General features: G+C 44.0%; 3 protein-coding genes across 3 annotated transcripts in view; all 3 read left to right on the forward strand.

Annotated features, from left to right (window-relative positions):
* mast1a (microtubule associated serine/threonine kinase 1a) overlaps positions 1 to 4,953 on the forward strand; it is a gene marked incomplete at both ends in the record, with an annotated part of 111,233 nt that extends 106,280 nt beyond the window's left edge. The window contains 6 exons of the mRNA XM_079498464.1: positions 1 to 16; positions 1,261 to 1,383; positions 2,137 to 2,273; positions 2,396 to 2,583; positions 3,122 to 3,828; positions 4,162 to 4,953. The exon at positions 1 to 16 is cut by the window's left edge and continues 217 nt beyond it. Of these exons, the coding sequence (XP_079354590.1) occupies positions 1 to 16; positions 1,261 to 1,383; positions 2,137 to 2,273; positions 2,396 to 2,583; positions 3,122 to 3,828; positions 4,162 to 4,953 (1,963 nt within the window). The remainder of the gene's footprint in view (positions 17 to 1,260; positions 1,384 to 2,136; positions 2,274 to 2,395; positions 2,584 to 3,121; positions 3,829 to 4,161) is intronic.
* Positions 4,954 to 8,098: 3,145 nt separating this feature from the next.
* atg4da (autophagy related 4D, cysteine peptidase a) lies at positions 8,099 to 21,636 on the forward strand. The gene is made up of 11 exons (XM_079499948.1): positions 8,099 to 8,468; positions 10,775 to 11,048; positions 11,367 to 11,450; positions 12,879 to 13,052; positions 13,762 to 14,113; positions 14,501 to 14,568; positions 14,931 to 15,082; positions 16,239 to 16,317; positions 16,760 to 16,836; positions 17,139 to 17,258; positions 19,667 to 21,636. The coding sequence occupies exons 2-11, from the start codon at positions 10,823 to 10,825 to the stop codon at positions 19,856 to 19,858; spliced, it is 1,524 nt and encodes a 507-aa protein (XP_079356074.1). The 5' UTR covers positions 8,099 to 8,468; positions 10,775 to 10,822; the 3' UTR covers positions 19,859 to 21,636.
* Positions 21,637 to 23,239: 1,603 nt separating this feature from the next.
* On the forward strand, positions 23,240 to 60,646 carry smarca4b (SWI/SNF related BAF chromatin remodeling complex subunit ATPase 4b; the record flags this gene model as incomplete). Its single annotated transcript, XM_079499947.1, has 33 exons — positions 23,240 to 23,461; positions 24,260 to 24,392; positions 26,090 to 26,659; positions 27,380 to 27,478; positions 27,805 to 28,063; positions 29,115 to 29,241; positions 29,756 to 29,929; positions 30,076 to 30,249; positions 31,250 to 31,423; positions 32,460 to 32,507; positions 34,015 to 34,145; positions 35,644 to 35,704; positions 36,651 to 36,787; positions 37,381 to 37,528; positions 38,016 to 38,179; positions 38,442 to 38,508; positions 39,756 to 39,866; positions 41,270 to 41,512; positions 42,560 to 42,673; positions 42,835 to 42,942; positions 43,523 to 43,609; positions 45,398 to 45,444; positions 45,574 to 45,740; positions 46,325 to 46,488; positions 49,277 to 49,507; positions 49,659 to 49,736; positions 50,551 to 50,769; positions 53,844 to 54,109; positions 54,626 to 54,734; positions 55,066 to 55,167; positions 55,873 to 56,005; positions 57,102 to 57,247; positions 58,864 to 60,646. 33 exons carry the CDS (start codon positions 23,240 to 23,242, stop codon positions 58,897 to 58,899), a joined length of 5,049 nt encoding a protein of 1,682 aa, XP_079356073.1. The 3' UTR covers positions 58,900 to 60,646.
* Positions 60,647 to 60,948: the final 302 nt, after the last annotated feature.

The raw sequence follows: 60,948 nt of genomic DNA on the forward strand, positions 1-60,948 counted from the left end.
ACATCACATTGTTTGGGTGAGAGGGCTATAATAATAATAATAATAATAATAATAATAATAATAATAATAATAATAATAAACTTTATTTATATATCACCTTTTTAGACGAAGTCAACATGAAGACAACATGAAATCGAACATGGATGAATCATAAATCGTAAACAACTTTAGCAACAAAGGCAACATACAAATGACACACAGTGTCCGTCATACATTTCTGCTGTTAGGGAATTAAAAAGGCTTTTCTATTAAAAAAATGGGTCTTTAATTAAGATTTAAAAATGGTTATAGAGCTAGAAAACATGAGGTCCAATGGGAGGCTGTTCCAGAGGCTTAGGGAACCTCTAGGCTAAATCAGAGGACCTCAGGCGATGAACAGGCACATGGGGTTCCAGTAAGTCAGTTAGCTAAGGTGCCAGGCCGTTTTTAAAAGTTAACAATTAGTTGGGTCATTTAAGGCAGTTCCGTGACCGTGGAGAGCAATGGTCCGTTTCTCAATGGATTATTTTGGTCAAGGAATACAAAAATCGCCGGTCGGTCTTTTTCCAAAAATCGCCGGTCTGTCTATTTTTCCAAAAATCGCCGGTCTGTCTATTTTTCCAAAAATCGCCGGTCTGTCTATTTTTCCAAAAATCCCGTACGGGCCACTCAAGGACACTTGAGTCAACACGCACAATAGCAGCACCCTGACTCTGTTTGACCAGAATGGAACAGAGCCTTCATTAGTAATAACACCTGTGAATGAAGTAGGGAAGGGCCCCCACGTTCTTTCCAAAATGGCGTGTATGCTTAGAGCCCATTCCTGTGTTGACACGCACTACAATGTTGTGCTTTATGAATCATATGAGATTTCGGATACCCGAAGAAATCTGATAACAAGCTTATTGAGTACCCGTTATCAATAAGCTTTGGGCTTATCAAGCCTGTTATCGAGCATAGCGGCCCATGACGTCATGTTTAAACAATAAAGACAAGAGGCGATCAGGAAATAAATGTAATCACCCATGCTGGCACAAACATGTCGGTCTAAAAGTGTATTGATTCCGACTGTTATAAAAGTACTGTATCTGAATGCCCTAGTAAAAGATACTGGTTCTGTTCTGAATTTATTGTCTCCCATCTTTATGGGACAAAATAATAGAAAATGCCTGACAGTGGGCTCGATAAGAACCCGTCTCGACAAGCCTGATCGATAAGGTCCTCGTTATCAATAAAACTTAACGAGCTCAATCCCTATTTATGTGTGGTGTTGAATGGCAGCATGTGGAGGACGGAGGCCCCGCCCAGGAGGCAGGGCTTTGTGCCGGTGACCTCATCACGCACGTCAACGGGGAGACTGTCCACGGCCTGGTGCACACCGAAGTCGTAGAGCTCATTCTCAAGGTAAGGAATAACATACAGCACAGTATTAGTACAGTAATAATACACACATAGTATGAGGCGACCATACATACAGTACATTATCCAATTTAGACCTGAGGACGATTCTACAAATGCCTTCTAAATCCTGATAGTTTTCTGAAAAACCCATGTTTCTATGTCAGTGGTTTTCAAGGTTTTTCATGTCAAATTATATGAATTTGGAAAATATGTTGTTCCAGGGACCTCCCAGAAGCAAAGATTTGTTGTTAAAACATTCGCTCTGAAAGAATATATATTCAAAGATTTGCGCCACATTTTCACGATTTTTCAAAAATAGCAGATCTACAAGCTCGCAGCGCGGCACTCGGTGCCGCACTACAAGCTTGTAGATCTGCTATTTTTCAATAGCTAAAGTAGAACTAGTAGTATCAGTGCATTATTGCCGTATGTTGTCTCAGTTAAATACTTCACTTTCGGAGTGTGCGCCTTATGACTCCTTTTAGGCAGTAACGGATTGAAAACAATACGTATCTTTTTTGAGTCAGTGTTTTTGCTTTTTGTGTTTGCTTTTGACAAAAGAATGGGTTATATTATAACTTCAGCATGTTCTTATTTGGAAAAACGAACTATGTTGCTTGCTCGGTGAAGGAAAAGACGTTTCTGGGAACAGACACATATACACACTGAATGTGCTATGACTGATGTCACAGACCGCCCACCGTCTTGTTATTATTATAATATAATGTATTTTGTGTTATTATTCGTGTCTCACAGAGTGGGAACAAGGTGACAGTGACCACCACGCCTTTTGAGAACACGTCCATCAAGGTGGGTCCGGCCCGCAAGGCCAGCTACAAGGGTAAGATGGCCCGGCGAAACAAGAGGACCGTAGCCAAGGACGGACAGGAGAGGTAGGATGATGTGTCCCACATTGGTATTAGTTGGCATTAGTGCAAATTATGTTATTTTTTATTAACATTGAAAGGTGTGAACAATCTCCTTTGTCTTCTTCCCATCGTCTCTCCCTTGGCAGTAAGAAGCGTAACTCCTTGTTCCGTAAAATCACAAAGCAGTCCAACTTGCTCCACACCAGCCGCAGCCTGTCCTCCCTGAACCGCTCTCTCTCCTCCAGTGAGAGCCTGCCTGGCTCGCCCACACACAGCCTGTCAGCCCGATCCCCCACACAGGGCTACCGATCCACGCCGGAGTCCTCATATCTAGGTAGGCACGGCTGGTGAAATTCCAAGGACCCCATAACTCAGAGAGTGTACAAATGGAACCAAATGGATTCGTAAGGGTCCATTTGGTGGTTGATAAATTGGCAAACAGTGCTATATTGATTGATTGATTGAAAACTTTATTGAAAATTAATTCAAAAGGATACAGACACAAGAAAGCCGTTAGGCTTGTTTCCGTTGTGGTCTTTTTGGGGAAAGGAGACATGGGGAGTAACAAAACAAAACAGACAAAAACAAAATACAATTTGTATTTTGCCCTGACCCTGTTCCTTTTGGGGAAGGGGGGCAGGAGACAAAGGCATAACAAGGAACAAAAACACAAAAAAGGTACAAAAAACCCAACCAATAACCAATAAAAATTTGATTTTTGTTGTCTTCTTTTTTTTTAACCTATTCTAATCTACAAGGTCAGTATGGATTTAAAAATGTAGGTCATGTTATCAGCCAACCATCTGTTCTCCCTGTAGGTACTTGTGCAGTAGCTGCTGATCATCTTTCTTGTGTTCTGTGCTCTCCTCCAGGTGCATCTTCCCAGAGCAGCTCCCCAGCCTCCAGCACCCCCAACTCCCCCGCCGCCTCCCAGCACATGAGGCCCAGCTCTCTCCACGGCCTTTCCCCTAAACTCCACCGCCAGTATCGCTCGGCCCGCTGCAAGTCTGCCGGCAACATCCCCCTGTCCCCGCTGGCACACACCCCCTCTCCCACCCAGGCCTCTCCTCCGCCGCTACCAGGCCATACAGTAGGGAGCTGCAACACCACCCAGACCTTCCCCGCTAAGCTCCACTCCTCACCCCCGGTGGTCCATTCCAGGCCCAAGAGCGCCGAGCCCCCTCGCTCCCCTCTGCTCAAGCGGGTCCAGTCGGCGGAGAAACTCAGCTCGCCGCTGACCCAGTCCAGTTCCACGGGGGGACTGGGGGGGCCGCTGAGGAAGCACAGCCTGGAGATGCAACACGCCGACTACCGTAAAGACGCCTTCCTCTGCGAGATGGGGCTCCAGAGCCTACTTGAGACTGAGGGGGAAAACCTGCCATCCAACCCCCCGCCGCTGCACTTCTCCCTGGCCTCCCCATCCCACTCAGCCTCCCCAGAGACTGGTGTGCTCAAACCTGTGAGGAGGCTTGGCAGGCAGGAGTCGCCACTAAGCAGGGAAGCGCTTCTGGCTGGAAGAGAACGGGAGAAGGAAAGAGAGAGGGAGAAGGAAAGGGGGAGAGAGAGGGAGAAGGAAAGGGAGAGAGAGAGGGAGAAGGAAATGGAGAGAGAGAGGGAGAAGGAAATGGAGAGAGAGAGGGAGAAAGACACAGAATATAAAGCACCAGTCGCAGAGAAATCCCCAAGTCGAGGCGGAGCCGCAGAGATCCAGTCTTCCTCACCTGGGAAAGCTCTTAGAAGTGACCCGTTGACTTCCCAGCTTGGGCAAACCTTCAGACTTCAGTCCCCGAGTAAGGACACCATGAGAACTACAACCCAGAGCACGGCCACCAAAACAACGGGCAATGTTGGTGGCCCGAAAAGACCTGACAACATCCCCCAAGTTCAAACAGTCTCCTCTCCTAAACACCAGGAACCCAAAACAGTCTGGAGTATGTTTTCTAATATGATAGATCCTCAGGACAACCTAGGAGGCAAAAATGAACCAAAGCAGGTAGGGGACAGTAAGAGTTGTACAAGTAAGACATGCCTGCCATATGGTGACCTAGGCAAAGGCACAACCCCTGTACTTGATAGAGGTACCGTACAGGGCCTGGCAATGAGCATAAACAAGTCATTTAAACCATCAGTTATGGGGGAGAGTCTGAGGAAGAGTGGTATTGTGAGCAATGATGCGAGAACTTCAGACCTCGGCTCCAAGAGCCCTAAGCTGCCGTCCAGGGTCCTTCCACCTGTTGTCCCTCCCCATGGACAGCCTCTCTCCCTCGGAAAGGTCAGGCAGGGCCTGGGGCCTGTTAACTGCTACCGAGGCACTCTGGACTGGGAGGACAAGTGTCGACTGGAAGTGGTGGAGGAGCACTCGCCTTCCCCGTCTCCATCGCCCACCGGAGTCACCCCGTCGCTCTGCGGACCCTCCCTCTGTAAGTCCCGCCCCATCTCACCCGGCGACAAGACGAGCTTTGTCACCCAGCTAACGGCTGTGGCCAAGACTGTCCTTGGGCCAATGAAACTGGGATACCAGGACGGAGCGAAGAACAAAGAGCAGCAGGCCAAGACGGCGGAGGAGAAGCAGGGTAGTTCGGCAGGAAGGGGAGAGTCTCCCTTCGGAGGCCGAGCGGTTGGCGGGCCTGCAGTCGTAACCCAAAGTCCCGTTAGCTCGATGCGAGAGAAAGCTGCCACAGGTAGTAGCCACCAGAAGATGTGACCCCATGTAGATATGGGACACAAAATTGGAAATAAAAATGCCTTTCAGGAGAACAATGCAGCATTATGTGAAGCACTTAAAAAAGAGCATGAACATTCCAAATGTATAAGAAATAAGGTACCGGTATTTATTGACTCCAAAATCAGGAGTAAAAAAACGAAATTAATACGTTCTGTAAAGGTGTGCTTATTGTTGTTTTCTAATGTAAAGTACTATTTAATAAGAAGGCACCCCATGTTATGTAAAAGTCTATATCAGATGGATGTATGGATGTGTGTGGGTGTATGTGGGAATGCGTGTCATGGTATGTATGTAATTTATGTATAATGGATACAAAACGGTCAACAAGTGCTTTACTGATCAAAACATGCTGAATACTGTGAATACCAAATCCAGTCACTCAATTTAGAATTTCAGACCCTGTCAATCAGAGGAAGCCATTTAAACCTTTCACTTACAGCCAATGATTTAAATGCAGATGATCCACTGATTCTCGACGCAATCTAGCATTCACAGTTTTCACACAACACAAAAACTGACACAGGACAAAATGTGATGGCCAACGGGTGAGTCAAATCATTGTTTATCTTCCATCCAACAGTTATCTTTCTGCGAGTTGCTTTGTCTAGCCAGCCGAGGCGTTCCGTTCGGCGAATGTCCAGCCATCGAGTAAAGTCTTACAGCCTTGTCTGTCATTCTTGGTGCATGATGACTCGGAGCGGCTGTAAGCCACCAAAATGGGTCTATTTCTGGTGGCTATTTGAAGGCCATGGCCTGTTCTGGGGTAAAGCTTGGCTGACTATGAGGCTTTGGGCTCAGCCCTTATCTCTGCCACGCAGGAGAGCCACCAGAGGCCTGCTCTCTCACTCTGCTCTCTCCTTCCTGCAGCTTTCACACACAAACAGGCACACACCCACTCACCCGGCCCGTGTACAGTGTAATAGGAGGTAGTGATGTTGGTATGCAATGATTTTGATGATTTGGTGTGCGACTGTGTGTGCGCCTGTCTGTCTGTGCGTGCGTGCGTGCGTGCGTGCGTGCGTGCGTGCGTGCGTGCGTGCGTGCGTGCGTGCGTGCGTGTATGTGTGTATGTGCGTGCGTGCATGCTAGTATGTCTGTGTGCACCATGCGTGTGCTCTTGGGATTAGCATACTCCGTCAAATCAGCGTATGGAGTTACAATAAAAAATAGACTGGAAATAAATGGACAGCATTCAGTGTCTAATAGCATTTACATATTTTTGCCACATGGAAGAAAATCCTCTGCTACTCTTATTATCACTGGCACAGCAAATACTGCTAGGATAGATAGGCCTACTTGTAAAAACTTGAGTTGTATACAGAACATAGATATTTGTCCTTGTCCTTTGAAGGCAGGCATGTGTACAGGAAACCTGTGTATTGATCTGAACCTAAAGGGGAAAGCAGGCAGTCATGGATGTAGCATAACTTGTTTATAAAAGGGCTGAGTGGATAAGATAGGGCGGTAGTCAGGTCTGTTTTAGTGCTGTTATTCTGTATCACAATAAACCTGCTAATCTGTAATCAAACTGTGTTGTTAGGCACTATACAGTGGATATAGATCATAATCATAATATATATTTTACGCTCTCATTTGTATGAACATCAGTAAACTTTTAAATTGAAATGAAAGGAAAGACAGGCCTACAGTGACTTTCACATTCATCTCAGTTCACAGTTACACTATCCAATATGCATAATCTCTTATGCAAGGCATTTACAGTTGTTGGCAGGTATGGACTGCTTGTCCATTATTGTAACCAGCCTAGTTACTGTTACTGTATGAATTAAATAGAGGGTCGTTTTGTGTGAAGATCTGCAAGGAAGTGCTCATGGAGTTTGTTATATAAGGCATGTTACACTGCCCTCTCCTGGTTCACAATTGCCTCAACATAATGCTTTGTGATCTCCAATAAGTTGGTTGGCGAGCTTCAGATAACCACAGATATATTACAGAATGGACATAAGAAATAGGCTTAGTGAATATGCATTTTTTTTCCTGATTATGCAGAATATTGCAGTAATTAATTAAATGTACTGTAGGCTACACGTGACACATGAATCATTCCTGTTATGTCTCTCCATATAGGACTGTTAATTCTACATTTCTTTGAATAGGGCATACAGTTTTATAAAGATTTTCCTTAAAAGTTCTAGTGACAAGAACACCTAGCTTATCGTAGCCGCTTGGTTTGTTGTTGTTTTTTATGTTGGTGTAAAAAAAATAATCAGGTCAGCTCAAATCAGTCGATGAAAAACAATTGTACTCAATCTTGTACAAATCTTGCACCCACTTGTATTGCAGGCATTTTACTAATCAGAGGAATCTGTCCCAGTCTAGACTTACACGTTTGTGCTTTTAGTCAGTTCTGGTTCTGACTAATGAAAAGAGTAGTGTGAGATGCACTTTATTTTAAATAGTATGTGTATGAAGTTACTTTGGAGAACTATATACGTACAGTACGGTATTCACGTACATGTATACATGGATTCTTAAAGATGAACACAAAATCCAAGCATAATTACATTCCACTTATCTGTTAACTGAAAGTGTATTTATTAGTATGATTGTATCATATGGGGCACTTTGTTTGTGATAGATGTCATTTAAAATGCAGACACCTGAAGTGCAGTATGTGTAATAAAATTCAGATATTTGATCCAAATGTTGCCATATCGTTTATTTGTGACTCCCAACAACAAAGTGTATACTCGTTTTTAGTCATTTCTAAATTCTGAATATCAAATTAAATACAAAATGGTGATCAGACAATTCAGTAATAGACCACATAGAATAGAGGAGATCCAAAACGAGAAGAAATAAACATTGAACTATACAGAACATATATTTATTTAAAGTCACATCATTGAGGTATATTATAGCAGAGTGATTATTATTATTATGCTGTGTTACAATTATGTAAAGTTCCAACAAATTAATGAAACGTATAGTGTAACATTTCAAGTACCATTTCATTTATAGGCTACGTCAGAAATTACATAACTGTCAGTCAGCGTAAAATGTTACACCTCCTGACCCCTATTGAATGCCATACATCCAATCAGATGTGCTACATCTGACGTTTAACCAATCGCGTGCTCCCGGGGGGCGGGACACAGGAAGTAAATGTCCTCTGCTTGCTTGCTGTCAAACGTAGAACCTATGCGTAGAACCAGATCAGAAGAAGAACCCGTTGATCCGCGAAAGCAGCAGCATATTTATTTACGAGTTATCATCATGTCTGTCCTCTCAATTTGAGAGCGACCAATACGACCTTTGTTGAAGAAAGCAAACCTTACAAACCGAACATCTCCTGTTGGGAATGCCCGTGCACGGCCGTTGATGAAGTCTTCGTTGACAGCTAAGCTACCAGGCTAATGTAAACTCTATGTTAGCTAACCTTATCGAGCTATGCAGACAGTGCCTTCACTGAAGATTGGATTACATTGAAGCATAAAGGACCGAAACCCGGAGATGACAGCGTGCCCTGCCAGGTACTACATGCACTAAATAACACACTGGTGAAAGTTACCTGTATATATATTGACATAAAAATGAATCAGTATTTGTTTTAGAGTGCATTGAAGTTGATGATGTGTGCTGGTTTTGCATACAGTACAGTACTCGTAGCCGTTTAATTAAAACCAGCACACAACTTTATGTACTGTCATAGTAACGTGGTCATTCCCAGAATCATAATAGATCAGCCGCCCACGCAGACTAGAGGGATATTTGTTGGCAGTGTCCACTGACATTATGAGAAGCCAAACAGACTCACGTTGCCCAACTTTATTATGGAATTGATCCCCATCGGCACTTGCCTATATAAGCATATGGCCAGACAATTCAGTAATATAGTCAGACGACCACACAGAATAGGAAAGAGGAGGTCCTAACTGAAGGGAAGAAATAACATTGAACTAAATACAGAACATAATATTGTTAAGAGGCACGTTGTACATCATTGAGGTATAACACAATTATAGCAGATTATTATGCTGTGTAAAAAAAAATGATGTATTTAAACCTCAGACATTCTTAGTGTTTCATTGTAATGCACCACCGAAGGATAATTCAGTCGCAGAGCGTGCCAAAATAGGCTATTGGTGTTTTTATAGAGACCCAAGTTGACACTGACAGAAGTAGATTAAATAGATTACATTTCAGATCACAAGTCCAGCAGTGAGCAGTTTGATACAAAAAACTAGGACATATTATAATGCCGTATCACAGCACATGCTTATATTTCTATGTTAATAGGAATTTAATTAGCAGCTTTTCATTTTATAATTATGATCGCCTGCATATATAGTTGCCTGCCTCAGATTCTGTGATAGAGGTTCACAGGCTGCTTAGCCCACTGTTGTCACATGACAAATTTGACTTTAATTGAACCGACTTCCCATTGGAGATGAAATTATAACTGTTCTAGTGTTCTTTGTTCCAGCTACACAACTCTTCACTTTTGTGCAAGTGAGAGAAAAGTCACATGTCACATGATCCTTTGTGGCGATATGTTTCTGTTTCATGTAGTGTGTAACTCATTCCTCTTTGTAAATTCACAGAGTAATGAAATCGCTATTGTGTAACTCATTCCTCTTTGTAAATTCACTGAGTAATGAAATCGCTGTACACTTCGTCTTCACTGTTTTCAAACGTTAGGAATGCAAGTGTGCGGAATCTGCAAATGCATACCATGTGATGTGACTGTTTCATGGAATATGCACATCTAAAGTGCTGTCAGATTATAGTCTCTTCCCCCCCCCCCCACCCCCTCTATGAAATACCCTTGGACACTCCCACACTAGTTATTCTGTCACTTATAAGTCACTAAGTCAGTAAACAGCAAACTGTTTGAGGATAAACAGAAATAGAATGGAGCTTTTGCACAATATTGAATCGGCATAACCGTGGGCAAGAAGAAGCAGGTTTTATTTTTGAATTTATTATTTTATATTATTTTATATCTAACTGATTTTCACAATCAAGTAAATCTATTAGTCTGATTAATCCCTATTCTACACTTCGTCTAACAGCGTCACAGAGAAATAGCAAAAGTAGCAGACCTACAAGCTCACAGCGAATTGCGGTGCAACACATAGAAAAAAAAAAAAAAAAAAAACATGTACAATACTACAACATAGTCACAGCCATGTAAAATACTATAGTGCCCCATGCACGTCCTTGCACAGACACCTACTTAGCTGGGACACCTGATGACCTATGTTACTACTATAGAGTATAGACACATGCACTCTTCCGTGCTTGACACCAAAATACAGCATTGTCTTGAATGGAAAATGTCCTGTCTGTGACCTGAAAACAAATATGTTACCCCTGTATGTCACAATTGTTAGTTTATTACACACAATTCTTTGAGGAAATCACAATTATTTGAGATAATCGCAATTATTCTTGCGTAATCGTCAATCGTTTTCATGTTAAAAAATGTCCATACATTTTCAAACATTTTCCAGAAATAGCAGAGGCGTGTTGTGAGCTTGTAGATCTGCCATTTCTGTAAATATTACATTTATATATTAAATGTGTCAGTGATTTATTTGTATATTTGAGTTATTTGTCATATCGGCCCTGTGCAATTTGTGATTCCGAAGCCTACAAGGCAAACAGAAACACAAATTGTAATGCTCCAATTGCTGTTCAACACAATTAAATCGTTAATCACAGTTAATTGAGTGACAATTAATCGTCAACTTAAATTTGTAATGGTGACAGCCCTACCTGTCTGTGACCTGACAAACAAACAAATATGTTACCGTCGCTCCCCCCTTCAACTCAGCTGTTCAGTGCAATGAGGACTGCGTCTCAGCTCTAAGAGCAAGGAGCCATGAATTCCATCTCTCCCAGTGCGGCTCAGTACGTTGGGGGAGTGGTGATGCAGGATGAGCTGCTGGAGACCAGGAGGCACCAGGCCCCGGAGCGGCAGGGCAGACTGTTTGGCCTCGGTCAAGGCCAGAGTCCAGACGCCAACAACAGAGATGCAACCGGGGAGCCGGACGAAGTGGACAAGCTGAAAGCCAAGCTGATGTCGGCGTGGAACAATGTCAAATATGGTTGGTTGTTGTGTGATTCTCTGTAGGGAACGGTGTGTTTGTGCATGATGTGTCCATTCATGTGTGTTAGACAAATGTTTTGCCTTTTGTGAAACACCTTTTCAAAACACAACAATTACATTAAAGAAAGAAAAGCAGGTGCGCTTCCTCTGGAGTGTTCTCAATAAATGAGAAATTGCATCTGAGCCGCATATTCCACTTTGGTGGTATTTGATTTACAACAATTATTGCTTAAGTCAGTTTCCATGCTTGCCATCTTTTGGAATTATTCTCTCCAACTGCTCTTTTCCCTGCTTCTTCCCTCTCTCTCTTCCTCAGGCTGGTCGGTCAAGACTAAGACCTCCTTCAATAAGACTTCTCCAGTCACAATCTTGGGACACACCTATCTGCTCAACAGTGAAGGTAAGATGGGCACTAAAGTTCTCAAACTCTGCCCGAACCCGACCTGGCCCGATTGGTACCGACCCGACGTTATCGGGCCGAGCCGGGCCCGAAAGTTATGCTAATTAGTCGGGCTGGGCCGAGCCTCGGGCTCGGTGATTTTCTGTGATTTTTTTTCCCTTTTTTTTAAGAGTGTTATTAAAAAAATAACAGTTCTGTTATTTGTGTAATGTGATTGTAATGTGTATACATGTATGTATTTATTATGAAGAGGGCTGCGCTAGGCGATTCACAGGAGGAGGACTGGAGGCGGGGGCGCATCGCACTGGCATTTCAGACTCTGAGGTTAAAGTGTTTCGTCAAACCACGTGGTTTACCTCTGGTTTGCGCATCAAACGATCAAGCTTCTAACCAGTTAACTTGCCAAGTTGCCATATGCTTAAATGTTTTATAAGATCAATCGGATCACACGATAGCTGAAGCGCCAGGATTTCGTCACGTTGCACTGAGGACTGAGCTATCTCGTTGTTAACCCAGCTGGCTGCGATGAATAAAACCTAATCATTAATTAACGTCACCAAAGTGATCCATGGTGATATAACTTAAACGCTACCCATAACAAGCAACTTCACTTCAGAGGAAACTAAAGGGAGGGAGCTGCAGCTGCTATTTACGCACCAGTCACCACCACCACTGTCTGGAATTAGAATAATGGAAATGAAACTTGAGTTACATACATCCTTTATTTCGATAAGTCCGTTGATCTCCGTTCTCACTTTCACACTGTGGCGTTTATTTTTCTTTCTTTTTTTTTGCCGGGCTTTTGTCGGGCTTCGGGCTTAACATTATGGTTATTTTTAGGGTCGGGCCGACCCAGTTAGGGTAGGGCCGGGCCTCAATTTTTGGGCCCGTTGAGAACTTTAATGGGCAAGTAAGTAAATACATTTTATTTGTATAGCAGGGTCACAGCCTTTATAGCTTTCACTCCCACAACAGCCAACCCCCCAACATAGCCCCAAGGAATGGGACAGTAACAAAGTAAAACAAACAGCCCCACAGGGGTGTGACAGATGAGATAACATCAGAGTGCAATTTTAGGAGATACTCTTATAAAGGGGTATTATTAAATGTTTGTATCTAAATTTCTACAACACCGGGCCTCAATTTTTGGGCCCGTTGAGAACTTTAATGGACAAGTACATTTTATTTGTATAGCACTTCTCACAGAGAAAACTCACAAAGTGCTTTACATGCAGGAAATAGAAAACAATAACAAGCAGAATAAAAACAGAATAGTACAGAGCAAAGACAAAGGTGTTGATAGATATGGAGCTCATGTTGACATTATGTTTTAAAAGGGAAACTCGCTCTTTACATTTCTGTTTTTCTTCTCTTAATTCATTCCTTTATCTCTCTCTCTCTCTCTCTCTTTCTCTTTCTCTCTCTCAGATGAGGTGGAGCGTTTCCGTCTGACATTTGTCTCCAGGTTGTGGATGACTTACAGGAGAGAGTTTCCTCAGCTGGAGGGTTCCAGCTTGACCACGGACTGTGGCTGGGGCTGCATGCTACGCAGTGGGCAGATGCTGCTGGCACAGGGCCTGCTGGTCCATTTCATGCCCACAGGTTTGTCTCTCTCTACCATACACTCACAGTTTGTGAAACTGAAAATCTGGTAGGGCAAATACTAAAAACAATAGTGCTACACGAGTGGAATGTCATTACTATATTAGTAATTGTTTTGTTGCGTAGCACACAGCACTCATTGAAAACAAATCACTGCGTGCAAACCTCACCCATCCGTCCAGTCGCCCACATCACTTAATGCAAACAAGTCATTAAAGTGAAAACATTCCCATGAATAGTCTCGAGACTGATACGCAACAAGCTGACCTCATTGTACCTTTTCTTGTCGGACTCGTTCTTTCATTCTCTACTCCCTCGGTTTGTCCCTTGTTCTTCTGCTGGCGCAAGCCTGCCAGCTCAGCTGTCTTTATTTGTCTATTGTTCCTCTGGATAGTTGGCCCTGCCTCTTTCCTTTTTTTTTTGGATTTTGCCTTTATTGATAGGGTACAGTAATCTTTGGACAGGAAAGAGGGAGAGAGATGGGGGGGGGGGGGGGGGATTACATGCGGCAAAGGCAGACGGGCTCGGGACTCGAACCCGCGACACGCCGTCAGGCTGGATTACCGGCCTAGGTGCCTGGACCCAGAGCCCTGCCTCTTACTACTCTGTTTTCCACTGCTGTTTGACCAATGTCTTTCTCATTCTGTCTGGCCCAGTTTATTTTTTTAAGCAGCTGTTTTTTTTTCTTTCTTTTTTTAATGTTCTCTAGATTGGGCTTGGCCAGACGCACAGCAACTGGCCGATGTGGACTTTGAGGTGTTTCGACCTCGCTCCCCAGCCCGTGCCGGGGGGGTTCCTATACCCTCCTTTGGCTCCCCTCGAGGTCCCAGAAACCCCCAGAAGTCCCTGGCAGGCGAGCAAGCACCCAACTCTACCCAAAAGAAGAGACCAGAGTCTGTGAGGGACAGGCAGGCAGAGCCCATCCATCGCAGGCTGGTGACCTGGTTTGGGGACCAGCACCAGCAACCCTTTGGGGTTCACCAGCTGGTGGAGCTTGGCAAGAGTTCAGGAAAGAAAGCAGGAGACTGGTACGGCCCATCTGTAGTAGCACATATACTAAGGTAAGCACTGATGCTTTACTAGATTCTGGAAATGGTTTACAAATGATTTACACTTGATGGTAACCATTAAAAGGGAGTTAAAATAGATGAAACGCACACCTATATTGATGACGTGCCGGAGTCTGATTTACCTCCCTCTCTCGCAGTGTCTCTTCAGCGTCAACTCGATTCTATATTCGTTATGGTTTATCTAGACTAGAGGTTATAATCTGTAGTTCCTGTGCCCATTCTCATTCTGGTAAAATCATATGCTTATTACATGTATATTTATATATGTATGAACAATGAGTATTGAAAAGGTTTCTGTGCCAAGAGGAGAGCAAACATAGGAATAAAGAATGTAGCATACACAATGTTTATACTGTCCTGGTCCTCTTGTGTTTGTAGGAAAGCAGTGGCCAAAGCCTCGACGGATGTCCCCAATCTGGCTGTTTATGTGGCTCAGGATTGTACTGGTGAGTTTGACATTTTGAGTTTGACAACTGATCTTGATTATGCTCCCATTGTGTAATGTGTGTGTCAGTGAATTTGATATGCTAGCATAGCATTGTATGTGAGCATATCAAACGTAATAATGAGTGTGTATAATTTCGCGTAACGTAATGTAGACGCTCATGACTTCTGATGCGCAGTCAGTGGTGAGTTAGCAGCCTCTGAATTTGTGCCGCAGTATAAGTATGTGTTCTGCGTGCGTCTCACATGATAAGTTACTCAGTAAGTCTCTGATGTATGTCTTTGCCGTGAAGCAAGCCGCCCTTGGGGCATCCTTATTGTGTATGTGTGTGTGTGTGTGTATGTGTGTGGTTGTGCACTCCAGTGTACAAAGAGGATGTGGTACGCCTTTGTGACCTTTCTCTGAACCAGAATGTCCCTGAGCTGCCCGGTCAGTCTTGGAAGTCGGTCATTATCCTGGTACCTGTGCGACTGGGCGGAGAAACACTCAACCCCACCTACATCGAATGTGTCAAGGTTGGCATGCCCTTTCACATACACAACAGTACATAAACACTCATTCATTTATTTTGACACGTCATCTATGTTTTTGTCTTTTACCCACTGCACAAAAGAAAAATCAAGTTTGTTGAAGTTAGAAGTTGAAGTGAAGACACTTATAATTGCTATGGATCCACTGTATAACAAACGTGACAGGACACCCAGTGTGTGATAGGGAGCAATGATATCTCTGCTGTCGGGAGGAAACCACCTAACTCCAACATGTTCATCTTTCAGGAAATGAAAAATATCACATTTTCAGGAAATTAACTTTATTGTATAGTGTGTGTAATCTTGCACACTACTAGGCATTAGGCAGCATCATATTTATCGTGAGCACATATTTAATATAACAAACTCTGTAAGCTTTATTCTGTTAACACATTTTATGCCCAAGACGTCCACAGACGTTCTATGAATTACCGCATGTAGTGCCCAGGACGTCTTGGTAAAAATAAAAAATAAAAGTAGGCACCCTGGGTCTCCATTTTAAAAGATTAAAAGGGCACATAATGTGTTAATTGCGTTGCAATCGGCCCTTCAGACTTTGGGATAAGTGACCCTGGGCCGCCAGGCTATCCAATTACATTACATTAACACTTCAGTCCCTTAGACTGATGGGACGTACTGTACTGGAACTAGCTAATTGCAGACATGCCAGTTTGCCGGTACAGGCCAACATCAAACTGTAATACATTCATGAATGTGACACTATATCCCAAAACCCAAATTATTACAAGACTCGTAAATTTGTCCACACACATTCTTTTGCTCCTTTTTGCAGAGTTTAAAGTGCTAATAACACTCTGCAAAGCTTGCACCAAGATGGATACAATTCTAATGCGGTCTTGAGATGTGATCAGGACATGACCGGGAGGAAGACAGTAGATATGATGTACAACTGGTGATCATATCTTTCATGGCTGCAGATAGTAATTTAACTGCATGCAGTACATCGCTATTATTATTAGGACATGCCCCCTGGCCTGGCAGAGAATTGCATTCTACTGAGCGCACATTTCTAGTTACATTTATTCATCTGGTGATGGGTAATCTAAGATTGGATTACTAGTAATCTAGTATTCTTCGCTGTTCCACCTCTGAATGATAATCTCTATATATTCCACTCCAGAACATCCTCAATTTGGAATGCTGTATTGGAATCATTGGAGGCAAACCCAAACATTCACTGTATTTCATTGGCTTTCAAGGTAAGTAGTTTTATTATTATTATTATTTTTCTTTCTTTTTGTTATTATTTAAAAAGAAAGATGTTCTCGGCACATAAGAGTCTTTATAGTAGATAAGTGACCGCTTGATCTTATATATTTTGAGTAGAGTAGATTTTTTTTAAATGGGGCTTTCATTTCATTTTGCACATATTAGTGTATCACAGACAGTACAATACAAATTATATCGGCAAATAATAATGAATTTATACATTTGTCTGGGTGTATCAGACACACCCATCCTAAAGGGCTGAAGTGGTTAATGGTTCCCTATCGCAGCCTAAATTTGACGCCTGGGCTCAACAAATGCTTTGTTTGTCCTCACCATTCCATTCCTACAACCTCCAATGAAGCTTTCCACGTCGTAGTGGTAGTGGTTTCTAATCATTGGGTGCTAATTGTGTCTTTCTGTTTGTTACTGTAGATGAGCAGCTACTCTATCTGGACCCTCACTACTGTCAGCCTGTGGTTGATGCTTCGCAAGTCAACTTTCCACTGGAGGTTAGTGTCTCTCTGTCTGTCTCTCTCTCTCTCTCTCTCTGTCGTTGAGTTGATCTCTTCTTCTCTCTCCGGTGCTGTCGCATATTTAAGTGTGATAGCCTGTGTGACTTATTGGTTATCCATCTTTTACTTTCTCTAATTCAACCTAAAACATGAACCATGGTTGAAAAAAACTAAAGTTGTCCTTTAATTTAAGGTTTCAACACCTTTTAAAAACAATGAAAATAGCAATGCATTGTGATGTAGATCAGCTATTTTTGCTGGCCTAAGTGGTTAAAGATCTCTCTCTCTCTCCCCTCTAGTCATTCCACTGTAGCTCACCCAGAAAGATGCCCTTCTGTCGTATGGATCCAAGCTGCACCATTGGCTTCTATGCCAAGAGTCAGAAGGACTTTGAGTCTCTCTGCTCTGCTGTCAGTGTGGTGAGTGTTTAGTCTCCTAGTGCCTCATAGAACGTATTCACCCCTTGGACTTAATCCACATTGTATTTGCATACAACTTTTGCATTTAATGACTCCTCTTTCCTGCTTCAATCATATCAAGATTAGTTTAACGATCATAATTTTCACACATTTTGTTGCCACACATCCTCTATACACATTTAGTATAGAGGATGAAATGAAAGATTTAAAATAATTACATTTTCATGATAATCTATGAAGTAATTTTAAGTAACAGTAATATAAGAATCTTTATTTGTATAGCACCATTCATAACAGTGTTACTATGTCCTTACAAGTAGAATCTAGTGAGATATTCTGGCGAATGTAAGCCAGTCCATGTATGAATACAGCTGTGCTTTGAGATTTTGGCTCGCCCATTGGTGAGAAAATGTTTGAAAACCATTGCAACAGCTAAATGCATTTTCAGTATCTGTAACGGTCTGTGTGGCATAGAGACTGACACTCGTCTCATTCCACTCCCACAGAAAAATAATAATAAACCCCATCCCGTCTCATTAGGAAAGGCAATGTATTTTGTGTTCTTTTTAGATTACCGTGTTTCCTGCAGTTTAAATTCAAAATATATGGTACCAGGAACAGTTCATCTGAGGTAATATAATGAGGCTAATTGATGTCATTCCCTTTCTCGCTCCTGCCAATCAGCCTAATTAATTGGACACTGGGAAGGCTGCTGCATCAGACGCTCTCCCTGTGCAGCCGACACCAAGGCGCGCCTCCCTCACAATAAATACTGTTTAATCATTTACCGGATATACTGTAGTTTGGTTTTGTACGCGCTAACCCACTTACCTCTGCTCATGTCTTTTAGGAATGCTTGTTTTGGTCCTCTTACTAAAGCTAAAGGAAAGATTGTGTACATGGATCATATTGTAAGCAGTCTGCATGCTACCACTACTAGTTCTGAAATTGAAACAAGAACGACTTGGCCATAATAACTGCCAGGTGCAGCAAGCTCTCGTTTATGAACATCTACAATCAGTTTGTGCTGCGGCGGCAGCCTCTGCCTCACCACAGCTCACAGCTTCACGTTGCGGCGTTCAAGAGTATGCAGCCAATACGGCCTCACGTTGCGGCGTTCAGAGTATGGGTTTTATGCCGTTCAGACTATGGGTTTTATGGGTACGTCTCCCATTGGCTTAGCGGCAGCCAATCATGAAAAAGTGTCTACTAAGGTCGTCTTTACGGTCGCTAATAGAGATGTAGAAAATGTAGTCCAGACGCTTTTCAAGCTCTTGGCAAAAAGAAAGTCCATACCCTGCCAGTGTGCAGACTTTATTTCACTATTGATCTGCTGTCCAGCACCTCCTGCACTTTAGATTAGGATATGCATGCACTATCCCCTTTTTTTAATCAAAACTAGTGCACCCTTATGGGGAGGGATGACTGTATCAAATGGTCCTGATGATGAACGAGTACTGAGGATTGTGAGGCAGTCTGAGCCTGTTTCAGTTGAATGTGCAGGTTTGAATCCTGACAGGCAGGCTGGGATCCAAAAGGTCATTCTGTGCAAGATGGTTAGAAACGACCTTTTTCTCAAAAAGGAAAGGAGCGATACCGACCGTTCTGTAGTTCGGTCCATTTCTTGAGGTGGCAGAGGAACTCTGGATGACTTCACGGATGAGTTGATGATGGTTGTATGGTAGATCATTAGCAATGGTGTGGTAGATCTGATTAGTTCTGATTACTCGGTCAGCTAATATTACATGTTAATATTATAGAGTGCCGAAGTCCTGACGTCACTCGCTCATCCCCTGGTTCTGCCTGGTTCACGGAAGTAATTTCTCTATGAAGAATAACATGGAGTCATCTTAAAAAAAGCATTGTGGTCCAAAAATAAACAAACTGTCTTGGCGTTATTGTCAGGGAGGTGTCTCTGTATCGTTTGCGACGGTCAGTCACTCATATATGATACACTGTCTGTTTCTTGCGAAAATGTAACTAATTCAGTAGCAGTAACAATAGCGTTTTCTCTCAGTCAGTCGATTCTTCATATCCATATGAGTGAAATGGCCGGGATGACATGTTTATTTTTCAAACACAGTTCTTATATGAGGCGATCTAAAATCCCCCTATGGGGATTACAATGCAAATAAATACATGAATAAGTACATGAACCCGTGGATTTGCGCCCTCTACCGATATTGACGTCAGACTTCTATGTCTATTAGAATAGACAGGCCTTCAAATACCTCTAATGAGATAATATTAGATAATATAACCACATTATCTCTGTATAATGCAGTATTCTTTTCAAAAACAAAAATGTTTGGTTTAACCATTTCAAAAATGCATGTCCATCCTTTTCCCTAATGATTTCGCCGTTTTCTACATCCGCTCAGTATCTGCTTTTGTTTTTTGTCCCCCAGGCTCTGTCATCGTCCAAGGAGCGGTATCCCATCTTTACGTTTGTGGAGGGTCAGGGTCAGGACTATGGACTAGACTCACTAGAGGCTCAAAGCAGCAATCACACTAGCCCTGCGACTCACATTCTGCCCCCACTAGGCATACTGAGCAGGAGTAACAACATGGGGAGTACTGATGAATTTGTATTCCTGTGAGAGACTATAGCACTGAACCATGCTAACCATGCTATGGAAGCCATTCCACCATTGACCCCTAGGGGGAAGAAGAGGGAGCTGCTTTTTTTGGTTTGTTTCAAAGGAAGGAGTGGAATCTTGTTGGTGCAACTTCAAGGTGGATTGTTGCTTTTACACTATATCACTCACCCTGGCCCATGGCAAAAGAAACGTATGTCTATTGTCACCCTTTAATGCATATATCAGTTTTTCTTATACATCAATTGAGTGGGTATTAATGCAACGCTATTCTGCAAATGAACAAACTCACGACCTAAACATGAAATATGGCTTCAGATCCTTGAAGTACTCAAAGGGTGCTTGATTTACCATCCAGACATGTTTTCAGTAGCTCTTATTCTGCGTATTGTAAGACAAGATATATCAAGCACTCTCATTTGTTTTGTTTTTCTTTTTGTTTTTAGTATTCCAAATGTACAAATGTGTGCAGCTACTGTTGACCCTGGCTTGAACTGGAGACACTGAGGTGGATGTTTGGTGTGCATGGTATTTAAGGAACAGACTAGTTGGTGATATATTGTAAATATTGGAGAAGAACACCTGTTCTCTGTAAAGATTAGTATCACTGTTGCAATGTCTGCTGTACTTTCCCGATGGAGTTTTATTCTTCACCATCGCGTGCGTGCGTGTGTGACTATGCGTGTGTGACTGTGTGTGTGTGTGTGTGTGTACGTACGTATACGCACGCGTCATCGGGGGCATTTGATAAATGTGTTTAATAAGTGTACTGTTGGATTTGAATTTGATCATACTTCCGTCCAGGTTTCGAGTTCTTCAACATCTTAAACAGCTGTCTTGTTAGTATAATAATTATGTTCTTAAAATAAGGCTATAGTAATATAGCCGTTTTGACACTTCTAATCAATTATGTCTACTATGAGTTGCTAGGGCTTTAATCTATCATACCTTCACACCATTATTACAGCTCATTGACTTGCCATCGGGTATAAATTTAAGATCAGAAATATTTTGTAACACGAGTTACAGTAGCTACCAGTTGGGTGAGTAGATAACCCGTGTACAGTACCAGAAGATATGGTGGTAGGACTGTACGAATATCTTGCTCTGATGTCTCCTTGAATGAAGTTTTGTTAGAAGGATTTTGTTGTCTTCATTGTAGTGGTTCTCACACTTTTTTTTTTGAGTGGTGCAACCACTCCAAGGAACAGCAATGTCCGTGTTAACCTACCTATGTGTTCATGTGTCCGTTCACCTACCTATGTGACTATGAGCACCAGTACCAATGAGTACCAAAAGTGGCGCTGTTGTGCCAGAAACGGAGAGAGAGAGAGATAGTGCTGCACTGTTGCCTGCTAATGAGAGACAGAGAGAGAGAGAGGGAGGGGGGGAGTTGCACCACTCAGTTCACACGGGTGTGATTTTTCCATGTCAGAGACCCCCCAAATTAATGTGTTTGGCTGTGGATCCCCATGGTATCTGAAAATATTGTGCCAGGGATTACACGATTTGAGTACAATAGGCTATTTAAAAAACGTTTTCTTTTTTCAAGATTTGAAAATGGCCAACACCATTGCAATATGCAAATACGAAGGTTTAAAGCGTTTAAACGGATTTTGATGATGGAACCCCCTCGGGGACCCCACTTTGAGAACCACTGTTGTATTGTCAAATTTGTCATTGGGTTTTGTTTGTCTGTTTTTGTTTTCTTTAAAGGCTACCATTGTTGCACTCATCAGTCTATCACAGTGGATACTGATTAAACGGCACACTGAAATCCTGATGTTGTGTATCTCGAAACTTATAGTGACTGTCACTGTATTAGACAGAAATGCAGGTGAAACTGTACAATACTGAATGAGCTCAATATTATCATGTAATTGTATCATCAATTGTGTGTAATGATATGATATTGAGATAAATTATATAGCACTAATCTTGAAATGTAGTACCCTGCCGTCTTAAGGCCTAGGCTACACAGAACAGGGAGGCTTAATGCGAGATGACTAGACATTCGGTCAAGGTGCTGCCAGACGGTCAAAAGAGCTGCGCACGTTCTCGGCTGCGCGTAGCTTAAAGCTTGAGTTTTTAGACAGCTGGTGGATGGAAATTAAGCTCCACCTCCGCTGAATTCTTGCGCGACGGCCAGATTCCCGGAAACGCTCTCCTCCGCTCAAGTCTTCGGCGGAGGTGGAGCTTCTTTTCCATCCACCAGCTGTCTAAAAACTCAAGCTTTAAGCTGCGCGCAGCTTAAGAAGTGCGCAGCTTAAGAAAGTTTTGCGCTCAGGTGTGGAGACGGTGTCATAGAAGGTCGGATATTTGATATACAATACAAGCCATAGATACAAACTCATCAAGTTTCCCTGAATTATCATCTAGCATCCGGTTGGTGAACTTCAAAACAAAACTGCACCGAATAACTTATTTAATCAATATCACTGAATAACATTTGAGTAAAAAAGAAAAACTCTTATTTTGAAGTCGGTCCACAAGAAGTGAAACGCATACCTCGGCATGACTTGACGAGCGTGCTGAAACGATGTAACTTGACGGATCACACTCTAGCTGTGGTGGTGGAGCGGTGAAGAGACTAGAGAGAACTAAGGGGGGCGCTCGAGACACGTCTGTGAGCAAATCAACGCTTCAAGGGAAGGCACACATTACAAAGCGGTGAGTAACTAATTGCGCCGACAACCCGCTGCGTCTTTATCGTAGCCTACTCCAGTAGGCCTGCAGACAGCAGGGACGCAGATTATATGTTCATGATGGACTCGTACGTGTTGCCTTCAATGAATGCGGGTAGGTACAGTCGCACAAGCACAGACAGTCCGCCATTCCCCCATATATTTAACTATAAACAATCCTTTTCATGTTCTGTGCAAGGAGGGCCTTTCTTTTTTTTGCAGAGTAGTATTTCCCTGTCTCAAGTGCAGGCTTTTATATATACCTTGCAGCCGGAATAGCATGTTCTGCGCGCAGGCGGATAGGTGTGATGTGTGTGCAGGCGGCAGGCAGAGCATCAATGATACGTGATAGGCGTTGTTGTGCAAATTATTAAACCATATTCTGCAAAAAAAATATTGGGCATCCCCTCCATTTATAGAAAGGCATGTCAGAAAATGGCTTTGTTGTTGTGATAGCAATTGTGTTCATTTAGGAATGTATTGTATCTTTAATAATGCACCAAATGCGTAACAGATTTTTGCACTGGTAATATATCAAAGGCATACTTTTGAGTTCCGTAGAGGCTGCATCAGTTATTATTATCACCCCCCTTCTCTCTCACAGTGTCTCTCTCCTCTCTCTCACGCCCCCTCATTCACTCCTCTCTTGTCACCCAAGAAGCTGCTGCTTATTAGCCAAGAGCAGGAGATCAAGGCCACCATGTCGACACCGGACCCTCCCATGGGAGGCACTCCAAGACCGGGTCCTTCACCCGGTCGGGGGCCCTCCCCTGGTGCCATGTTGGGCCCCAGCCCTGGCCCTTCCTCTACAGGGTCCTCTCACAGTATGATGGGTCCTAGCCCTGGACCCCCACCGTCTGGAGGACACTCCCAGCCGGGACCCTCTGGATACAGCCAAGATAACATGCACCCGCTGCACAAAGTAAGGACGATCCTCCCACATTCCCTCTGAAGCCTTCTCAGTTTTCATATAGTGTTCTGTTGAGACACCACTATCATTCCTCCTATAACAGCTTGCTTTGGGGGATTCATTCAATAATTCAAATTACATCTTCCTATGAGAAATGCAGTAAATCCTGGAAGCATTATGAAAGCGCACAGCCATCAAATGTGGTGGGACTTACAGGCGTTAACACTATAGGGTTGCCCACCTGCCCCGTGGCAGGTAAATTACACTTTCGGGCAGGTGGAGTTTGCTTTCAGGTTACCCAACCGGACATGGCGGACAAGTGCTCGTTTGAGAGGGGACGCAACCGTCTAAACACAACACGAGATATCTGTCTAAACACCTGAACGTGGCCAGAACGATTATCTTCTGGTCTGTGGAATGTAAAATAAGAGCACTGTGTGCCTATAATGTGCTGTTTTCACTGTTGCTACACATACAATAGCAAGTGTGAACCCATAGTCATAATCATAGCTATGTAGGTACCGTATTTGGCATAAATTGCGGTATGACATTTTTTATCGCACAGCCCTAGAAAGTAAAAAAAAAATTGAAGAATTGAAGAATGGTAATTCAAAATTTACCTATCATTTTTAATTTCCATGCAAGTGGGCAAGACCTGCGGGCAAGTAGCACATGACCTGCACTTGCAAGTTGCGACCTTAGTGTCAACCCCTGGAACTACCAAATGCAAATTTTAAACATTTTGTCGCACAGTATCTTATGCATTCAGATTGCACTACACATCACATGTTTTCCTTTTCCCGTATATAGCCCATGGAGAGTATGCATGAGAAGAGCATGAGTGAGGAGGGGCGGTTCAGCCAGATGAAAGGCCTGTCCATGAGGCAGGGTGCACATAGTGGGATGGGTCCCCCGCCCAGCCCTCTTGATCAACACTCACAAGGTAGACGTTTGGTGCTTTGGTGGGTCAAGCTATGTTTCTATGTCAGTGGTTCTTCGATTTTTCAAAAATAGCAGATCTACAAGCTCGTAGCGCGCCACTCGGTGGCGCATTATGAGCTTGTAGATCTGCTATTTTTCAATAGCTAAAGCATAACATAATGCTAACACCAAAAGGGGTTCCCGCCCAAAATGGGTTAAGCCAGAGTTATACTCGGATGCGAAAATAGCCAACACTCACAAGGTAGACGTTTGGTGGTTTGGTGGGTCACTTATAAAACATTCCAGCATTGTGAAAGACTAAAACAAAATAATATATGTACAGTGAAGTGATGTCATGAACATAATTGGCCAATGGCCATGCTGTGGGCTTTGGTTGCTCACGGGGTGTGTGTGTGTGTGGGCCTCTACTGTTTTCACACACTTGCACAATATTCAGTAATAGACATAATAAAGGCTATGCGCATGACACCATCGTACCCGGAGGTTATGCGGGAACGCCTACGGAGTGGCAAAAAACAACCTTCTGGCCTTGACAGCCCATACATTCAAACAGAAAAGTCCTGGTTGTATTAAACAAGTATTTGTTTCATAAAAAGCCACCATGTTATGAGCTACTTTCTGTCTAGAACGTCCGTGCAGATGATTATTTTTCTTAAGTGTGAGAGTTTGGAAGCGCGCGTTTGCAATAACGCAACATCCTGCTGCCTCCTGCATTATGTGCAATATACTGTAGAAACAGGTGGTATACAGGAGCGTTGAGTATTTTCCAACGAGCGCTTCCAAACTCCAGCTGCTCAGTCTAGAAGATGAGTAGGCCGTGTCCCGGTGGATTTTATAGATAGAGCGTGTGCATACTCTATCTATAAAATCCACAATGTTACTTTAACTCTGAGACAGTAGAAAAAAGCTTTCGCACACCTAGAAATAAGGCGTATGAACAGGTGCGTAGGCCAGTGGACATCAATGATATGAAGAAGGTCCGGAGGGACCGAAACGTTGCCTTAATAAAAGTAAAACTCAGCAGATACTCAGTCTGCAGGCGTATCTTTCTTCTTATCAACTCTGAGACAGTAGAAATGTAACAAAATGGACCCACAATGGTCTATTTGGTTACACTTGTGCACTCACAGTTACAAATGGATAAATTAACACATTGAAGATTTTACTGTGTATGGTCGAGGCAGGTTGTGAAGCCTTTAATGACTGAGGAATGGTTCACTTCTTAGTGAATATAAACATAATTAGATTCTAAACATAATATGTTTGGATTCACTAAGAACCATTCATACATATTATGTATTCTCGATGTCAAACCAACCATATCATTCTACGTGCTTACTCCAACCATGCAGAAAGAGTAGTAGACAGACTCAATGTGTGTAGCAATGTCATAGTTGTTTTATTATCATATTGTGACGGGTGTGAACATGTAAATATGGTGAAGAATGCAGTGGCATTGCCACCATCAGTGCGTGGGCAGAACACCAACTCCTTTGGCTATAAAGTCGGATTTGGTTTTAATCCAAGGATGATCTGTTAGTTGTCTGAGTGAGTGTCTGTATGGGTGGAGTTCACCTCTCCCTGCTCACTGTCTGTCTGTCTGTCTGTCTGTCTGTCTGTCTGTCTGTCTGTCTGTCTGTCTGTCTGTCTGTCTGTCTGTCTGTCTGTCTGTCTGTCTGTCTGTCTGTCTGACTCCAGGTTACCACTCTCCATTGGGTGGAGGTTCTGACCACTCCAGCCCTGTCCCATCAAATGGTCCGCCCTCTGGGCCCCTAATGCCATCTTCTTCCTCGTCCTCCTCATCCTCCTCTTCCTCTGGGGGGCCTGGCCCTGGCCCGACGCCTCTCGATGGTTCCAGTGGAGACCCGCAGGCTCTGGGGGGTCCCGGCGTGAACCGACCCGGTCCTGCAGGCAGCGCTGGGCCCGGCCCCAGCCCCGGCCCCGGCCCCGGGCCCAATCTTGGGTCTCAGGGTGGCGGTCCCAGCAGCCTCGTGACGAGCCTGGGATCCGGTGGCCCCGGCGGCCCCGGGGGTCCCACCCCGTTCAACCAGAACCAGCTCCACCAGCTCAGGGCCCAGATCATGGCCTACAAGATGCTGGCCCGCGGGCAGCCCCTGCCGGACCACCTCCAGATGGCCGTCCAGGGGAAGAGGCCCATGCCTGGCATGCAGCAGCAGCCCATGCCCAGCCTGGCTCCTGGAGCTCCGGGCGCAGTGGGAGGGCCAGCAGGACCAGGTCCGATGGGCCCGGGGTACAGCAGAGCCCACGGTGAGGAAGACATTTTAAGCCAGAGTTATACTCAGATGCGAAAATATCCAACCTATGGACAAATTCAGAAACGGGTCTCATGGTCGCAGCAAACGTATTTCCTGTAGGCGGAGACGACATATCTGCGGAGTAAACAGCCAGCTCTTCTACATTGAATGGTAGAGTGACGTGATGTTAGTCTGCTCAACGTTGCTCTTTAACCTGCGTTTTACTAACACTAACTTTACAAAGGTGCCAAGAACATCAGGATGAACCTGTATAGTTTACGGCTGCTCCAACAGTAGTACTTTGGAGAGAAACGGAATGTCAAAAAAATTCACCGCAGTGTCTGATACCAGAGCCATAGAGTAATGGTTGAGACGAAGCAGTGAAAGGTCCTGAAAGATACATAACGTCAGTCTTACACAATACCAAATCTTTCGGTTGTATGAACACAAGGCTGCTGTACTTTATACATCATACTTTAAATGCTTAGTAGTTGAATGTTGAACGTCTCCGCCTACAGGAAATACATTTGCTGTGACCATGAGACCCGTTTCTGAATTTGTCTAGAAGCTTGGCTATTTTAGGCGTGCGACACCCACCTACAACTACAAGTATATATCAGCCTTTCGGAGGAATTAGACAGGGTGGAAGGTTTTCCTTCCCAGAGTATGATGTAAGAACAACATGGCCATTGTGTAATGATGGTTGACAATAAACATTCTGTTTCATATGTAGGGATGATGGGTCCCAACTTGCCTCCGCCTGGCCCAGCAGGAGTTCCAACAGGGATGCAGGGACAGAACCACAATGGACCACCAAAGTCCTGGCCTGAGGGTATGTGGTTTCCGTTTTGCAAAGATGTATTAGTCTGTATATATAGCAGCCGGTACAAATTAACCCATTTTGACCTGATATCAGATTCTAAAAATGTCTTCTACATCCTGACAGTTTTCTGAAAAAGATATGTTTCTATGTCAGTCGTTCTTCGATTTAAAAAAAATAGCAGACCTACAAGCTCGTAGCACGCCACTCTGTGGCGCGCTACGAGCTTGTAGATCTGCTATTTTTCAATAGCTAAAGCATAACATAATGCTAACACCAAAAGGGGTTCCCGCCCAAAATGGGTTAATTGAAATGCTTTGTTGGTTTCCGTTCTGTAGGTCCCATGATAAATGCTGCCGCCCCGTCCAACACGCCCCAGAAGCTGATCCCCCCTCAGCCCACCGGTCGCCCCTCTCCCGCTCCCCCCTCGGTGCCCCCGGCAGCCTCCCCGGTGATACCCCTGCAGACCCAGTCCCCCGGCCAGCCGTCGCAGCCCGTGCCCATGATGCCTCACCACGTCAAGCAGAACCGCATCACCCCCATTCAGAAGCCGTGCGGTCTGGACCCGGTGGAGATCCTACAGGAGAGGGAGTACAGGTATACTGAGAGAAACACTGATCATTTGTTCGTCCATGTCAATCGATTGATCATTCATTCATTGAGCAGCATTCATGGCAATGAAAACTCAAATGTTTTCATTGTAAATGTATACACATGAACCCTAGCATCCCTATTCTGGGCATGTCATTTGGCAATAATACTACAAGTTCTCTCAGCAAAGAGATTTGGCGTAGACCGTAGAGGGACAATAAGCCTATCTCACAGAATTTCCCCGCCCCCCTTAATACGCCCCCTTTCGGGGTTAGTGGTGATAGCGTGACGTCACTCCATAGACGCTACATGTTAACAAAGGTAATTTAAGAAGTCTACAACTTTTGTTTTCTCAAGGTAAGGTGTGTTCTATCTGTTCGAGCTGATTTACCATCTTGTTTGCTTCATAATAATATTGGTCTGTCACATTTTTACATTAGAAAATGTACTTAGATTCTCCAGAGAAAAAAACGTGTAAATGCCCATGTTAAAGTCACCACTATTTAGTGGGCGTGAAAAACGGGCTGTGAGATAGGCCTATTGGAGGGGGCGAAGTAGGGATCCCTGGGGCGCCCCGGTCAGTGAACTAGACACTCTAGGTCAGGGGTGGGCAACTGGCGGCCTGGGGGCCACATGCGGCCCCCACCTTCACTTAATGTGGCCCTCAGGTACATATCAGAATACTGATATATTATTGATTTCAGCTGTTACAATTGCACCACATGCAAACATGACCTGCTTTAATTACTTCAGTCTAAATTAGTGGCTCATTGCTCAACACAAGTATTTTTCAGGATTCCAATTCAGAAAGAGCAAAAAATTATTCAAGATTACAATTTGAATATAGCAAAAATAGCCGATTTTGAGCTTGTAGATGGGCAGTAATAGACAGTAATATATGGCCCTAGAGAGTGGAAATATAGTGGCCCTCTCCATCGTCAAAGTTGCCCACCCCTGCTCTAGGTGGTTAAAGCTAGCTCTCATACAAAGATGGTATGGTGTTTTAACATGGACATTCAAGTATAACTAGTCTGTGGCTGTCCCGTGGCTCTCTCAGGTTGCAGTCTCGTATCGGCCATCGTATTGCTGAACTGGAGAACCTGCCGGGGTCTCTGGCTGGTGACCTGCGCACTAAAGCAACAATCGAGCTCAAAGCCCTCCGACTGCTCAACTTCCAGAGACAGGTACCGTAAGGCCGCGCATCGCCAACATTTCACGTCCCATTGAATATCATTGCACCACACCATCACACCGTTGTAAGCTTGTAGATCAGTTATTTTGGCCACGCGACATGGTCGTACGGCGGAGCATGGAATTCCTCCCCACTACACCGGCCGGCTTTGACAGCTCAGCTGTGTTGATTGGTGAGACGGTGCCTCTGTAATAGAGTGCTGCTACTTTGAATCAACATAGACTATTTAATGTCTCGGTCAAATGAACTCTTCTATTTACAGGGAAAGTTGGAAACCGAAAGGAATAGCAAAACATTATTTTTATTTTAATAGTTAATTGCTTTGTTTGGTTGGTAACTGTTGTATAATCGCAATATTACATTATTGGCACTTCAGTTATGCTTGCGGAACTCACATCACCTCACCACATTTAACTACATCAACTTTTAAGATTATTGTCACATCACCACGTTTACTGGTGTAAAGGAGTGGGTGAAATTATGTGCGTGCATGTGCCTTCCTGCAGCTGCGCCAAGACGTGGTGGTGTGCATGCGTCGCGACACGGCCCTGGAGACCGCCTTGGATTCAAAGGCCTACAAGCGCAGTAAGCGCCAGTCCTTAAGAGAGGCCCGGATCACAGAGAAACTGGAGAAGCAGCAGAAGATTGAACAAGAGCGCAAACGCAGACAGAAACATCAGGTGAGCGACATCGCCGTGCACTTGCAAGTTAACAGGAAAAGTGTAAAGTGCACTACTTCTGAGGGACGAGAGACCATGAAGTGCTCTCCTCTCCTACTCTCCTACTCTCCCCTCCTCATGTCTATTGCTCTCACTCTTTATTTCAGGAGTATCTCAACTTCATTCTCGCGCATGCCAAAGACTTCAAGGAGTACCACCGCTCCATCACAGGCAAGATTCAGAAACTGACCAAATCGGTGGCCACGTACCACGCCAACACGGAGCGTGAGCAGAAGAAGGAGAATGAACGCATTGAGAAGGAGAGGATGAGGAGACTCATGGTAAGGGAAGAACTGTGAGCTCTAAGCTATTACACGCTGCGTAACTAGGTATAACCAGTAAGACGCCTGAGGGCAAGAAGCGAGCACTGGCCATATATGGAGCGTGTCTTGACTTTGAGTGTACACTGTACAGGGTGCGATGAGGTCAGATCAACATATGGAATGTCAGAACAGGTCAGCTCCATATATGGAGATCTAAGGGTGGCAGCGGGGGCAGTGTCTTGAATGTACAGGGTTTGATGAGGGCCCAGGTAGGTCCAGGCCCTTAATTTTCAGCCAGGGTGACGGCAGACTGCTGGGCGAGTGCTGTCACTTTGGCATGGGATCAACATTGACCAAGAAATGCACAATGAAAAACGGGTATGGACAAGGGTTCATGGCCATTTATGTAATTTTTGCCATCTGAAATGCTGAAAATAGCTTGTAGATCTGCTATTAGAGCGCAACCAAACATAAAATGGTTTCTCTTTTAGTCCCTCCCTAACATTTTAGTCTAGTTTTTATTTATTTTATTTATCTATCTTATCTTATCTTTAACTTATATTTAGTCTTAGTTTTAGTAATCATAGCTTAGTTTTTATTTTGTTTTGTCTGTGAAAAAAGGTACTTGACGAACATTTTTCGTCATAGTTTTAGTACAAATGGAACCAAATGGACCCTAACGGGACCTTAACGGGTCTATTTGGTTCCATTTGTACACTCTCAGAGTTAAATTAACATTGATTTTACAATATAAATTGGGTTTTTCAGAGATAGAAATGCCATTACATGGGGGTCCGTAGCCTAATGCATATCAGGGTGTCCGTAGGCCTGTTGCATATCAAACTGGGGGTCCTTGAAATTAAAATGGTTGAGAATCACTACAAGAGCCGTAAAAGTCTTCTCTTATACTCCCTGTTATATCTTTTCAAATGGGGGTCCATGGGCAATTTGGGGGTCCTTGACATGAAAAAAGTTTGAGAACCACTGAATTGTACGTGGCTTTGTGTGTTCCCACTAGGCTGAGGATGAGGAGGGATACCGTAAGCTGATCGACCAGAAGAAGGACAAGCGTCTGGCCTACCTGCTGCAGCAGACCGACGAGTACGTGGCCAACCTCACAGAGCTGGTCCGAGCGCACAAGGCCGTGCAGGCTCTCAAGGAGAAGAAGAAGAAGAAGAAGAAAAAGAAGAAGGTACGAGCGGGAGAGAGAATAATACTTTGATGTTTGTGGGCTTTGTTTCAAGTGAGAAGTGTGGGTTGCTTTTACAGTTATATAGTGCCAGATTTTGAGGCCTGATGCTGATCCTGATTTTGGAGAGTCTGACCTAGACCACCACAATTTAAGGTTCAATTGGTAATTAATCGGTTAAAACATCAGTAAAGTTTCCCTTTAAGAACATATTTATGTATGCAAACATACTTGTATAAAAATAAACTTTAAAAGTTATATTATTTGACAAGAACTTTTTTGCACAACAAGCAAACAAGAAACAAGTAATTATTAAATACACATACAGTACAAATTTGAAAAGGTTAATAATCGGATGGATGCATAAATTGCTGATTTCGTCAAAAAAATTAAATAACTTGCCTACTCAGGAACGATGCAAGTTGGGAATGTATGGCCCACCCGTTTATGCCAGTGGTTTTCAACCCTTTTCATATCAATGTCCATTATTAATTTGGCATTTGAGCCACGGACCACCATTTGATGAGACTTAGCCTCTCAGACCCAAAACGTTGAATAATGTGCTGTCATTGGATAAGACTTTGTCCACAATTCCATGCTGTATTGACCACAGGAGAGACAACAGGCAAACATTGATCAAAATAACAATTCGTCTACATACTCTAATTGTGTACTGTGTGACTTCTTGTAAATTAAGTAATGCAGATACTTTAACTCTTGAGAGCGTAAAATGTTACGCTCTCAAGAGTTAAAGATCTATAAGGATCCATTTGGTTACCAACTCTCCATCATTGAGCTGGGGACCACCTGGAACCCTCTCAAGGACCACTGGTGGTCTCCGGACCACTGGTTGAAAACCACTGACTTACTGGTTTATGCAATAAAGTTGTACTTGTTGTCAGAGTATAGCCCACTAGGGCTGAAACCAACACATGCTGTGTGGTTCCTGTACGTCTTCCTGGTTAGCTATATTTGATATACACAGATTAATAAGGAATAAGCAAAAGTCCTGATGCGACATTTCCATTGTGTCCAGCAGCTGGAGAATGCTGAGGGCCAGCCTCCTGCACTGGGGCCTGATGGAGAGGTGAGTAAATAAATACCATAGTAGTCTAGTCATAGTGCAACCTACAAACATCTCTCTGCCTGGGGACCATTTAGCAGTGGCGTGCACAGATAGTTCCCTGCCCTTTTGGCAATGTGCCCTTTTGGAAAAAAAAATACTTTTATTTTATTTTTGTTGTACAGTGTACAGTATGTGGACCATGGTGACATTGATCAATTCTTAATAAAAAGCTTCTAATATATTATTTAGTCCCCAGAATCTATAAATCCCACACTATTTAGGCAACCGGCCGGTTCCACGCGCTGCACAAGGTGCCCTTTTTTTTCCTTGAGCACATGCCCCTCTAAATGTCTGTGCACGCCCCTGCCATTTAGTCACACCTGTATACCCTGAGAGTACATTGGTCCTATATTGAAAGGAGGCTTGATTGTCTATTATGTCGCCTTCAAATAAAGCACAAACGTTTCATTGGGTTGCTGGTGAATTATGAACAGCTTCAGTGTCCCAACTGACCATGAATGACTCTGTTTCCACTACTAGAATGAAGTGAGAGATACTGTACATTCAAGTAGCTCGGGTCAAATGACACAGCATTTACTGTAAATGTCATTGGTGTTACATTTAAATGAGCCCTGTGGCTCAAACTGTTTGTAGCTTAGCTTTGTCTCTTTCTGTCTACAGAACTCCATTCAAATAGTACAACAGATACAACATATTTACATCAATTTAAACTGGGGTGGGGTCAGCTGTTCTATTCATTTTTGATTATTCATACAATTATTTATATCACGTGGAACTGTGACCACAGCAATTGAGTTACAATATACTACAACAACTAACTGTACTTTTTCATGATTATTCCTTCTTTTGTTATTTTCCTAGATGTACTGTATATCATTATGTTTAATTAATGCTATTACTACGACTACTTAGCCTCACATAGCCAGACTTACAGTATCTGCCTTTGCAATGCAAATTGCCCTGAGGCTAACTACTACTACTACTACTGTTGTCGTTCTTATTAATAATTTTGGGCGGGAACCCCTTTTGGTGTTAGCATTATGTTATGCTTTAGCTATTGAAAAATAGCAGATCTACAAGCTCGTAGCGCGCCACTGAGTTGCGCGCTACGAGCTTGTAGGTCTGCTATCTTTTTTAAATCGAAGAACGACTGACATAGAAACATAGCTTTTTCAGAAAACTGTCAGGATGTAGAAGACATTTTTAGAATCTGATCTCAGGTCAAAATGGGTTAATAATTTTGCTACAATGTCCGAGGAACCATAACTTTTTATTTTATTTTTGTATCTTATGTACTTGTACACAAGGCATCTCAACAAACACCTTGAACCTTGAACAATTATAGTGTATATCATCCAAAGATGGAATTGAAGGATTTTTTTGTATCAGCCAAGTGAGGCTATATCTCCTCACTTGGCTAATGATAACAATCTGACTCGAGCTCAGCCTAAGAGTGTATTAATCACATAGTCTTCTTTGACCATAGCCTTGTGTTGTGTCCGTCCAGCCTCTGGATGAGAGCAGCCAGATGAGTGACCTGCCGGTGAAGGTCATCCACGTGGACAGTGGTAACATTCTGTCAGGACTGGACGCTCCCAAAGCTGGACAGCTGGACACCTGGCTGGAGATGAACCCTGGGTGAGACACATTGCCACATGGTCTTAACCCATTTTGGGCGGGATCTACAAGCTCATAGCGCGCCACCGAGTGGCACGCTACGAGCTTGTAGATCTGCTATTTTTGAAAAATCGAAGAACGACTGACAGAAACAGCTTTTTCAGAAAACTGTCAGGATGTAGAAGACATTTTTAGAATCTGATCTCAGGAGAAAATGGGTTAAATAATGTGTTTATTTAACCACTTTCAATCTAACATCCCCGTTTTGGGGGAGTGTCGTTATCGGAGGATGTTTTGCAAAGATCTGAGAATTTTCCAAAATTAGTGAAATAGCCGAACTACTAGAAAAGTAGGCTTAAATTTGGGTCATGACCGAAAAACCAAGCTCGCAGATACAAGCGGACAAGGGTGGCTGGCATCAGTGAGAAGCTCAGTCATCTGTGAGAGACTCGGAGTAGAGCTGCTGTCCCTTTATGTAGAAAGGAGCCAGTTGAGGTGGCTTCAGGCACCTAGGAAGTAGGATGCCTCCTTGGCAGCTCCCTGTGGAGGGTTTTCAGCCGCAGGGCAGACCGAGGACCAGGTGGGGGGGATTATATGTCCATGTCCACACCGGCCTCAAAACCCCTCGGGAATCACCCAGTTCTGACTGGGTGATGTAGCCAGGGAAAGGGAAGTCTGGTCTGGTATTCTTTGCTGGAACTGCTACCTCCGGATAACCGGACGAACATGGATATTGTTGTCTCCACCAGGCCGAAGGCATGGGGAGAGAGTATGTTTTGCTCTCCGTCCGTGTGTGTGAGAGTCCGTGAGTGAGTGTGTGTGTGTGTCCGTCCGTCCGTCTGTTACCAGCTAATCTCTGGCACCGTTAACCTGGTTGGTGCAAATTTTGTGCGCACACACCCTGGATGCCAACGATGAACCTCTGTCCCAAATTTTCCAGAGCGGCCTGTTATAGCACCACCAGGAGGCCGACTTTTGTAAAACACATTTTTACTCCTCCAGATTCTGTCCAAAAATCGCGCAAATCGTTACACACTATCTCTATAGTCATGTGTTCAAGACGGTTCTGTCCGATAATTCATATTCCATCCTAATTGGTAATGGCACCCTTTAAAAATTGGTCTATTATAGCGCCACCAGGAGGCCACAACCTGACCTGCCCTTGTGGAGACCTGTGCCCCGAGGGGCACTTTATCTAGTTTAATGTATGTTTTTTGGGGAGGGCGCTTGCAGAATGCCATCAGCCTATGTACAGTAAAAAATCATAGGTGAAATGAAAGATGTTCCGGTCCTCACAAATAGAACGATACAATTCAGGTTGAAAATTGCTGAAGACGGCCCTTAACACTTTTGATTATGTACACATACACTATCCCTTCGCGTGTGTGTGTGTGTGTGTGTGTGTGTGTGTGTGTGTGTGTGTGTGTGTGTGTGTGTGTGTGTGTGTGTGTGTGTGTGTGTGTGTGTGTGTGTGTGTGTGTGTGTGTGTGTGTGTGTGTGTGTGTGTGTGTGTGTGTAGCTATGAGGTGGCTCCTCGTTCAGACAGTTCAGACAGTGAGGAAGAGGAGGAGGAGGAAGAGGTGAGTTGTGTTTTTGTTGTTGTTTGTCTCAAGCACCTTTGCATCTCAATCTCCCATTCTCTGCTCCATCGCCTGCTTTACACTTAGTTGTCTGCTGGTGTCACACACTGAAAAAAGCTGTGTGGTTGCTTAAAGGACCACTTCACCACTTTTCAACTTCTCTTCCTATAATTGGTCCTAACTAATGTTCATGATAAAATACCACAATTTCTTTCTACTCAGTCTATGTCTCATAGGAAGGCTGTGGGCAGTTCAGAAACCCGTCCACCAGTGACATCATCGATGGTGAATCCAAGCTAATAGAAACGGCAGGCTTTCTTTTCCTGAAAACTTGCAATGCAAAAGTTGAAGCCATCGTTCTCACTTTAATACAAATCTAAATATATTTTAAAACAAATCTTCCTAATGATGATCACTGGTGGACGGGTGTCTGAACTGCCCAAAGCTCTCCTATGAGACACAGACAGACAAAAAATGGTGGTGTTTTATCATGAACATTAGTGAGGACCAATTATATGAAGAGATGTTGAAAAGTGGTGAAGTGGTCCTTTAAGACAATTAGGAACCAAACCAAACATGATAACACATGATATATATATATATATATATATATATATATATATATATATATATATGACGTGCCTATAGCAGGTATTCATTTCAACAGAATGAACAGGAACGGAACATGCATCTCGTATCATTGTCGTATCGTTGTGCACAGACGTCAGCGGCTCTGCTACAGTATAGTCGATGGTCATCCTGGATATCAACATGCTTACGTATAGATGAGTGTTTCGCCACTGGGTCGAGCAGATAAGGTCATAATTCACGACGGTTGTGATCTTGTATAGAGTTCAGTGCGCGACTTAACGCGCAAACCGAGTATAAATCGGGGCATAAGATGTACGTTTTGACTGACACGCTGACGCTTCCCGTCACCTGCAAGGAGGAAGAGGAGGAGCCTCTGCTGCTGCCGCCAATAATGGCTCCAGCTCCAGTGGACGAGCCGAAGATAAAGATGCCAGACCCCGACAGCGCGGAGGCGTCCGACGTGAACGAGGTGGACGTACGCCACATCATAGAGTGAGTCCTCAAAAAAAGCCCAAGATAAATTAAAATAGCAGATCTACAAGCTCATAGCGCGGCACCGAGTGCCGCACTATGAGCTTGTAGGTCTGCTATTTTTGAAAAATCGTGAAAATGCGGCACAAATCTTTGAATATATTCTTTCAGAGCGAACGTTTTTAACTCAAACTTTTGCTTCTGAGGGGTTCCTGGAATAACATATTTTCAGATAGGGGTCGGTGGCCAATTACATATCATTTGTGGGGTCCTTGACATGAAATATTGAGCACCACTGATTTCAGAAAAGTGCAGTAACTACGAAAAATAATTGATACATGGCTTTAAATATGTTTCAACTGCTCAGCCAAATTAGATATTGGCATACAAGTGATATTACACCAATTCTATATCTGTTCTTGAGGTAATTGTTTATCCCCCAAAATCACAAGGGCTAATTTGACCTTTGGGATACGCAAATAAGTCTGTGTGTCCAAAAAACTTAGTTACTGCACTCATGCAGTCATCATGTGCTGAAGGGAAAGATGACGCATTACACACATTATTTGGGAGTGTATACAAGTGAGAGATGTCGTGGTGTGATCGGTCCACAGGCACGCTAAGCAGGATGTGGACGATGAGTACGGCAGCCATGCCTTTGCCGCCACTCTCCAGTCGTACTACTCGGTGGCCCACGCCGTCACAGAGAGGGTGGACAAGCAGTCCAGTCTGCTGATCAACGGTCTACTCAAACAGTACCAGGTATACTGTCTCTGTGTCACTGACACTGACGTGATGACATACAGGGGATTATTATTATTATTATTCCCGTGTGTGTGTGTTGTATTTGTGGTCCAAATAAATGGCAAATCAATCATTTGATGTCAAAGAGGACATACCGTGTACACACACACACACAATACGAATGGAGAAATGAACACTGAGAATCGTACATTGTGTTCCTCATTTCATATTACTGGTTACTGAATGATCTCTGTCTTGCATGGATGCATGGGATGGGCCCGCATCTTCAGGTGTGCAGGTTATGTTGTCATGTTTAGAGACGGGCTTGAACGGAACGGTGTCTCTTTCTCGGTCTCTCTTTGTCTCTCTTTGTCTCTGTCTGTCTGTCTGTCTGTCTGTCTGTCTGTCTGTCTGTCTGTCTGTCTGTCTGTCTGTCTGTCTGTCTGTCTGTCTAACTCTGTCTGTCTCTCTCTCTCTCTCTGTTGTGTGTGTGTGTGCGTGTCAGGTTAAAGGTCTAGAGTGGCTGGTGTCGCTGTACAACAACAACCTGAACGGCATCCTGGCCGATGAGATGGGTCTGGGGAAGACCATCCAGACCATCGCCCTCATCACGTACCTCATGGAGATGAAACGCCTCAACGGACCCTACCTCATCATCGTACCACTCTCGTGAGCTAAAACCTCATTTGTCAGCCCGAGGAATTCAGCCGGAGTGTGGTGGGAGACATTTTTTATTGCAGTTTGATCTCCTGTTTTTCGAGACTTTCTAGGCATATTTGCTATATAAACACATCAGGTACCACACACGGGCACAGATACACAACACACTCAGACATGCAGGAATAGCAAACCAACTTGGTTGTGCTTCCTGAATCGGCAATTATTCAGAAGAAATAGCGAATGACGGATTTGTTTTTTCTTTGATTGACAGAACTCTCTCCAACTGGGTGTATGAATTTGACAAGTGGGCGCCAACTGTTGTGAAAGTCTCCTACAAAGTGAGTGTTTGACCCAAATATGCCAACGTTTTTTAATTTACTGACTTAAGTTGTATGTATTATCCAGTGAGAATACCAGAGAACTACTGCAGAACCTGGAAGTGGATGTACAGTAGAATTGCACAAATGCATTATTCACTTATCTCAATGACTAATTATCGAATCAAATGACTTACTGGTTACCCACTTAACCACGTTTATAAAAAAATGTAATAGAGAGAAATGTTGGAAACGTTTGAAAGTGTTTCTTTGAAAGAAGGGGAAAATAGAAAATCTCTGAAAATGTTCCCCTATGTCTGAGAGACACCAGGGTTAATTAACCACTTAAACCCCAGCATATGTATCGTGTGCAGACATCTTGTAGATCTGCTGTTTTCTGCGAAGATATTTAATGTAGAGCAAAAACATGAAAGTCATTGGTATATAGAGAGCTCTGGGGGATTCCGGAAGGGGTCATCGCCATGTTGACTTGTGGTGAACAAAATTCCATTTTTGCCACGTCGGACATACAAAATGAGTGGACAATAATATTACTAGAAACAGAAGTCTGCCCTGAGTGAGTAACAGGTCTGTAACTATATATGAGAGTGTACAAAAGTTCCATTTGTACACTCAGAGTTATGGGGACATTGGCGGTCCTTGCAAATAAAACATACTAGGGCGTCTGTGGCTCATGAGGTAGAGCAGGTCGTCCAATGATCCCTGGGTCAGCGGTTCGAATCCAGGCTCCGATCCTGTCCACATGTCGAAGTGTCCTTGGGCAAGACACTGAACCCTACATTGCCTCCAATGAGTCGGTCGGTGCCAGCTTGCCACCATTGGTGTGTGAATGTGGGAAGTGAGGACGCTAGCATCGACTGTTCGCCGCTTCACCTCCCAATGTATGAATGAATGAACCATTGTAAAGCGCTTTGAGCACTTGGAAAAGCGCTATAAAAATGCAATTCATTATTCATTACTAGTGGACATATAGTGTGCCATAGTGTCGTAGTAAATCAGTGTCATACATATTCTGAAGAAAACCTGGAGACTTGACATTCAGTCATTGGTATTTTGATCAAAATAAGAACATTATAGTGGTATGTAAAACAGAGAATCAAAAATTTGCCACGGACAAGAACAAGTCTTTACCAGAGACATATTTGTCCGTGTATACGGACATATAGCTGAGCCCTGGACTCTGGTCAGCCATGTAGGGTTTAAGTGGTTAAGTGTGTTGTGTTCTTCTTTGCCGTCTCTCTCCTCAGGGTTCCCCTCAAGCCAGACGAGCCTTCGTCCCTCAGCTGCGTAGCGGCAAGTTCAACGTTCTGCTCACCACCTACGAGTACATCATCAAGGACAAGCAAATACTGGCCAAGGTGCAAGCGTACAGCTATAGGCACCTTCACACACATACTGCACAGTACACGCACACACACGCTTGTGCACGCGCACACGCACGCACGCACACACACCGCTTTCCCTAGCTGCTCCTTTTCTCTCTCGCACACATAAATACCTACATGCCTGTATTGCTTTTTTATAATATATGTTTTAATCATGTGTTCATTTCACCATGCTTATATGATGTTTTTTCATTTTATTGTGTCTGTCACAATGTTTTCAATTAATTGAATGCATTTTAAGTACATTTTGATGCCAATACTTTTGTACTTTTACTCAAGTTTACATTTTGCATTTCGGACTTTGACTTGTAACGGAGTAGTATATTGCAGTATTGATACTTTTACATTCAGGACGGAAACCCCTTTTGGGATTCTTGTTGCTATCTACAGTCTACAGCAGGGGTGGGCAACTTTCACAATGGAGAGGGCCACTATATTTCCACACTCGCTCCATAGGGCCACATTGCACATTACTGTCGTAGCAAAAAATAGCCGATCTACAAGTTCAAAACGCGTCGCAGTGCGACACGTTTTGAGCTTGTAGATCAGCTATTTGTTTTGCTATATTTGAATTGAAATCCTGAATAATCTTTTGCTATATTTTTTAATTGGAATCCTGAAAAGTAACCTTTTAATTTAATTTCAAATGCATTTAGTTATAGTTATGTTAACTTTATGAACTTAAATACAAATACATTGGACATTAAAAAGACAATAACATGTTAATACTAGTAAATTAATAATATATCAGTATTCTGATATTAACCTGTGGGCCGCATTAAGTGATGGTGCCGCCAGGCCGCCAGTTGCCCATATACAGTCTACGGTATATAGCAAAAATCGTCCTCAGTCCTAAAAGGGTTAACCCATTTTGGGCGGGAACCCCTTTTGGTGTTAGCATTATGTTATGCTTTAAGTAGCCTTGCCGAGCCATGAGGCCCATAGGGCAGGAGCCTATCTCCTGTTTCTGTAGCGTGAGGCAGCTTGATGTACAAGTACACTACCTGGACATGGCGCTAGTATGTCGCAGGGACTTACCCCCAATCCAACCCTTGATGTTGAGTGCCAAGCAGGGAGGCACTGGGTCCCATTTTTAGAGTCTTTGGTATGACCCGGCTGGGGATCGAACCCCGACCTCCCAGTCTCAGGGCGGACACTCTAACCACAAGGCCACTGAGTTATGCTTTAGCTATTTTTGAAAAATTGAAGAACGACTGAACGACATAGAAACATAGCTTTTTCAGAAAACTGTCATTTTCAAACAGACATTTTTAGAATCTGATCTCAGGTCAAAATGGGTTGAAGTAAAAACTTTTTAGTTCTTTTCCCCACCACTGACTGTCTCCCCTTCCTTCCTTCCACCCCAACCCGTCCAGATCCGCTGGAAGTACATGATTGTGGACGAGGGCCATCGCATGAAGAACCACCACTGCAAGCTGACCCAGATCCTCAACACCCACTACCTGGCCCCGCGCCGCGTGCTGCTGACGGGCACGCCTCTGCAGAACAAGCTGCCCGAGCTGTGGGCGCTGCTCAACTTCCTCCTGCCCACCATCTTCAAGAGCTGCATCACCTTCGAACAGTGGTTCAACGCCCCTTTTGCCATGACCGGAGAGAAGGTATGTACTGTATAAGAACACCGGTGAGGCCGCTTTCTGGGTCTATGTGGAACACACTACCACTGCACCTTAAAAGGGCGACCTCCCTTGATGTTTTTAAGAGCGAGTTGAAAACTTTGTTTAGATTTATCTTGTCTTCATATTCAATGGTCTGATACAATTTTCCTTACCATTTTCTATTTTTGTATTGCTATTTTTATTTGCTAATTTGTATATATTGTGTCTTGTATTGACCTGCTTTTTTGTTTTTCGGCATTCCGCTGCTTGTTATTTTTTATGTGAAGCACTTTGGGTTGCATTTTATGTATGAAAGGTGCTATATAAATTATTATTATTATTACTGTACTGTATGTATGAGTTGTTTTCATCGCAATTATTTAGCAATGCTTTACTTGTCTAACGAACCCATTTAGACCTGAGACCAGATTCTACAAAATGTCTTCAACTATTTCATGTCAAGGAGCCCCAAAATTATATGTAATTGGCCACTGACCCCATCTGAAAATATGTTGTTCCAGGGAACCCCCAGAAGCAATGATATGAGTTAAAAACTCTGAAAGAATATATATTCAAAGATTCAACTATTTTTCAAAAATAGCAGATCTACAAGCTTGTAGCGCGGCATGAGCTTGTAGATCTGCTATTTTTCAATAGCTAAAGTATAACATAATGCTTAAAACACCAAAAGGGGTTCCCGCCCTGAATGGGCTAATTCATTTCTTAGAATTCATTTCTTAGATTATAAGATCATTCATTGGTAGGACTGAACTGCTCAGTGCTGTACTGTAGGTAAGAGTGTAACTATGATTGAAGCTGAAAGAATCATTCAGTGCTTCATCTCCTTTTACAATGTTTTCATTTTTACCGCAACAGATTTTATTTGAACATTCATTAAGTTGTCACTGGCCTTGCTGAAAAATGAAAACATTCAGATTTAGTGTTGAATGGTAAATGGAGGGGGAGGATAGACCCCCTAGTGGAAAACCCTGGTCAATGAAGTGTATACACATACTAACTTGTACTTCCTACCCCTCGACCTCCATCCAGGTGGACCTGAATGAAGAAGAGACCATTCTGATTATCCGCCGTCTTCACAAAGTCCTGCGGCCCTTCCTGCTGCGCAGGCTGAAGAAGGAGGTGGAGGCTCAGCTTCCAGAGAAGGTTCGACTTGCTTGTGTCAACTCACAAACACCTGATGACAGTTTTGTTTTGTTTATTTTATTTTATTTTATACTTTAAGTCCTGCTTTCATTTTCTCTCTCTCTATCTCTCTTCATTGCTTTTCTTCAACCCATGTGTTGTTGTGTCTTTCTCTCTCTCAGGTGGAGTACGTGATCAAGTGTGACATGTCAGCTCTTCAGAGGGTTCTCTACAGACACATGCAGGCCAAGGGAGTCCTGCTGACAGACGGATCGGAGAAAGACAAGAAGGTGAGGACATGGACACATATGTACTAGTTACATTGTAAACGACATACTCTAGCATGCTGTGGATTAAAATACCATTTTATTCATTCAAATGACTTCCGAATTGAAGCTTTTAGTCAGTGTCTTTCGTTCTTTGCTTGCCCAAAATGTCTGAAGGCATTTATTCACCACTTACTATCTAAAACCTTTGGACATTTTTCAAAAGATGTTCAAGAATAGCTGTTCTACAACCTCACAATGCATTGTGAACTTGTAGATCTGCTGGGGGGGGGGGGGGGGGGTGTTCCTATAATGACACGCACAAATTAGGCGGTGCCAAGTGGTTACCTTATATGAGTGTCTGGACTTCCCATAGCATAAAGTTACGTTTACTAATAGGATGTAATACATACAGTATCACTATGCATGGTGTGACATCATGTCACGTATTGGATTCTACATTCTCTCTCTGTTCGGTATTGTTGTGTCGTGCGTGCGTGCGTGTGTGTGTGTGTCTTTGTTTGTGATGCTATGCGATGCAATACGATACAAATGCAACACAATACCGTATGTTATGTAATGCCGTGCATGTTTTGTGTTTCAGGGTAAAGGCGGCACCAAGACTCTGATGAATACCATTATGCAACTGAGGAAGATCTGTAACCACCCTTACATGTTCCAACCAATAGAGGTATCCTGCAGCCTGTAGATCTGTAACCACCCTTACATGTTCCAACAAATAGAGGTATCCTGCAGCCTGTAGATCTGTAACCACCCTTACATGTTCCAACAAATAGAGGTATCCTGCAGCCTGTAGATCTGTAACCACCCTTACATGTTCCAACAAATAGAGGTATCCTGCAGCCTGTAGATCTGTAACCACCCTTACATGTTCCAACAAATAGAGGTATCCTGCAGCCTGTAGATCTGTAACCACCCTTACATGTTCCAACAAATAGAGGTATCCTGCAGCCTGTAGATCTGTAACCACCCTTACATGTTCCAACAAATAGAGGTATCCTGCAGCCTGTAAGACGCAGCCAGCTGACAGTTTATCTACAAACTCACAACTTGTAGATCTGCTGTTTTTGGCATAAATCAGTATAAATCAGGCATTTCAGTGCCATCACGGCCCAACAAAATCAACTGTAGATTTAGTCGACTAAAATCGTATGGTATTTACTAGTCAACTAAAACTAAACTAAAACTAAAATAAGTAGGTTTGTAACGATACATTTTAACAGCGATGTGACACGTCTCACGAACACTTCAGAACCGTAGTTTTGAGTGACTGCATGTGTCAGTCATATTTTTTGCTAAACAATTTCATAAGCTATAGTTGTAATTACATCTACAGCAACATTATTTACTGTGTTACTCTGTTTCCGCAAGGCCAGCATGCCATCTAAAGGCACTTTAGCCAATTCAAATTGACCTAGAGGGTGGGTGGACGGACCGCGGTCACAAGCGTAACATGCAGACCTGTGTGAGGTGCACCGTTGCTCTGATCCGCATCAAACTTTGCACAAACACTGTTCAGGGGTCTGCCATCAAAATAGTCCCACCAGGGGCCACATGTTGACCCCAGGGGGGCACTTCATCATCATCATCATCATTTTTCAACCGCGGTCGAGATCATGGATTTCACAATGCCACGCCAGACTTTCCGGTCCTTCATTGCCATCCCCAGTTCCTGCTTACTGATGCATGTGTGATGTGTCCCTAGCGATGACATCAGGGAACGACAGTTTTCTACCTCTGGTCTGCTTTGAGGCAGGATTCCAGAGAAGAAGGGAAGATGTAACCTCATTGTCAGCTCTGTAGCAGTAGCCTCGGAAACCCAGACGTTTTTTTTCCAGGGAGAGAAAAAAAGTCTGGGTCCGAGTCCACTTCAATTCGGCATAGAGAGTAGTGCAAACATCTCTCACTCTCTGCTGATTTCTGATCGTCTGCACCTTTGTTAAATTGACACACACGCACACATGTACCAAGGGGCCAGTGAGGCTATTCAACGTTGAAGCTCTCCTCCCTAGTGGTAGGAGGAGGGACTACAGGCGGACCCGTGGATTCATGACCGGGAAACCCCGTGCAGCTGGGCTTTAACATTGAGCGCTCGGTTGCACTTCCGCATTTGACCACCAAAATTTGGTGGTCAAATGCGGAAGTAGACGTTCTGAGACGGTACTTCCGGCAGTCTTCCGGGTGCTTCAAAGGCCCCTGGGGGGCTACAGGCACACCGTTGCTCCAATCTGGGCACTACAGCAGTGTTTAATGGTTAATGTGGTTAAACGCTAACGTGACATGGATGCGTTCCAGGTCTCAATGGATTAACACTTCAAATGGCCATAGCTTAGTGACCATTGCTCTGATCTGCGCAATATACTATAGGGCTGGATTTGAGAACTTACTGTAGTTGTGAAAATAACATTTCAAAGCTACACAGTCTCTGAACAATTTGTGATTTTTTTTCTTCTTTCAGGAATCCTTTTCTGAGCATTTGGGTTTTACTGGTGGGGTAGTCAGTGGGTAAGAACACATTTGACTTGTATACATACATACACACACACACACACACACACACACACACACACACACACACACACACACACACAGTATCCATAACCCCCTCGTATATACTGTAACTCCTCCCGTTAGCCCTGAACTGTATCGAGCGTCGGGGAAGTTCGAGGTGTTGGACCGCATCCTGCCCAAGCTGAACGTCACAGGCCACAGGGTGCTGCTCTTCTGTCAGATGACCACTCTGATGACCATCATGGAGGACTACTTCGCCTACCGCAGCTTCAAGTACCTGCGCCTCGACGGTGAGACCGCTCGTGTGCGTGTGCGTGTGCGTGTGTGTGTGTGTGCGTGTGTGTGTGTGTGCGTGTGCGTGTGTGTGCGCGCCTCGGTGTTGATTTCGTCGAACTAAAACTATGGTGAAAAATGTCCGTCGACTATCTTATTTTCACTGACGCAAACTAAAGAGAAACTATAAGCTATGATGACTAAAACTAAATATATTGACATATTGTGGTCCTGTAGATCAATTTCTAATCGAATCTCTTTATTATCTATTTGTCTGATTAACCACATGCCATGTCATGTTATACATTGCTGTACAAGGGAAGGCTGTCACACGAAAATACGATTACAAAACGGATCTACAAGCTCACAACATATCGCAAATCTGCTCGTGGACCTGCTATTTTCACTTTTTTGGATATCGTGACTTTCTCAATCTGTTTTTTTGTTTTTTGTAAATTGTGAGCTTCTAGATTTCTATAACATTTTGCCTTTAATGACCCCCTCGCAATTATTTTATTAAAATCTCTCTATATATTTTATAATCCCTTTAGTTCGATTAACCTCTCTCTCTCTCTCTCTCTCATCTCCACCTCTCCTTCAGGCACCACTAAGGCTGAAGACAGAGGGATGCTGTTGAAGACGTTCAACGACCCAGAGTCTCCGTACTTCATCTTCCTCCTGAGCACCAGAGCCGGTGGCCTGGGCCTCAACCTGCAGTCTGCCGACACCGTGGTCATCTTTGACTCTGACTGGAACCCTCACCAGGTATACATACATACGACCATTCTTCCCCATGATGTGTATTCTTTATGTAACCAGTAAAAAACATATTGGGACAAAGTCTCTTTTTCAAGTCTGAACTGTATGGTCAAGAGGCAGAAATCAAAATTGCACAACTTTGCTACGTCATACATTACAAAACAGACAACAGTAGTACATCCATGATACCCCGCAAAGAAACACCTAAAAATACATACAAAATCTCCGAAGTGATACACTTCCCAAAGTGGGGTCCGGGGACCCCCAGGGGTCCTTGAGAGAGTTCCAGGGGCTCCCCAGCTAAATGATAGTTAGGAACCAAATGGACCCTTATGGGTCTGTAACTCAGAGAGTGTACAAATGGAAATGGACCCATCAGGGTCCATTTGTACACTCTCAGAGTTAAATGAGCACTCGTGCTCAGCTACTACCCTGGGTAAATAAAGGATACAAAAAAATATATATATATATCTTGGATATCCATTTGTCTGCTGTTCTTATAGCTACTCAACTCGAGCCCACCCTGTCTCTTCAGGAACAATATTCTCTACTTTCTGTCTTCTGTTAGTCATGGCTGCCAGTTCCCACCTGATGTTGTGTGGGAGTCCTGACTGCTTCAGATTGTGCTGAACAACCGCTAGTTTGCACAACGTCTTAAGACTTGGATTTAAGTCCAAGACGTACAGTTCATCAGGTCTGTCCAATGATCCAAAGAGGATGATGCGATCTCCCACCATGCAACAGCAGCACGTCCTATATGGGCCTTTCCCTCTGGGCTCAACTTTCTTCCAGAGGGTCTCTGGATTGAATCTCCACAGATCAGTGGTCGCCAAGATCTGGTTGTGACCGCCAAATATGTACAGCTCTCCATTGTAGGCAAAGGCTGAATGATTATAGCGTTCTTCTGGAAGAAGCTGTGCAGAAGGTGTGCTCAGCCAGAGGTTGGTCTCTGTGTCAAACACTCTGATGGTGTTGTCGCCGCAGACGCTGTCTCCTCCCCCAAACACAAACATCTTTGTCCCGATGATGGTGGCAGTGTGGTGTGATGTCCAAGATGGATTGCCTCTGGTATTAATTAAAGTCCAGACCATTGTGGTGGTGTCCAACTTGTACATGTCATTAAAGCATCCAGTCCAATATCCCCATCCTCCATGGATAAACATGACCTTCCCCAAGGCACAGGCTGAGTGGTTCATCCTCACCTCTGGAACAGTTCCAGAAACCTTGGGCTTGAACCACATGTGGGTGTCCAAATCAAATGCATAAAGCACGTTGCAGTACTTTGCATATTTGACTGCAGTATAACCCCCCCAGATGTAGACGATATAATCTATCATCACAGCTTTGTGGTGCTGGCGCTTGGGTGGCACCTCAAGGTGACATTCTCCTCTTCCAGTAGTCTCCGGGGTCAACTCCCTCCAGCGTAAAGTCACTGTGTTGAAGACGTGAACACCAATCTGATCCTTGTTGACGTCACGGTACCCTCCAAATGAGTAGACTTTGTCTCCCACTGCGACAGCAGCCTGACTGTCTTTAGGTCCTCTGTTCAGATGCAGCGTCCAGAAGAGCATCTCTCACAAACAGTCCAGGGATCAAAGACAATTCCTCAGAACCGTCTCTGTAAATGAATGGCATCCTATTGTGTAGCACTTATATTGGTTCAATGGTGGAAACATCACAAACATCGTGGCCAATCAAAGGAGTCGGCGGCTGTTGCAGTCCCTAATATGGGCAAACTGTTCAGAGTGACGTCATCAGAAGGCCAAAAACCTCCTAACTCCACTTGGGCTGGATATGGGTAAAGTGGTGATAATACAATGACTGGGTTCTCAACCTGGGGGTCGCGACGCCTCTTTTGGGGTGGTTATTTAAAAAAACAGTAAATTAAGAGTTGACATAGTACATATAGTACATGCATAAAGTTTCCAGAATGATTATATCTGGTTTCATTAAGGTTATTGTAGCGGTCAAATTGTATTGAGGGTTGGAGGGGGGCAGGGGTCGCGAGACATGGCCAAAGCATTTCCGGGGGTCCCCCCCCCCCCAGCCAAAAACGTTGAGAACCCCTACACTACACAACGTAGCCAGGCATTTGATCTGAGGTTTAGACCGTCATTTACCAAATTGAATGCTGATGCTGGCATTCAAAGCAACCAAAGGCATGGCCCCCCCATATCTCACAAGTATGATCGTACCCTACAAACCCTCCCGCTCACTCAGATCAGCCAACGCAGGGAAGCTGGAGGTACCTTCACTAAAAACGCCGGGACAACGCTCCACACGTCCCAAACTCTTCTCCCTTCTGGCTCCAAAACTATGGAATGCACTTCCCATTGCAGTCAGAACTGCAGCCTCACTCCCAATCTTCCGCCGTAGTCTGAAAACCCACCTCTTCAGACTCCACCATGGCCCGTAGCACTTGCCCTAGCCTAGCCCCTTAGATAGCACATTATGTAGACTTAGATAGTATTTTAAACAGACTTATAGCTTGTTATGTAGACAGCTCTAGAATTGCACTTTATGTAGTCATAGCACTTTATAGTACACATGTATAATATATTATATAGTATAGTATGTATAGTTTACATAGATACTCCACTGTTACGTTCTTAGTTTACGCATGATTCATGATAACTACTTTTTATACATGTGATGTATGCCATGCTTTTTGTTTTTGCTTAATGTAAGTCGCTCTGGATTAAGAGCGTCTGCTAAATGCCTAAATTGTAAATTGTAAATTGAATCAGGAGGACAACGCTAACACCTGAACCTCCTCCCTCCGTCTCTCTTCCAGGACCTGCAGGCCCAGGACAGAGCCCACCGCATCGGGCAGACCAACGAGGTCCGCGTGCTGCGTCTGTGCACCGTCAACAGCGTGGAGGAAAAGATCTTGGCCGCCGCCAAGTACAAACTGAACGTGGACCAGAAGGTCATTCAGGCGGGCATGTTTGACCAGAAGTCCTCCAGCCACGAGCGCAGGGCTTTCCTGCAGGCTATCCTGGAGCACGAGGTCGAGCAAGACGAGGTCGTTGGCCAGCAGCAGAAAAGCGAGGAGGTGTGTATGCACTTTATGAGCTGTGTGTGTGGTCGGCCACAGTCACACACACGATTCATTCATTTTGAGAAAGACGAGGAAAAAAATGTTGATTAAAAGTTAGTAGAGTGTTTGTGTTCAGGAGGAGGACGAGGTGCCGGACGACGAGACGGTCAACCAGATGATCGCTCGCAGCGAGGAGGAGTTTGAAATCTTCATGGTTAGTGGCTGTGTGTGTGTGTGTGTGTGTGTGTGTGTGTGTGTGTGTGTGTGTGTGTGTGTGTGTGTGTGTGTGTGTGTGTGTGTGTGTGTGTGTGTGTGTGTGTGTGTGTGTGTGTGTGTGTGTGTGTGTGTGTGTGTGTGTGTGTGTGTGTGTGTGTGTGTGTGTGTGTGTGTAGATGCATACTATAGGGCAGTGGTTCTCAATAACATGTCAAGGACCCCCAAATTGATACAGTATGTATGTATGTATGTATGTATTTTGCCCCCACCTAAGAGATTTAACAACATTTTACAAAAATAGCAGCTCTACAACCTGACAACATGTCGTGTCACGACAGGTTGTGAGCTTGTAGATTTGCTATTTTCAAATAGCAACGTAGTGACAATAAAATAGGGCTTCAATGTTTAAACCGTTCCTCATTTCGATGGGGACCCCCAGGAACCACTTTGAGATCCAGTACTGTTATTGGGGCTGATTTCTAGAATGAACATATGAACTTTGTTCTTGCTTACTGTAAATCGCCCTTTGATTAAGAGCGTCTCAGCGTCTGCTAAATGCCTAAATTGTAACATACATGAGCACAATGAGACTCTCATCTCTCTCTCGCTCCCCCCTCTCTCTTTGACTGACACTACAATTTAGAAATTTAGCAGACGCTAAATTCGAGCATGTTCGAGCGGTAGTCCAACCGTTGTTCCGGATTAATGCTCTGTCGGAATTGCGTCCGGATCCCGTAAAACTGACGTGACAATTAATCTGATTCTGATCCCGATTTTCTCTCTCTCTCTCTCTCTCTCTCCGTATACTATAGCGCATGGACCTGGACCGGCGTCGCGAGGACGCGCGCAACCCGCGGCGCAAGCCCCGCCTGATGGAGGAGGACGAGCTGCCCATGTGGATCATGAAGGACGACGCCGAGGTGGAGCGGCTCACCTGTGAGGAGGAGGAGGAGAAGCTGTTCGGACGAGGCTCCCGCCAGCGCAAGGAGGTGGACTACAGCGACTCGCTGACCGAGAAGCAGTGGCTCAAGGTCGGTCAGGAGGAATGTACACTTTGAGCAGTGGTGCTCAAACCATTTCCATGTCAACCACCCCCAAAAGTATACTGTATATATTTGGCCGCCGACCCCCATCTCAAAATATTTTGTTCCAGGGACCCCCAGATATATATATATAAATATATATTATATATATATATTCAAAGTTTAAAATAATCGTTAAAAAGCTAAAGTTACACGGATGCTTTCCAGGTCTTTATGGGTTAAGCCTTAATCCATAAAGACCTGGAAAGCATAATTAAAAAAACAGTTTTAATAAAAAAAACTATTGCCATTAACCGTTAAAGGAGAATTCCATGCTAGAAGGCTTTCTTACCTTTCTTACCTTTCTTTGTAGGTCCCCACCAAAGAGGTCCATGTGTTTTTTTGTGCAAAAACTCCGTATTGGCTATTTCCCCTACCATAAGCCCTCAATGAATTGAATGGGAATTGAATGGGGCTATGGGGTGTTGTGCTAATTCGCTTATTTCCATCGAAATAAGTAGTAAAGTGTGCCACTTGGGATATTATTTACATTATGAAGAGAGGATATATACAAAAAAATAATAATTTTAAGCGATGGAAATAAGCGAATTAACCCTAACCCTAACACCCCATAGCCCCATTCAATTCAATTAATTTAGGGCTTATGGTAGGGGAAATAGCCAATAAGGAGGTTTTGCACAAAATAACACCTGGACCTCTTTGGTGGGGACGTAACAACTACAAATAAAGGTAAGAAAGCCTTCTAGCATGGAATTCTCCTTTAAGGGAAATAGTTCTCAAACTGCAGGGACCTCCATAACTCTGAGAGTCACAGACCTGTAAGGTCCATTTGGAACCCCTTCCAGGAACCCTGAGGGTCTTAGCCTGGCATGGCCAGCTTGGTCTGGTTTCCAGGCTATGAAGGGTCCCTGGACCCCACTTTGAGAACCACTGTATTAGTGTACAGTGTACTGCATCAGTAGCTTTACCAGAGGCTGTGGTTGAGTAACAGCTTCGGAGTAGAAATGACATCAAAAAACAAGACAACGTTCGGCCACTAGATGTCGCACTACACTCCATATCACAACACAACACATCTGTTTGATGAGCTACTCCCTGAGTCAAGTCAGTTTGCACCATTGGACTTTGGGCTCCATTTTTGTCACCGCTAAAGCCCTTATCCCTAAACTTCTTTGCCTTTTTGTCTCCACCAGGCCGAAGGCATGGGGAGAGAGTATGTTTTGCACTCCGTCCGTGTGTGTGTCCGTCCGTCCGTCCGTCCGTCCGTCCTTCCGTCCGTCCGTTACCAGCTAATCTCCGGCACCGTTAACCCGGTCGATGCCAAACTTTGCACACACACTCCCTGGATGCCAACGATGAACCTCTGCCCCGCATTTTCCAGAGCGGCCTGTTATAGCGCCACCATGAGGCAGCTTTTCACATTTTTTACCTAAAACTGCACCGATCTGCGTGAAACGTTGCATGCACACTCCCTAGAGGTTTGTCCCAAGGACAAGGACCTTTGACCTGCATTTTCCGCATCTGCCTTTTATAGCGCCACCAGGAGGCCGACTTTTGTAAAACACATTTTTTGATATTACTCCTCCAGATTCTGTCCAAAAATCTCACAAATCGTTACACAGTATCTCTATGGTCATGTGCTCAAGTCGGATCTGTCCGATATTTCATATTCCATCCTAATTGGCTATAATTGGCTTTCACAGTTTAGCAAGATTGCCCCGTTTTGAACTAAAGCCTCAAATCATGAACGCAGCATGCAATTTACGTGAAATCTTTCACACATTTTCTTACTAGGCTGAGGAATATATCCCACCCTTTTCACATTGGCCTGTTATAGCGCCACCAACAGGTTGATTTTTGCAAAACACATTTTTGGAACAAAATGCCTCAAATCATCCAATTGCCATCAAAGGCAAACATGTTTATATTACTCCTAAACATTTTGCCAAACATCTCACACAGTCCTATCCTCCTGGTGGAGACCTGTGCCCAGAAGGGCACTTTTTCTAGTTTTTACTATTTTGCAAAACATTTTTGAATAGTTAAAATGGCCAGTCTACAAGCTCACAACGTGTCAATGTACTGTAGATTGGCTAGTTGAACTATTCAAAAATGTTTTTCAAAATAGTAGAAAAAAAAAAAAAAAAAGAGCAAGGAAGTTTAGGGATAAGGGGTTTAGCGGTGACGAAAATGGAGCCCTATACCTCTTTCCCAGAGCTTTCTACCTGATGGACGGTTATATGCCTAAACCTAACCCTAACCATAACCTCACAAAAACTATGCCTAAACCTAACCTCACTGAATAATAACCTCAAAACCACACCCAATCACGTAGAAAGCTCTGGGAAAGAGTGAATCCCTTTGCACCAGCACCTGCCTTCAAGTCTGTCATCAGTATATTAGGAAAAAGTATACTTCGCCAATGAAAACGGAAGCAACATGCCGCCGTCGGCTTACAGAAAAATATTTAGATGATTGTTTTCGCAATCATAATATTTGTGAGGTATTCTATTTATAGTGACTCATAGGAATAGACTATGTGACAACCAGGTATAGTCTGGTGACCACCGGAGAGACGGGTGACAGCCGGAATGTAGACGGCACCCTGGGAACAGTATGGGTTAGCGCCCCAGCCTGCATCCTCTGTGAGGAGGAAGCCCAAAAACCTTCGGTGAGGCCTTCAGGAGGGCCATTCGAGCCGCAAGTGGATCCTGCCAGTACTACCGTTGCCCAGCGGTGGAGCCTGCAGAACCATTGCGGCTCAAGAATCCACCACTCCACATGCCAGAATGGTACCTCTCAGTCCCGGCATAGTAGTTCCGGAGTGGTTCCAACGGATTGTGTGGCCCTGGTCTTTCCCTAGTGGGTCTGATCGAGGGTAGCTACTGTGACGTAAGTCGGGACTTGATCACCCCGGAGTGAAGGGTATGATGTTTGCGAGACCCGAAACCCCGATGACCTTGGGATACATCACTGAGGATACGTCCCAGTTGCATCCAGGCGATGTATTTTCGTTCTGAGGTGAAATAACCACGTCTCTGCCTCCTGCTTGTCTGCTATAGGCAATAGAGGAAGGCACGCTGGAGGAAATCGAGGAGGAGGTGCGTCACAAAAAGACGACGCGCAAGAGGAAGCGGGACCGCGACGTGGACCTGCCCGGCCCCTCCTCGTCCTCGTCGGGGGGGCGCACGCGGGCCGACAAAGACGAGGACGGGAAGAGGCAGAGGAAGAGGGGGCGACCCCCCTCGGAGAAGCTGTCCCCCAACCCCCCAAATCTCACCAAGAAGATGAAGAAGATCGTGGACGCCGTCATCAAGTACAAAGACAGGTTTGTCAACGTGAACTTTCTTAAACTGGTGCTGTAACCTGTGTGTCAGGACCCCTTGGGGGGGGTTACCAAAATATAAAGTACTGTAGACTGCTCACACATAATAGCAACTTGTTGTCTCATCTTGATGATGTCCCACAAATTAGTTTAACCCAGATTCGGCTCAAACAAGGGGTTAAATTCATTACGCTCCTATGCCACAAAAATGTGGAATGCCCTACCAACAGTCAGGAATGTGAATCCCTACTCTCCTTCAAAAACCCCTCTACTCGTTTAATTTCCAATCATTTATATGATGGTTTTTTTTCTTCTCTTTTGCATAGTACTGTATATTTATACATCATTAAATGCCCCGATGAATTGAAAATGGAGGACCCCAATGTAATAGTGCTTTTATGGGTATTTCAATCTTCTTAGCAGAACTTGTATTGAACTGTGCTGTCCTCGAACTGTGCTTATTCTACAAACTGTTTTTCAATCAATCAATCAATCAATCAATAATGTCACCCTCTGCAGCGCTAGCGGGCGCCAGCTGAGCGAGGTCTTCATCCAGCTGCCGTCTCGCAAAGAACTACCAGAGTACTATGAACTGATCCGCAAGCCTGTTGACTTCAGGAAAATCAAGGTACGAACACACCAGTGTTGATTTTAGTTTTAGTCATCGTCTCTTCAATAGTTTTCATTTAGTTTCAGTCACATTTTAGTCACCCGGAATGTTTTAGTGTTAGTCTGGTTTTAGTCGACTAAATGTCTTAAGATTTTAGTCGACTAAATCTACAGGTGATTTAGTCGACTAAAATGTATTTTGGCGGGCCTTGATGCCGTCGTAGTGGCTGATTTTACACTTGACCTACAGTCAGAGCGGTGGTCACAAACCCCAAAGTAAAGATCAGTCAATCGATCCCCACCTCATGAATAAAAACAGATCCCCACCGTTTTGTGGTTGGTGGTTGCAGGAGAGGATCCGTGGTCACCGCTACCGTAGTTTTGGTGACCTAGAGAGAGACGTCATGCTGCTGTTCCAGAACGCTCAGACCTTCAACCTGGAGGGATCGCTGGTGAGAAGCACGCACACACACACATGCACGCACACAGCCACACACACACACACATACACACACACACGTTTTAGCTCAGTCAAGAGTAACTGGTCGGCTGACAAATGTACAGTGTCAGCCAGCCTACAGTACACATCTACAGCCAATCAACAGTGAATACAATGACCATTATTCAATCTATCAACAGTGAAATATTTCCAGGAGTTAATATCCTAATCAGGCATCTGGTATGGTGCTACAGCGTACAACACTGTACGTCCTAATAAGTGTGTACACGTGCCCAGAGTAAGGGCCAGGCTCGTGTCATCTGTACTGTAGTGCAGTGGTTCTCAAAGTGGGGTCCTTGGGGTGGTTCCAAGGGGGTCCCCAGCGAAAATGTGTTAATGTAGCATCGCAATCATTTTAACCACTTTATCCATTTATGAGTAGGCTATTCAAAAATAGCAGATCACAGTGCATCACAGTGCTATTATATTTTTTTTAAAGAATTAAGCCTCGAAAATGTGTGGAAGATTTGGAATAATGTTTTTTTTACACAAATCTCTTCTGGCACAAGCATTTTGATGCCAATACTTGTACTTTTACTCAAGTACATTTTGAATTCCGGACTTTTACTTGTAACGGAGTATTCCTATATTACAGTAAAGCATTTGACTACTTTTTCCACCACTGTTGATATGAAAAGGTTTGTCTCTATGTGTGCAGATCTATGAGGACTCCATCGTACTGCAGTCTGTGTTCACCAGTCTGAGACAGAAGGTGGAGAAGGAGGAGGAGAGCGAGGGAGAGGAGAGTGAGGAAGAGGAGGAGGAGCCGGAGGAAGGCTCGGAGTCGGAAAGTGAGTATACGTCCGGAGCGAGCGAAGAGGGGGAAAAACTTTGAGGGTTCGTTCATTGCTATGATGATTTGGGCTGCAGCTATTGATCGACACGAGTCAGGGGAGGACAGAGCAGGAGATCAGCCGGGGAATCGGAGCAGCAGGGGCGGTATTGCAGTCGCTGTACCGGACTGTTGTGACAAAAAGGAAGCTGAGCCAGAAGGCAAAGCTCTCTCTCTACCGAGTAGTCGAATCTTTGTTCCAACTCTCACCTATGGTCATGAAGTGTGGGTCATGACCGAAAGAATGTCGAAGAAGGTGGCGGATACAGGCGGCCAAAATGAGTTTTCCCAGACGGGTGGCTGGTATCTCCCTTAGAGATGAGAAGGTGAGAAGTTCAGTCACCCGAGAGAGACTTGGAGTAGTCGCTGCTTCTTCACCTGGAAAGGAGCCAGCTTAGGTGGTTCGGGCATCTGGTTAGGATGCCTCTCGGGCGTTTCCCTATAGGGAGGTCCTCGAGGCACGTCCCACTGGGAGGAGACCCCGGGGCAGACCAAGGCACAGTTGGAGGAAACACATCGACTCACTGGCCTTGGAACGTCTCGAGATCCCCCAGTCACTAATGTTGCCCTGGAGAGGGAAGTCTGGAGCTCTCTGGTGGAGCTGTTGCCCCCGCGACCCAACTACAGATAAGCGGTTGAAGATGGATGGATTGATGGATGGATGGATGGATGGATGGATGGATGGATGGATAGATGGGTGGGTGGCTGGCATCTCCCTTAGAGATAGGGTGAGAAGTTCAGTCACCCGACAGAGACTTGGAGTAGAGTCGCTGCTTCTTCGCTTGGAAAGGAGCCAGCTTAGGTGGTTCGGGCATCTAGTAAGGATGTCTCCCGAGCCACCGGGAAGAGACCACATGGCAGACCAAGGACCAGATGGGGGAATTATATCTCCATACTGACCTGGGAATGCCTTGGGATCCTCCAGGAGGAAGTTGCTTCGAGACAGGGGAGTCTGGAAACTGTTACCCCCGCGGCCCGATTCCGGATAAGCGGTTGAAGATGGATGCTCCACACAGTAAACAGTAAGGTGTGATGCCGTGTGTTCTCCTCTCCAGCACGTTCTGTGAAGGTGAAGATCCGTTTGGGTCGGAGGGAAAAGGAGAAGGGCGGAGAGCGCGGGAAGGTCCGGAGCAGGCGCACGGGACGCACGAGAGCCAAGCCTGTCGTCAGTGACGACGACACAGAGGAGGAACAGGAAGAGGTGTGTATGTATACGATACGTGCATTTGCAAGTATTCGTCAGTGCAAACATTTCAGTCTATGTAGCTTAAATACTAGTATTAAAATACAAATGTTTTTTTGTGTCCAATGTATTTGGATTTAGTTCATAAAGTTAACATACTTACTTACTTACACCTACTACCCCTTCTGGGGCATAGGCCGTCAACAAAGTTAACATAACTATAACTAAATGCATTTGAAATGAAATAAAAAGGTTACTTTTCAGGATCCCAATTAAAAAACGGCAAAAAAAAATATTCAGGATTTCAATTCAAATATAGCAAAATAGCTGATCTGCAACCTCAAAACGTGAGTTTGTAGATCGGCTATTTTTCCTACGACAATAATATGCAATGTGGCCCTCTGGAGTGTGGAAATATAGTGGCCCTCTACATCGTCAAAGTTCCCCACCCCTGCTCTATAGAGCGTCACAGTCCCGCCCCCTCGAGCGACTCGGAAAATAATTCCCTGTTCATTTTCCTCATAGACTTTTCATTTTTAAAGACATTTACGCCGTGGACAAAGCCAACTGGAGTTGTGACAAATCACGACAATAAACACAATGTTTTGGGCTGATCAAATAATTAGAAGAAAAAAACACTTTTTGTTTTGTTTTTCTTCGTACAAATTATTTGATCGGCCCAAAACATTGTGATCATGATTTGTCTCAACTCGAGTTGGCTTTGTCCGCGGCGTAAACGTCTTTAAATGAATACTTTTTGCAAAGTCTATGAGGAAATTGAACGGGGAATTCTTTTCCGGGTCTCTCGTCGTCATGAAAGGGGGCGGGACTGCGACGCTCTATACTATGTGTTGTAGCGACTACTTCTTCCCATTGAATCATAGAAGTAGTGCTATGAGGCTGAGCTGTCGGCAGGAACTGTGTGACGCGTTTGAATCAAATCCAGAAACGTCTTATTGTAGTTAAGGTGATTTATTGACAAAATAAACAAGGTCCAAAACTGTACTGAAAATGTTGATAAATAAAAAGGTATGTAACGTAGATAACGATTAAACGGTCAACAGAAAATATTGAGCCTAGAGCTCACCCCATAGAGTATATAAAAGGATAGAGACTGAACTGGCGCGAAGCTCCGCCCCCCAGCTATTCATGTCAGTGGAAGTTGCTCAGTGGCGTTTTGAAGCACCCGGAAGACTGCCGGAAGTACCGTCTTAGAACGTCTACTTCCGCATTTGACCACCAAATTTTGGTGGTCAAATGCGGAAGTGCAACCGAGCGCTCAATGTTAAAGCCCAGCTGCACGGGGTTTCCCGGTCATGAATCCACGGGTCCGCCTGTAGTCCCTCCTCCTACCACTAGGGCCCAGAGCTTCAACGTTGAATAGCCTCACTGGCCCCTTGGCTCACCCCCATTCTCTCACTGAATGCCACTGCCCAGACACACAGCTGACATAAGTAAAGTGATTAGCAGACACGCAGCAGGAGCTCATCAATCAGGTAAGGGAAGTGGAACATCAAAACCAAGCGTGGGGAAAAATAAAAAAATAAATAGAAACAAACAACAAAATGTATATTTTGGCTCCTACAATATGTGAAATGAAATGAATTTGTCTCATCTCCCTTCCTCTTATCCAGGAGCGTTCCCCGAGCGCCACTGACGAAGAGTCCTAAACGGAAAGAAGCACAAAAGGAGCAATGAAGGAAGGGATATTTCCACCAAAAGTACTTGCAGCAAATACCGCCCCCCACCACCCCCCCCCCCACCCCCCTCTTGTCAGCTTCATCCACCCTTGGTCATTGGCAGGAAAACGATGCACTCTTACCTGAATAATCGTGTCTATTACGTGACGTAATGAGGAAGACATGGTGTGCAGATAAAGAAGGCGTTTTCTGGACCTGGAACATGTGATATATCATGACGTCGTGCTAATACCTACTTCTGAACTGAATTGCACTTTAAATGGAGCAGATATTGGATTAATAAAGACTCAATCTCCGATACAAAGTAAACAAACGGCATGCCCTGCCACCAAAAATGAAAAAGTGGACATGTTTTTATTCTCTAGGTAATGGACTCAGCTGTAGTCATACATTTTATAGTTTTAAACTATATTTCCTGTGTTTAGAAGGCTTTAATACGTTTGTTTACATTGGTAATGAGAGCAAACATTAACGTAAAGCTGATCGATCTATATTTTGATTGATGATGGGATAAGAATGTTCCAAATAGCATATTTTTCCATCTACAAATTCAACTATTTAAGAATGTATGTGAATATAATCCTAATTTATATCATCCAAACAATCCCAGATTGGACTTTTAGACGAGGAACTCCAACTCGGTTATAGTTAATCTGTTCAACTGTCTACCTGCTGTTGTATTTAGGTTGACGCAAACATTTTCTTTCTCTTGGTACTGGGAATGAAACACAGACTTGTGACGTTAAAATTGACGGAAACAACTTGTTTTTCCCCTCCTTGTCGTAAACAACAATGTTGTTTCCCCTTAAGACGGAGGCACTGAGGCAGGTACCTTTACCTGACTTGACCTTTCACGGCTGCAGATGTAAACAACTCTGATATTTCTGGGTAACTGGGGCAATATGTTGTCAACAGCATGCTCTCATCAGCCACTGTGGAGACTTAGGTGTTTGTACATCGCATAGGTCTGACACAGCCTCTCTGTTTGACTTGGAAATATAGCATCCTGTGGTTGGAGGCCGGTGTCCAAACTTCTCAGAATGTGTTTTTATCAACTCCCCGTATTTATTTGACTGAGCCTTAATGGAGCTGACCTCACTTCACTCTCATATCTCATAATATATATATATATATTAACCGTACAATACTATACATATTCCACCTGGCTGCTGCGTACCTATGTTACTCTTCTAATATAAAGCACTTGTAATTGTTTACTGTAAAAAGGGAAAATCCTTCATGGGGTTGTAATTCATTAAGTACTGTTAACTTCAAACGCTTCTATTTCAGTGTTGTGTTGTGTTCAATTTTAACTTTCCAAATGGCTGACAGTTGATACTAGGCACTTTTTATGTTTTTAATTTTAAGACAAAGGACCAGAGGGACAGTTGTTCTTCTGTTTGTGAGAGCCTTATGGTGTTGGATATGCTGTATAGTTTTTATTTTGTTTATCAAGAATGTCTATGCATGGGTGTGCGTGTGTGCGTGTGTGTGTGTGTGTGTGTGTGTGTGTGTGTGTGTGTGTGCGTGTGCGTGTGCGAGCGAGTGTGTAGAATGCCATTCTAGTACTGTACTTTTTTCATCATGAGGAACTCGAATTTGGAAGATATAACCAAAGCATTGGTATTTTCCTCCACTTGTTTATTGGAACCTGCCTGTACTGTGGTGGACTTTGTCACTTGAAGGGGAAACAAAAGAACCCACAATAAATTTCAGTATTATTCCCGTGTGATTTGTTTATAGTTTATACATCATTTGTAGTGTGCTGAAGTTAAGGGAGCTCTAGGTTATTTGGCTTGAATGGAGTCGTTCAGGCCAGGTGATTGACACAGGTCATGTTTAGTCCGTTGTGCAGCAACAGTTAAAGGAGAATTTTTGCTTACAGCAAAAAATATATATATTTTACCTTTTGTAACTAGTACACATCAGTCTGTGAGAGTGGCATTTTAATGACCGACGTGACTACAAAGAAAGGTAAGAAAGCCTTTTAGTATGGAATTCTCCTTTAATGAGTGATTG

This window comes from Electrona antarctica (assembly GCF_951216825.1).
Source record: "Electrona antarctica genome assembly, chromosome: 4".
NCBI classification, from domain to species: domain Eukaryota; kingdom Metazoa; phylum Chordata; class Actinopteri; order Myctophiformes; family Myctophidae; genus Electrona; species Electrona antarctica.

Excerpts from the sequence above, each read along its gene's own strand:
- atg4da (XM_079499948.1), top strand. The coding sequence starts at position 10,823 with ATGAATTCCATCTCTCCCAGTGCGGCTCAGTACGTTGGGGGAGTGGTG. Across the intron at positions 11,049-11,366 it reads GTGGAACAATGTCAAATATG|GCTGGTCGGTCAAGACTAAG; the intron begins GTTGGTTGTTGT and ends TCTCTTCCTCAG. Across the intron at positions 14,114-14,500 it reads GTAGTAGCACATATACTAAG|GAAAGCAGTGGCCAAAGCCT; the intron begins GTAAGCACTGAT and ends TTGTGTTTGTAG.